Raw genomic sequence first — 71,184 nt, 5'->3', positions numbered from 1 at the left:
TCTTGAGGGTGGGGAAAGCCTGGTGACTGTGACTTGTGATCCCAGGTACAGGATTGGGAATTTAGCATCACCCTGGAGACTGTGCCAATGTGACCCCAGGTACAGGGTCTGGGGAGAGGTGTCATCCTGGCCACCATTGACATGTGACCCCAAGTACAGTGTCTGAGATAATGGGGTCACCCTGGAGACTGAGGCCATGTGACCGGAGGTACACTATTCAGTGAGGTAGGTTCACCCTGGAGACTGTGGATGTGTAACCCCAGCTACATTGTCTGGGAGGGGTGTCAACCTGGAGACTGAGGACGTGAGAGACCAGGTGCATGATCTGGGAGGGGTTGCGACCCAGGAGACTGTGGATGTTTGACCCTAGGTACACAAACTTGAAAGTGGGGTCACCCTAGAAACAGTGGATGTTTGACCCCATTACCAGGATCTGGAAGTTGGGGTGGCCCCAGAGACAGTGTGACCTATTTACCCAGGTGTGGGTTCTGCGAGGTTTGGTCATGCTGACACTGTGTACTTGTGACCCTAGGTACAGGGTCCTGGATTTGCCTTCACCCTCGTGAATATGCCCATGTGACACCATATACAGGGTTTTGGAGAGTGTTCACCTTAAAGACTGTGGACATGTGATCCCAGGTACAGTGTCTGGAAGATGGGGTCATGCTAGAGACTATGGACATGTGACCCATGGTTCAGGGTGCGGGGGGCGGGGTTACACTGGAAACTGTGGACATGTAACCCCACCCAAGTACATGATCTGGGGAGGGGAGTCACCCTTATGACTGCGGATCTGTGTCCCCAATATCAGACTCTGGTGTGGATGTTACCATGGAGACTGTGGACGTTTGACACTAGGTGAAGGGACAGGGAAGGGCATCACCCTCTAGACCCTGGAGGTAGGATCCCAGATTCAGAGTCTGGGAAGGGAGTCCTTCAGGAGTCTGTGGAAATGTTATGTCAGATAAAGGGCCTATGGGAGTTACCCTGGTGACAGTGTATAAATACTGAGATTGGGGGTCATCCTGGAGACTGGAGAAATGTAACCACAGGTGCAGATTCTGAGGATGGGGTCACCTTGGAGACTGTGGACATGTGACATTAGGTGCTTCATCTTGGAGGGAGATCATCCTGCAGATTCTGGCCATGTATCCCAGGAAAATGGTTGGATAGGGGGTCACCCTTGAGACTGCGCTTTTGACCCAGGTACAGAATGTTGGAAGGGTGGTAACCCTGGAGAATGTGCACATTTGACACTATGTACAGGCTCTGGGAGGTGAGTTCACCCTGTTGACTATGGATGTGTGACCCAAGGTGCAGGGTGCAGGCGGTAATGTCACCCTGTAGAATGTGGTCCTGTGACCCAAGGGATAGGGTCTTGAAGGTGGGTTCACCCTGGACACTATGGATGTTTCTCACCCAGACCAGGTCTGGGGATGGGGATCACACTGGAGACTGTAGATATGTGACCCCAGGTGCAGGGTCTGCAAGAGGTACACCCTGGAGCCTGTGGACATGTGACCCTGGGTACAGGATCTGGGTGCTTGGGTCACCCTGGAGACTGTGGTCATGTGAGCCCTGGTACGGGGTTTTGGATGAGTCATCCTGGAGACTGTGGATAAGTGACTCCAGGTGCAGGGTCTGCCAGGGAGTACCCTTGAAACTGTGTTTGTGATTCCAGGTGAAGAGTCTGGGAAGTGATGACACACAGTAGACTGTGGACATGTGACCCCCATCACAGGGTCATGAAGGAGGTAACTCTGGCTAACAGGGACATGGGAAACCAGGTTCAATGTGTGGGAGGTGGGGTAACCCTTAGGCTATGGAAGTATGACCCCAGGTACAGGTTCTGGGAATTCGGTCCATCCTTAAAACTGTGGACATTTCACACAAGACAGCTTCTGGGAGGTGGGGTCACCCTGGAGACTCTCAACATGTGACCACAAGTGCAAGTTCTTGGAGGTGGACTCAACCTGGAAACAGTGGACTTGTGACCCAAGGTACAGGATCTTGAGGGTAGGGTCATCCTGGAGACTGTGGATTTGTGACACCAGGTATAGATTTTGGAGGGTTCACACTGAAGACTCTGGGTGTGTGTTTCCTCTGCAGGAGAGCTCTAGTGAGCCTAGGTCTGTTTTGAAAATTCTTGAATCATGCAGGGAAACAGCCTTTGTGTGAACCTGGACACCCAGGTTCAAATTTGCATATTTCTCTCAGGTGGCCCTAAAGTGGTGCAACCTATCCACATCTTGAAAATCCGTCCAATTGCTATTTTCTTACTTTTGACAGAGCTAACTTTGCTCCACCCCTTGGGTTTCTGAAGTATGCAGGAGGCTTGAAACTCCTATTTTTGGGCCTATTTACAGTGGAATGTCACCTCACAGAGGTGATCACAGTAAGGGACCCTGCATTCTGAGACACATTTCTGCAGTCTGCTTTCTCATGGGCAGTACTGGTATCACCTAGATATGTATTTGAAAGGTGGGAAAATGCACCAAGACACATGGCACAGACTCTCGAATTTAGGTCCTCTGGGTAGACCTGGAGGGTTCACGTCTTAGAAGCTAAAGAGTTCCTGCAAGATAGAGGTTTTAAAACACACTCTCTGTGGATGCCTTTCCTTCCTTGAAGAAATATAGGTTTCCCAGTATCCTGTGAACTGAGAGTCACACAGTGCTTGAAAAGTGCTCGCTTAGATATGAGTTTTCAATGATAATTTCCACTTGGGGCTGTGGCCATACAGAGGGGTCCCACATTCACTGGGAAAGGCAAAGCAACATCTAAATGTCTGTTGCATCCTATTTTCTCTGTAGGAGAGCTCTAGTGAGCGTGTCTGTCTGGAAAATTCTTGGATCCTTCAGGGACACACCCTGTTTGTGAACTGGGATACCAGAAAGAGGGGGCACAATTGCATTTTTCTCTCTGTGGGCCCTAAAGCAGTGTGGCCTAGCAACAGCTTGAAAATGCATCCAATTGCTCTTTTCTTGATTCTGAGAGAGCTAGATTTGCTCAATCCTTTTTGATTTCTGAAGCAAGTGGGTGAATCGCAACTCCCAGGTATGGGCCTTTTTACAGTGGAATGTCACCTCTCACAGGTGAGTACAGTAAGGGATCTAGCCCTCTCAGATACACTCTTGCAACCTACTTACTCATGGGCAGTACCGGTATAACTAGGAATGGGTTTGCAAGGCTTGGAAAGTGCAGGGAGACACACGGCCTTGACTCCGGAATTTAGTTCCTCAGAGTAGTACTGGAGGCCTCCCGTCTTAGAAGCTAAACAATTCCTACAAGATAGAGGGTTGAGAATACACTCTCTTTTGATGCCTTTCCTTCCTCGAACGAAGATATCTTTCTCTGCATTCTGTGAACTGAGAGTCACACACTGCTTGAAAAGCGCTTGCTTGGAGGTCATCTTTCAGGGACACTTTCTCCTTGAGTCTGTGACCATAGGGAGGGGTCCCATACTCACAGTGATAGGCAAATCAACTTCCAAATGTCTGTTCCATCCCATTTTCCCAGTAGGAGAGGTCCAGTGAGCCTAGTTCTGTGGAAAATTCTTGGATCCTGCCAGGACACACCCTGTGTTTGAACCTGGATACCTGACCTAGGGGGCACAATTCTCATTTTTCTCTCAGGGGGCCCTAAAGTGGTTCAGCCTAGCAACAGTTTGAAAATCTGCCCAACTGCTATTTTCTTACTTCTGACAGAGCTAGCTTTGCTCCACCCTTTGGGATTTCTGAAGCAAGCGGGTGGCTCATACCTTGTAGCTTTGAGCCTATTTACACTGGAATGTCACCTTGCACAGTTAACCACAGTAAGGCACCCAGCCCTTTAAGACACACTCCTGCTGCCAGCTTTCTCACAGTTAGTACCATGATGACCTAGGAATGTGTTTGCCAGACTCGGAAATTACAGGGAGACACATGGCCCTGACTCAGGAATTTAGGTCCTCTGAGCAGACCTGCTGGTCTTACGTTTTAGAAGCTTAAAATTTTCCTGCCAGATAAAGGTTTGAAAACACTCTCTGTGGATGCCTTTCCTTCTTTGAAGGAAGATAGCTTTCTTCACGTTCTGTGACCAGAGAGTTACACTCTGCTTGAATAGTGCTTGCTTGGAAGTCTATTTTCAGTGGCAATATCCTCTTGAGCCTGTGACTGTAGGTAGGGGTCCCACACTCACAGGGAAAGGCAAAGCAACCTCCAAAAGGCTGTTCCAACCAGTTTTCTTTGTAAGAGAACTCTAGTGAACACAGGTCTGTCTGGAAATTTCTTGAATCACGAGGGGACACACCCCGTGTGTGAACCTGAATACCAGAACTAGGGTGCACAATACATATTTTTCTTTCTGGGTGCCCTAAAGAGGTGCGGCTAGCAATTGCTTGAAAATCCATCCAATTACTTTTTTCTTACTTCTGACAGTGCTACCTTTGGAACACCATTCGGGATTTCTGAAAGCTGGTGGCTCACAACTCCTAGCCACTGGCTGATATGCCATGGAAAGTTATGAAAGGTTGTTGCTGAACCACGCAAAGACACCGGGATTCTTGGCCTCTGGAGGAGAAGGATTCAATCTGGGGCCAGAGATGAGGCTTGATTGCTCAGAGCTTTTGTGTAATAAAGTTTTATTTAAGTATAAAGGAGATAGAGAAAGCTTCTGACATAGGCATCAGAAGGGGGCAGAAAGAGTACCCCCTTGCTAGTGTTAGCCATGGAGTAATATACTCTCTAATTAGTTATTACAGTGAATCAAAAGAATGTCTGGAGGTTGTAAAGACCTCACTAGACCTACTCCCATAATTTACATTTTAAGATAACAGGATTAGCCAGCAGGTTTTTTTCCAGAGACTGTCCTCAAGCAGGATACATTATTGTTATATAATCCTAAGGAATGTAGAAGGACCAAAAAGTTTGTCCTTTCTTCCTTCTTGAGAATTCCAGACCCCTCTCTCCTTGGGGACCCCTAGACTTCTTTTCAACCTGCTTAAGAAATGACTCTCTCATTCCCCCCTTTTCTTTTAGGGGAATTATGTTGCCAAGGGAAAAGGGCATCATTTTCATTCCATAACTACTTCCTGCTGTTTAGGGGTGTGGTTCCTAAATTGTTAAGACAACATATTCTCCTAACACTCATATTGAGGGTCTCTGATCCAGGGGCTCCAAGTAATAGTTGGAGGAGGCTGTGGCACTCATAGGAGCTCAGACAACCATTTGTAACTGTTCAGTAGGTAGAATAGGGAAAAGGAGTCTAAAATGGCGGTGGCTAGAAGACAAGGAAGGTCCGAGGACCAGAGTGAAGACTTCAGGCAGAACAAACGGAACAAACAGCACTCCTGGCTAAGCCCAATTTGCATAGGGCAAGCCCAGGTGAAGGAAAAAACATATAAAAGGAGGAGCCAAAGCGCTTTCTCTCAGATTCTCTTCCGCATGCGCACACGTTCTCGCGCGCATGTGTGCGTGCGCGTGCTCTCTCTCTCCCTACACACTCCTCCACTCTCTTCTCTTCGAGTCTTGGATTCTCCTGCTATCTTCTAAATAAAATGGAGCTGTAACACTGATTTGCCTAAGAGCTGTAACACAGTTTGTCCAAGACCCGAGAGCTGTGATGCACCGAGGGCTTTAATGTCTGTTGCTCCAAATCTTTGTTGTGATGAGACAAAGAACCGAGGAACATACACTCACGTGACATCTATGGTGCTGTGACTCGGATTTAACCTGGCTGAAACAACCTCTACCTGGAAGAGGCCAAGCACAACAGGAGGCCAATTCAGTGAAGCTCCTGCACTAGAAGCAGAAGGCGAAGAAACCCAGCTCAGGGGAAGGCCCATCTTGCTGGAAACCAGGACAGTGAAAAATGAACTCAGCAGAAAGCTCACGCAGCCCAGTCTCAGATTCCAGAAGACATCCAGTTAAGTTAAGAGGCCCTCGCTCCTATGGCTGGAGGGATCTTAACAATCTCTCATTTCTTGTTTCCTCAAACCTCCCACAAACAGGCAGGCGGCAGGGGCACAACTGAGGGACTCTGGAGAGGCTGCTCCTCAGTATGTCCCAAAGGTGCTATCTGCTGAGACCCAGTAGCTGTTACACAAGCCGGTGGGGGTTCTTCTGTCCTTTCTCTTCTCTGCCAAAGATTAGACCAATGAAACTATGAGCACTGGTCAGATATTTAGCAAATTTTCCAGCGGACTATGAAGGGGATTCCTTGGCACGTTTTCCCCACTGCTTTTTCCTCCTGTCCTTCAGCTCTCTCCCGGGACTCAAGCCCGGCCAAAACTAATGAAACTCAGGCTCTGATGTCTCATTGCAAAAATTCATTGAGCTACAAAGAGGTAGATTTGTTAGGATCCAGAGAGAAGCCACCCTTCAGGGTGTGAACCATTGCCGATGGAATTAGGCCTGGCTAGGTTTTGTGAGGGGATGGAATTAATATGCTAATGAGTGAGAGGATCATCCTAGCCACTGGGGAATCACCCACTCCTCCCTCTTCTGACCTTGTGCCTTGGAGCTGTCTTGCCACCTCTGGGTGTGTTTGTTGGCTTATAGATTGGGGATTAAGGTTTACTTGAAGTTGACTTGTCATCTTGGACCCAATTGATTTTAATTGGTTTACATTATACCCTTGTGCTATGTCATTCTTTCAAAGGTTGTACTCTGTCCCCTTCCCTCCTGTTTCATGCTCTTTTCCTGAGCCCCTTCCAGACCCACAAGGTTTCTACAATCTTCTGGAGAGACAACCAGAAAATAGCTGGCCTTGGGAGGGAAATACTCTATAATATCCAACCCCTAATCCTACCCAATACTGGTCACACTGGAGATCTTGGGGATGCCCAAACTCCAGTTCGGGGTGTCCCAGGAGGTCATCACGCCTTGACCTGCCTAGGGATCGGTCTTTGAAAGGTTGTCACACCTCAACCGGTTCGGGGATCCTTTAGTCCCAGGGGTCCCAGGAGGTGGTCACGCCTCAACCTGCCCAGGGACCCAATCCTCGGGAGGCCGTCACGCTTCGACCTGCCTGAGGATTCGATCTCTAGGAGGCTGTCACGCCTCAGCCTGCCTGGGGATCTGCACCCTGACCCGGGGACACCTGGCTCTCAGGTTGCAACAGTACTGGGTAGGATGAACTTACATCAAATCTATTACCGTCCACGGTGGGCAAAACAAACCTCTTAATTCTACCCAGCATTGGTAACACTGGAAATCTTGGGGATGCCCAAACTCCAGTTCGGGGTGTCCCAGGAGGTCATCACGCCTTGACCTGCCTCGAGATCAGTCTTCGAAAGGTTGTCACGCCTCAACCTGTTCGGGGATCCTCTAGTCCCAGGGGTCCCAGGAGGTTGTCACACCTCGACCTGCCCAGGGACCCAATCCTCGGGAGGCTGTCACGCCTCGACCTGCCTGGGGATTCGATCTCTAGGAGGCTGTCACGCCTCATTCTGCCTGGGGATCTGCACCCTGATCCGGGGACGCCTGGCTCTCAGGTTGCAATAGTTCTGGGTAGGATAAGCTTCAGAAAGACTCACCCCTAAGGAAGTCCACTCATGGAAACATAAAGAAGCCTATTACTTGTGGGACTGTGCCCAGTCTCAACAATAACTGAGGAGCCCAATGAGAACCCCATTGCCTTTCTGGAGAGGCTAAAAGAGGCACTCCAAAAGTTTACCAACCTGGACTTAGACTCTTACAAGGGATGGGTGATTTTAAAGGACAAATTCCTGTCCCAATGTGCATCAGATATCAGAATTAAGTTATAGCAGCTACAACAGCAGGACCCTGCTGCCTCTTTAGATGAGATGGTCCAGACAGCCACCAATACCTTTTATAACAGGGAACAGGAGAAGGAGACCAAGGCCCAGGAAAAGGAGAGAAAGAAAGAGACAAGGCATGCCCAGATGCTGGCCGCCCTCCAGAGAAGCCCTATGGCAAACCCCGAGTCCTTGAGGGACAAGGCACGAGACATGCCTGATCTGTAGACAGGTGGGGCATTGGGCCAAAGAGTGTCCAAACCGTGACAAGTCTCCTAGAATGGCTTGCCACAAATGCCATCAACTGGGACATTGGGCAGCACTCTGCCCTGGGAACCCAAGAGCCTCAAGGTCAAGCGCCAAGCCTACCCTCATGATGGTTCAAGAGGACTGAAGCGGCCCGCTCCAGCCAGCCCGCCTGTCACAGATAACCATCACGGGGCTGGAGCCAAGGGTGCAACTGGATGTGGCAGGTAGGTCCAAGAATTTCTTGGTTGACGCAGGGGCTACCTACTCTGTCTTGATCTCCTACTCCGGAGCCTTCTCCTCCCAAACCTGTACCATTTTGGGTGCTACAGGAAAAGCAACTACTAAAAGATTCACCCGAGCACTTCTTTGTTGCTGGGATGGACAAATATTTTCCCACCAATTTCTGGTGGTCCCTGAGTGTCCTACCCCCTAATTGGGAAGAGATATACTCACTAAACTGGGGACCACCCTTGTGATGGGAAGTTTTTCAGCCCCTAGAGCTCTACAGCTCCTGGTTACTACTGAAGAACCCATTACACCTTCAATAGAGAGGGACCAAAAACTATGGGAAGACAAAATTAACCCCCAGGTGTGGGACCAGAGGATTCCTGGACGAGCCCACCAAGCTGAACCGGTCATCATTGTCCTCCAAGATCCCACTCGGTTTCCTAACTGGAAACAATATCCTCTCAAAAGAGAGGCTCGGGAGGGACTACAGCCTTTAATAAATAAATTCCTTGCTTGTGGGCTATGGGTCCCCACCAGTTCACCATGTAACACCCCAATCCTCTCAGTAAAGAAAAAAGACGGAGCCTGGCAAATGGTTCAAGATCTCCGGATCATAAATGAAGCTGTAGTCCCCCTCCATCCCACAGTACCCAATCCCTATGTAATCTTGGGAGAAATCCCACCCAGTGCCAAGTGGTTTACAGTCTTGGATCTCAAAGAAGCATTTTTTTGCACACCACCGGCTAAAGAATCCCAATACCATTTTGCCTTTGAGTGGGAGGCCCCAGGAGAAAAACAACAACAGATGACTTGGACATTATTACCTCAGGGGTTCAGAGATAGCCCCCACCTGTTTGGACAGGCCCTTAGCCGAGATCTCCTAGATCTGGACCTGGGACCTAATGGGAAAATATTACAATACATAGATGACCTACTAATCTGCCCTCCAGATGAGAAAAGTGCCCAACAACATGCAATTCAGGTTCTAAACTTCTTGGCAGAAAGGGGATATAAAGTCTCCCGTGCTAAGGCACAGATGGTCGAGACAAAGGTCACTTACCTGGGAGTTCAGATTACACATGGGTCCAGGAGGCTGTCCTCTGATTGGGTACAAGGAATCCTCCAGTTGCCCTCCCCCACGACTCGAAAACAATTGCGAGCTTTCCTGGGGCTAACTGGTTATTGTAGAATCTGGATACCCAACTATGGTCTAATTGCCCAGGCCTTATATGAAAGCTTAAAGGGACGAGATGATTCAATCCCACTGATGTGGGGAACTCCTCAAAAGGAGGCAGAGGCTACACTAAAACAGGCCTTAACTCAGGCACCTGCCTTGAGGTTGCCAGACCCAGAAAAAGCATTCCAACTTTATGTCCATAAAAGAGAGGGAATAGCCTTGGGAGTGTTAACTCAAATGTTGGGATCTGAGCCCCAGCCTGTAGCTTACTTATCCAAGAGGCTCGATCCAACTTCCCGAGGTTGGCCTCCCTGCCTTCGAAATCTTGCAGCTATTGCAATCATGATAGAAGATGCTTTAAAACTCTCCTTTGGGGACAAACTAACTATTTTTACCAGCCACCAAGTAAAACAACTCCTAAATGGGAGAGGCCATTTATGGATGTTTGATCAAAGAATCCTCAGATGTCAAGTAATGCTGATGGAAAAATCCAGGCCTCACTATATCCCCTTGTGAGGTTCTTAACCCAGCCACCCTCCTACCTACCCCCGAGGGCTCTCTCCCGTTTCACTCTTGTCTAGAAACCTTGGACCACTGGACAAGACCCTGAGAGGGATTGTCAGAAGATCCTCTGACCAATCCTGAGGAAATCTGGTACACTGATGGAAGCAGCTTTGTCTTGGATGGAAAAAGAAGAGCCGGGTATGCAGTAGTCTCCAGTTTTGAGACCATAGAGGCTAAGCCTCTGCCACCAGGTCAACCAGCTACAACATGCAGTGCCAGTTCAACAAAGATATAAAATTACAGCTGACCACGGAAAATATCACACACCCTTGGACACCGCTATAGGGACTCTGAAGATTGAGACTAGCAAGAGGGGGAGGCCCAATACCCCTCGCAGCCCCAGTTCAGCAGGAAGTAGCCAGAAAGACCTCGACGCCCCTATTCCCAAAGAATTGGGCCTCCCATCTCTTGAGGGGGGAATGTTAGGTAGGTAGAACAGGGAAAAGGAGTCCAAAATGGCGGTGGCTAAAAGACAAGGAAGGTCCGAGGACCAGAGTGAAGACTTCAGGCAGAACAAACAGAACAAACAGCACTCCTGGCTAAGCCCAATTTGCATAGGGCAGGCCCAGGTGGAGGAAAAAACATATAAAAGGAGGAGCCAAAGCGCTTTCTCTCGGACTCTCTCTCCCGCGTGCACACATGCTCTCGCATGCACGTGTGCACGCTCTATCTCTCTCTCTCTCTCCCTACACACTCCTCCACTCTCTTCTCTTTGAGTCTTGGATTCTCCTGCTATCTTCTAAATAAAATGGAGCTGTAACACTGATTTGCCTAAGAGCTGTAACATGGTTTGTCCAAGACCCGAGAGCTGTGATGCGCCGAGGGATTTAATGTCCGTTGCTCCAAATCTTTGTTGTGATGAGACAAAGAACCGAGGAACATACACTCGCGTGACATAACTTAAAAGCTTTAGATGGTTAGAAAACCCCATTATACAGTTACAGACATAAGGCAAAATAGTCATTAAACCAAGTTAAAATCAAAATGAAAAGTCACATTATGTCCATAGTTACATCAGTCCATCTTAAGGTTAGATGTCATCAGTTTAAGAAGCGACATCGCATATGATTGTTGTGGAAGGTATTTGGAGACTTGCAGAAAGTCTTTTCCTTGAAGTGGAGATGTCCATCACAGGAAGCCTTCCACTGGTGAAGAGGGGAGTGCTCCACAGACCCAGCAGTTAGGCTGATTGTGAAATGCTGCATAGGAGCGAGCTCAGGAAAGAAAGGCATTGTCTTGAGGATCAAACGGCAGACTCAGGATTTTTTGAGTCAGCAGAAGTAGGCTCACATAGATTATCAGGCCCATCTGAAAAGTACAAAGTCAGAGCATAGAAAGTAAAGACATAAAATGAAGTCACTTAGTTCTGGTCAGGGTGCCACCTCTTAACTTAAGTGTGATGTACCCGCGAATCAATTCCTGGCACTTTGACAGCTGTGGGAGAAGAAAGAATAACCTTGTAAGGGCCTTCCCAGAGGGGCTCAAGGGATGGGCCCCCAGACCCCAGTGTTTTTATGAGGACCTTGGTTCCTGGCTCAAATAGAGACTTGCTTGACTCAGAGGCTGGATCAGGAGTCATCTCCTGGAGTTCTGTTAATGTCTGTTGAAAAGCTCAGAGCTGAGTTACATAACTAGTTAATTCCAAGGCTTCAGGGTCTATAACAATGTCCATGCATAAGAAAGGCCTTCCATAAATACATTCAAAGGGGGACAGTCCCTCCTTTTTTGGGGCAATTCGAGCTCTCATTAAAGCTATGGGTAGGACTTTAATCTAATTGTCCTGCGTTTCTTGAGTTAATTTGTGCTGATGTCTTTTGATAATGCCATTAGCTTTTTCAAACTTTCCTGAGGATAGGGGTCTCCAGGAACAGTGTAAGTAATATTCTATTCCTAGAGCTTTAGACACCCCCTGAGTTGCAGCAGCTTTAAAGACGGAGCCATTGTCACTCTGAAGGCTCTGTGGCAGCCCAAAACTGGGAATAATTTCATGGATTAAAATCTTTATAACCTCTTTAGCCTGCTCACTACAATGGGGAAAAGCCTCAATCCATCCAGTAAAAGTATCCACCCAAACTTGTAAGCAAGAATATCCATTAGCTTTTGGCATATGAGTAGAATCAATTTCCTAGTCCTCTCCAGGACACTTTCCACTTCATTATAATCCAGATTTTGCTAGCTTTTCAGTCTTTGGGTTATTTTTTATCACAAGCTTCACACCTTTTGATAATATTCTTTAAGGTTTTCATTACATTTTTACCTTCGAACAAATAAGAAACCATCTGTAAGTACTTTCTGTACCCAAATGAAAACTCTGGTGTAAACCCTTAAGAATTTTCCATTGAGCACTTTCAGGAATTATTAATTGTCCATCCAGACTGTAACCATCCTTTATCAGCAATCTTTGCTTCTCTTTTCTCATATCTTTCTAATTCTTCCTCAGTACATTGTGGTTTTTCCTATTCCATAGGACCTGTCCAGATCAAAGTCAACTGTAATGAAGGGGTTTCATAAAGTGCCACTTTTCTGGCTTGAAAGTCAGCCAGCTGATTACCTTTGGCTACTTTACTCCCATCTCTGTTGTGTCCTTTGCAATGCATAACAGCTACTTCTTTAGGACAATATATAGCAGTTAAAAGTCTCCCAATCTCTCTGAAATGCTTAATAGGTTTTCCTGTTGCTGTTTTAAACTGTCTTTTTTTCCATATTGCAGCAGCAGCTGCTGCTGCTGCTAAGTCACTTCAGTGTTCGACTCTGTGTGACCCCATATATGGCCTCCCACCAGGCTCCCCCGTCCCTGGGATTCTCCAGACAAGAACACTGGAGTGGGTTGCCATTTCCTTCTCCAATGCATGAAAGTGAAAAGTAAAAGTGAAGTCGCTCAGTCGTGTCCAACTCTTAGCGACCCCATGGACTGCAGCCTACCAGGCTCCTCCATCCATGGGATTTTCCAGGCAAGAGTACTGGAGTGGGGTGCCATTGCCTTCTCTCCATATTGCAGCATGGACATGTAAAGTCAAATAAGCATACTTAGAATCAGTGTAGATATTTACCCGCTGCCTCTGCTTAACTCTAGAGCTTGGGCCAGAGCCACAAGCTCTGCTAACTGAGCACTGGTTCCCCGGGGGAGAGATTTTGCTTCTAAAACCTGTTCAGCAGCCACCACGGTGTAACCTGCTTTACACTTTCCATCCCGAACAAAAGAACTGCCATCAGTAAATATTTCGATGTCAGGATTGTCTGATGGGGTATCCATTAGATCCTCCTGAGCTGCATAGTTTAAAGTTAGGAAGTGGGGACAATCGTGATCAGGTGTTTCATTTTCCTTCTCAGGAAGGAAAGTGGCAGGCTTTACATTTCCACAAACTTTAAGCTTAGTTACTGGTCCTTCTAACAAAAATGACTGATATTTAAGAAGCCTGCTGTCTGTCATCCAAATAGTAACCTTAGAATCTAAGATTCCACTCACATCATGAGAAGTCAGTACACTAAGGTTTTGTCCATTAGTTATTTTTAAAGCTTCAGGCTCTAATAAAGCCACCATCCCAATTGCTCTTAGGCAGTGGGGTCACCCACGTGAAATTACATCTAATTCTCTGCTTAGATAAGCAATAGGTTGTTGGTCCTCACCTCGAGGTTGTGTCAAAACTCCCAAGGCCACACCTTTTCTTTCAGTGACAAATTAAATTCTGACCCTGTGGGCAAGCTCAGAGCAGGAGCTTGCAGGAGAACAGTCTGAAGAACCTTAAAAGCCTTTTGAGTATCTGGAGACCAAACCAGTTTGTCAATTTGGGCCTGCTGAGTTTCAGCTATAAGTTTATATAAAAGCTGGGCAAGTTCCCCATAACCCAGAATCCAAATGTGACAGTAACCTGTGATTCCCCCAAATCCTCTCAATTGTCTTAAAGTCATAGGCAGGGGATGCTTTAGTATAGGTTTAATTCTCTCAGGGCCTATGGCCCTAGTTCCTTCTGATATGATTAGGCCCAGATATCTAACTGATTGTTGACAAAGCTGAGCCTTTTCTCTTGAGGTAACTGCAGCCTGTCAGAAAGTTTAAGTCTTCTAAGGTTCGTGAACAAGCTTCCTCTGTCTCATCACAGAGCAAAATATCATTTACATATTGTAACACCACTGCTTTGGAGCTATTAAAGTTTTGTAGATCCCGTGACAAAGTTTGTCCAAATAAGTGAGGACTGTCACCAAATGCCTGGGACAAAACTGTCCAGGTTAACTGAGAAGCTGGCTGCATAGGGTCCTCAAAGGCAAATAGAAATTGACTTTCCTCTGCCAAAGGCACTGAATAGAAGGCATCTTTTCAATCAATTACTGAGAAATATTTGGCTCATTCAGAAATTTCAGACAATAGAGTGTAAGAAATAGGCACCACTTGGTGTAAAGGAACTACAGCCTCATTTATTATTTGTAAATCTTGAACTAGTCTCCATTTATCATTTGATTTTTTTATACCCAAAATAGCAGTGTTTCATGAACTGTTACAGGGAATTAACAGTCCCTGCTCCTTTAAATTTTCAATGATGTGTTTTAACCCTTCCTTAATCTCAGGTTTCAGTGGATACTGCTTCTTATGTGGAAATAAGTGCGGGTCTTTGAGCTTGACAACTACAGGAATAGCATTTTGTGTTTGACCCACAGATTTTCCATCAGCCCATACTCTAGGATTTACATTTTGTTCAGTTAAAGGGAGAGAAAGGGAAGGCTCCATATTCATGAAAACAGAGGCATGGACCTTGCTCAGTATATCCCTCCCCAAAAGGGGTGAGGGAGACTCTGGCACAATCAGAAACTTGTGTGAAAATAGCACCTAATCCCAGTCACAACTGACAGAAACACTGAAGTAATACGTTTTGGCTCGTCCAGACAGTCCCATTATGGAAGCGGATCAGGAAGTAAATGGGCCAGGGGCTTCAGTAAGCACGGAGTAAGTTACCCCAGTATCTTAAAAGGAAATCTACAGATTACCCCCTTGCCCACTGTTGTTAATACTCGGGGACCTCAGGTGTAATTAGGATAGGAGCTTGTGTGGGGACCCCCCGGGCAACCTCGGTCCTGATTGTCTTGAGAGTCCAACCCCTGAAACCTTTGCCTCTGGGGGCAGTCTCTCTTCCAGTGTGGTCCTTTGCAGGCCAGACATGGAGCCGGGGGCAGCTTAGATGCCTGAGGGCAATCCCGCTTGAGGTGCCACTCCTTTCCACAGTAATAGCAAGCCCCATCCCTTTTTACCTGGGTCCCTCTGGGCATTTTTCTCAGGCTGTTTAAGAATGCTTCTCATAGCCATTGAAAGGGCTTCCGCCTGTTCCTTTGTCTTTTTCTGCCTTTCTTTCTTTTCCTCATATTCCCTACCATAATAGACTGTCTGAGCCAGTTGTAACAGAGTATCTAAAGACTGATTTGGTCCATACACCCATTTTAATAGCTTACAGCGGATATCTGGAGCTGACTGAGTGAGAAATCTATCCTTTAAGATCACTTTTCCCTCTTCACTTTCGGGATCAATCTCAGTGACTCTGTGAAGGGCTTCTCTTAGTCTGTCTAGGAATTTACCAGGTGCTTTCCTTCTCCTCCTGTTCTATGTCTGTCAATTTGCCATAGTTTAAAGGCTTAGCACATGCCTGCCTGAGTCCTTCAAGAATACATCTGACAAAGTGACTGTGACCCCATCTTCCTTTAGCTGTGTTGTAGTCCCAGTCTGGTTCTGTAGTTGGGACCGCCTGATTTCCAGTGAGGAGGGTGGTTATCTCGTCCTCCCTCTTCTCTACTGATTCATTACCATACCATTCATCTCCACAAGAAACCGCTTTTCCCAAAACTCAAGTCTTTGGGTTGGGAGTCAGTGTTTGTCCCAAGATATACATCACATCCTTCCAAGTAATGTCATAAAGCAGAATAACACCTTTAAGAGCTCTAATATATTTTTCTGGGTCCTCTAAATAGTCTCCCAGATACTCCTTGATTTTTTGTATTTCTTGATAAGAAAAAGGCTTATTAACTCTCATAGACTGATTATTTCTCCTGGTGGGTGCTTCACAAAGAGGCAACAGCTTGTGTGGCTGTTCCTCAGTCTCTCTGGCTGCTGTGTGCATATGATCCTAGGGAAAGATTGGAGCAACCTGCTTTTCTTTATCTTTTTGTCTCCTGTCCTCCATCTCATCTAGCAAAGTAGGAGGACAGGAGGGAACTGAAGATGTCACACCCAAATCTATACCCTTAGGAGATAAGCCTGGCATATTTCACAGAGAGAAAAAGGGCAACACATAAGCTACTTCTACCAATTTTCCTTGTTTTCTACAGTACCGGTCTAATTGTAAAACAGTATTGTACTTAAGAGACACTCCAACTGGCCACCGTTCGCCATCCTCCAGTGGATACTGCGGCCATGCAGTATCACATAGGAAGACGAGGTGTGCCTACTTTAAGCCCTGGGGATCAAGTCTATCCCAGTTTTTCAGGATACGGTTCACAGGAGTGACGCTGGAATTGTCAGCTCCCATCTGTAAGAGAGAAAAAAAAGCGACCAGCACCCTCTTCCTACTGGAGGCGTCCCTTCCTGCTCTAGACGGGAGTGTAGACAGACTGAACACCAAAGCTTTGTTTTCCTGGTCGGACTTAGTCTGTCCCTTACCGACGCAGGCAACATACTCGTCCATCCTGGTTATACCACCAAGACAGGTTGGAGATGCACCAGGGGTAGACCTGATGGCATCCCAAACTGACGTCCAGCTCCTCACCATTAAAACCTTGCTTGCCTCTGATGCCACCTGGGGTGCAATCAGAGTAACCTTCCAGAATGCCTCCCAGGCTAAACCGCTGGGGGAAATGTTCGTCACCTGAGTGCCCGTGCATGACCTTGAGTATATTCCTGACCATAATAAGACTGATATGAACATAAAACTGAGATGTTCCTTCCAAGTGTCACCACACCAGTATAAGAGTCTTCTCTGGTCCACTAAGAGCCAGCGTAAAAAATCTATTGTAGTTCCAACCTGAGCAACCTTTAACCTTCGAGATGCTTTTGGAGCTAGAGCTCCATCTAGCTTCCAAACTTTCCATGCCTAACGAGGCTAGGCGCTTCCTGACTACCAATCCATGTTTGGGACCTAAGTCATAGTACACAGTAACAGCATAGATCACTAGTCCCTTGAAAGTCTATGATCTGACAGATTAGGTTAGTACTTATAATTTCCTAGAGGTTATTAAATGGTCAAAGAGACCAAAAACTTTGACCGAGAAAGGAGAGTTTGGTCCACACACTTTGCCCATTTCTGGTAGGTCTCCAAAGGAGACATTGGGTGCCTCTTGGCATTGTAAGGTAGGTATAAACCCCCGGACAGTTTTCTGCCATAAGCCGTATGAGGTTGCCATGGAACCACAGAGCAGGGCTTCTCATTTGCTTCGCACAGGGCATTTCATTCATTCACACAAGCACACCGTAGAGTTAGTAAAGTACAGCAGAAAATGTGTTCGCTAGGAGAAGAAAGAACTAGAGCTCCAAGCATCCTTACCTTGTCCCGAAGAATCCAGGACAAGCCCCCAAGATGAAAGATCATTACTGAACCATGCAAAGACACTGGGATTCTTGGCCTCTGGAGGAGAAGAATTCAATCCAGGGCCAGAGATGAGGCTTGATCACTTAGAGCTTTTGTGTAATAAAGTTTTTTTTTTTTTTTTTTAAGTATAAAGGAGATAGATAAAGCTTCTGACATAGGCATCAGAAGGGGGCAGAAAGAGTACCCCCTTGCTAGTGTTAGCCATGGAGTAATATACTCTCTAATTAGTTATTACAGTGAATCAAAAGACTGTATGGAGGTTATGAAGACCTCACTAGACCTATTCCCATAATTTACACCTTAAGATAACAGGATTAGCCAGCAGATTTTTTTCCAGAGACTGTCCTCAAGCAGGATACATTATTTTTATATAATTTTAAGGAATGTAGAGGGACAAAAAAGTTTGTCCTTTCTTCCTCCTTGAGAATTCCAGACCCCCTCTCCTTGGGGACCCCTAGACTTCTTTTCAACCTGCCTAGGAAATAACTCTCTGTTACCTCACCAAGGTAAGCACAGTATGGTACCCAGCACTCTATGACAGACACCTGAAGCCTGTTTTCTCATGAGCAGTCCTGGCATTACTCAGAAATGTGTCTACAAAGGTCGGAAAATGCTCAAAAACACACTGCCCTAGCTCTGGAATTTAGGTCCTCTGTACAAACCTAGAGGTCTCACGTCTTAGTATCTAGACAGTTCCTGATATAGTGAGCCTGTTTCCTCATGGGCAGTCCTGGTATGACCAAGGAATGTGTTTACAAAGCTTAAAAAGTGCAGGGAAACACATTGCCCTGACAATGGAAGTGAGGTCCTCTGGGCAAATCTGGAGGATTCACATATTTGAAGCTAGACAGTTTCTGATAGATAGAGCCCTGAAAACACACTGTCTATAAATACCTTCCCTTCCTCGATGGAACATAGGTTTCCCAGCATTCTGTGTCCTTAGAGTCACATACTGCTTGAAAATGCTTGTTGGAAGTCATTTTTCATTAGCAATTTCCCCTGATGGTGTGACCATAGGGAAGGCCACCAAACTCACAGGGAAAGGCAAAGCAGCATCCAAATGTCTGTTCCATCACAGTTTCTCTGTAGTGGAGATTCAGTGTGCATAGGTCTGTCTGGAAAATTCTTGGATCCTGAGTAAACACATCCTGGGTGTGAACATGAACAGTGGACCTTAGTGGCAAAATTCACATTTCTTTCTCAGTTGGCCAAAAAATAGTACTGCATAATAACTACCTGGAAATGCATTTAGTTGCTGGTTTCTTACTTCTGACAGTGATAGCTTGATACACCCTTTGGGATTTCTGAAGCAAGCAGGCAGCTGGCAACTCTTAACAGCTGGCCCATTTACAGTGGAATGCCACATCATCTTGGTAAGTGCAGCATGGCACCCAGCAATCTCAGAAACCCTCCTGCAGCCTGTTTTTTCAAGGGCACTTCTGGTATGACCTAGGAATGTGTTTACAATGCTCAGAAAGTGTAGGAAAATACAATGCCCTGACTCTGGAAGTTGGGTTCTCAGGGAAAACCTGGAGGTCTCACATCTTTGAGTCTATACAGTTTGTGATACATATAGGCCTGATAACACAGTCTCTGTTGATGCCTTACCTTCCTGGATGGCATATAATTTTCCCAGCTTTCTGTGTGCTCAGAGTCACACACTGCTTGAAAATGCTTGTTGGAAGTCATTTTTCAGTAGCAATTTCTCCTGATATTGTGACCTTAGGGAAGACTGCCACACTCACAGGGAAAGGCAAAGGAACATCCATAGGTCTGCTCAATCACGTTTTCTCCATAGGAGCGATCCATTCAACCTAACTCTGTCTAGAATACTCGTAGATACTGCTCCTACACATTCTATGTTTGAAACTGGATACCAGACCTTGGCGGAAAAACTTGCATTTTTTTCTCAGTTGGCCCTAAAACAGTTTGACCTAGTACCTGTCTTAAAATGCATCTAATTTCTGTTTTCTTACATTTGACAGTGATAGCGTTGGTGCACCCTTTGGGATTTCTGAATCAAGCAGGTGTCTCTCCACTGCTGGCCACTGGCCCCTTTCCAGAGGAATGTCATCTTATCTAGGTTAGCACAATATGTCACCCAGCACTCTCAGACACACTTCTGGCAGCCTGACTTTTCATGGCCAGATCTGGTATGACCTAGGAATGTGTTTACAAATCTCAGAAAGTGGTGGGAAACACACAGCCCTGAATCTGGTATTTAGGTCCTCTGGGAAACTTGGAGGACTCACATGTTTGAATCTAGACAGTTTGCGATAGATAGAGGCTTGATAACATATTCTCTCAAGATACCTTTCCTTCCTCAAAGGAACATAGCTTTCCCAGCAATCTGTGTGCTCAGTGTCATACACTGTTTGAAAATGCTTGTTGGAGGTCATTTTTCAGTAGCAATTTCCCCTGGAGGTGTGACCGTAGGGAAGGCCGCCACACTCACAGGTAAATTCAAAAGTACTTCCCAACGTGTGTTCAATCACGTTTTCTCAGTAGGAGCTATCCATTCAACATAAGTCTGTATAGAAAATTCATGGATACTGCGGGGAAACATCCTATGTTTGAACCTGGATACCAGACTTTGGTGTTAAAATATGCATTTTTCTCTTGCTTGGCCCTAAAACAGTGCAGCTGAGAAACTGCTTGAAATTCCATCTGAGTGCTGTTTTTTTTTACTTCTGACAATGCTAGCTTTGGTTCACCCTTTGGGATTTCTGAAGCACGTGGATGGCTCGCAACTCCTAGCCACAGGCTCATTTCCAGTGGAATAACATCTCGTCCATGTGACCACAGTATTTCACTCAGCACTCTCTGACACACTCCCTCAGCATCCTTCCTTAAGGGCAGACGTGGTATGACCCAGGAATGCATTTAGAAGTCTCCGAAAGTGCAGCAAGACACACTGCCCTAACTCTGGAAATTAGGTCCTCTGAGCAGGCCTGAGCTCTCACATTCTTAGAAGCTGAACAGTTCCTGCTATAATAAAACACACTCTCTGTTGGTGCCTTTCCTTCATTGAAGGAACACACAATGCTTGAAAACATTTGCTTGGAGTTCATTTTTCAGTCGCAATTTCCCCTGAGAGTGTGACGGTAGGGAAGGCCCCCCAGTCACAAAAAAGGAAAGCAAGCATCCAAATGCCTGTTCCATCACGTTTTCTCTGTTAGAGAGGTCCAGTGAGCCCAGGTATATCTGGAAAATTTTTGATCCTGTGGGGACACATCCTGAGTGTGAACCAAAATTCACTCTTTTCTCTCAGTTGGCAATAAAACGGTTTGGCAGACCAACTGCCTGAAAATCCATCCAATATCTGTTTTCTTATTTCTGACAGCGACAGATTTGGTCCACCCCATGTAATTCCTGAAGCAAGCAGTCCGCTCGCCACTCCTATCTGGTGGTCCATTTCCCGTGAAATGTCACATAATGTAGTAGCACCACATGGCACCCAGCTCTCTCAGACACACTCCCCATAGCCTTTTTCCTCATTGGCAGTCCTGGTATGACCTAGGAATGTGTTTACAAGGCTCGGAGATTGCATGGAAACACATGCCTTGACTCAGAATGTTAGGTCATCTGGGCAAGACTGGAGGTCTCACGTCTTACAATCTAGGCAGTATATAATAGATAGAGGCCTGAAAACACACTCTCTGTTGATGCCTTTCCTTCCTTGAAGGGTCATAGCGTTCCCAACATTTTAGGGCCAACCTAGAGGAAAATGAAAATTTTCCCACCAAGGTCCATTATCCAAGTTTACACTTAGGATGTGTCCCCGCAGTATTGAAGACTTTTCAAGACATATGTAGGCTCACTGGATCTCTCCTACAGAGAAACGTGATGGAACAGACATTTGGATAATGTTTTGCCTTTTCCCATGAGTGTGGTGGACTTCCTTATGGTCAAACCGTCAGGGGAAATTACTACTGAAAAATGACTTCCAGTCAAGCCTTTTCAAGCAGTATGTGACTCTCAGCACACAGAATGCTGGGAAAGCTATGTTCCTTCGAGAAAGGAAAGGCATCAACAGAGAGTGTGTTTTCAGACCTCTATCAGGATCTATCTATATTCTAAGATGTGAGATCTCCAGACTTGTCCAGAGAACCCATCTTCCAGAGTCTGGGCAGTGTTTCCCTGCAAATTCTGAGCTTTGTAAACACATTCCAAGATCACACGGGAATGCCCATGATGAAACAGGCTATGGAAGAGTGTCTGTGTGTGCTGTGTGTTGTTCTGTCCTTACCAAATGAGCTGATATTCCACTGGAAATGGGCCAGGGACTAGGAGTTATGAACTGCCTGTGGCTTCAGAAATCCAAAAGGGTGGAGCAAAGCTATCATTGTCAGAAGTAAGAAAACAGGTATTAAATGAACTTTCAAGCTGTTGTTAGACTGTACCGTTTTAAGCCCAATGGAGAGAATAACGCAAATTTTGCCACCAATCTTCCGCTATCAAGATTTACATTCAGGATGTGTCCCTGCAGTATCGAAGAATTTTCCAGATGCGCTTAGGCTCATTATATCTCACCTACAGTGCAAACGTGATGGAACAGACATTTGGATGTGATTTCCCTTTTACTGTGTTTGTGGGGTCTTCCCTCCAGTCACATCTTCAGGGGAAATTCTTAGTGATAAATGACCTGCAAGCAAGTGTTTACAAGCAGTGTATGACACTCAGGAAGTAGAATGCTGGGAAAACAATGTTACTTCAAGGAAAGAAAGGCATCAGCAGAGAGTGAATTTTCAGTCCTTTATCTATCAAAAATTGTCTAGATTCTAAGAGGTGAGACCTCCAGTCTTGCCCTGAGGAACTAATTTGCAGAGTCAGGGCAGTGTGTTTCCCTTCACTAGCCCAGGCTTTTGACCACATTCCTACATCATCCCAGAACTGCCCATGAGGAGACAGGCTGCAGGAATGTGCTGAGCCTGCTGGGTGCCATATGTTGTTACCTGACATTTCATGGGAAATAGGCCATCAGTAGGACTTGCGAGCCACTTTCCTGCTTCTGAAATCCCAAAGGTGGGTCAAAAGTGATCACTGTCAGAAGTTAAAAAAAAAAAAAAAAAAGCAATTGTATGGATTTTCAAGCAGTTGCTAGGCCCCACCGCTTTAGGGCCTACCTAGAGAAAAATGTTAATTTTGCCATCAAAGTCTGGTATCCAGGTTTACACTCTGGATGAAATTCCGCAGTATCCTAGAAATTTCCAGACTGACCTAGGCTCACTGGCTCTCTCCTTCAGACAGAATGTGATGAAACTGACGTTTGGATGTTGGTTTGCCTTTCCCTGTGAGTGTGGGGGCCTTCCATATGGTTACACTGTCAGGGGAAATTGCTATGGCAAAATGACTCCAAGCAAGCATTTTGAAGCAGTGAGTGACTCTTAACACACAGAATGGTGGGAAAGCCATGTTTCTTTGAGGAAGGAAAGGCTTCAACAGAGAGTGAATTTTCAGGCCTCTATGATCATTAACTGTCTAGATTCTAAGATGTGAGAACTTCAGGCTTACTCAGAGGACCTAAGTTCCAGAGTCAGGGCAGGAGGTTTCCCAGCACTTTTTGTGCATTACAAACATATTCCTAGATGATACCAGGACCGCCCATGAGGAAACAGGCTGCAGGAATATGTCTGAGTGTCCTGGGTGCCATACTGTGCTTACTGAGATGAGGTGACATTCCACTGGAACTGGGTAAATGGGTAGTAGTGGAGAGCCGCCTGCTTGCTTCAGAAATCCCAAATGGTGAGCCAAAGCTATCACTGTCAGAAGTAAAATAGCAATTGTTTGGATTTTCAAGCAGTTGCTAGGCAGCACTCTTTTATGGCCAAGTGAGAGAAAACTTCAAATTTTGCCAACAAGGTCCGGTATCCAGGTTCACACGCAGGATGTAGCACCACCATATCCATGAATTTTCCAGACAGACCTAGGCTTACTGTATTGCTCCTACATGGAAAACATGATGGAACTGATGTCTGGATGTTGGTTTGCCTTTCTCTGTGATTTTTGATCACTTCCCTGTCGTCACATAATCAAGGGAAATTGCTACTGAAAAATGAGCTTCAAGCAAGCATTTTCAAGCTGTTTGTGACTCTCAGTATGCAGAAGATTGGGAAAGCTATGTTCCTTCGAGGAAGGAAAGTCATCAACATAGAGTGTGTTTTCAGGCCTGTATCTGTCAGGAACTCTAGATTTTAAGACGTGAAACCTCAAGGCTTGCCCATAGGACCAAACTTCCAGAGTCAGGGCAGTGTCTTTCTCTGCACTTTTCAAGCCTTGCAAATGCACTCCTAGATCATTCCGAGACTGCTCATGAGGAAGCAGGCTGCAGGGATGTGTCTGAGAGTGCTGGGTGCCATACTATCCTTACCTAGATGAGGTGACATTCTACTGGAAATGGTCCAGTCTTAGGAGTGGAGAAATGCCTGCTTGCTTGAGAAATCCCAATGGTTGGACTGATAACAATTGGAAGGATTTTCAAGCAATTGCTAGGCAGCAGCATTTTAGGGCCAACCAAGAGAAAAGTGTGAATTTGGCCATCAAGGTCCGGTATCCACTGTCAGATTCAGGAGGTGTCTCTGCTGTAGCCACCCATATTTCACAAAGACCTAGGCTCACTGGTCGCTCCTATGGAGAAAACATGATGGAACAGACGTTTGGATCTTGGATTGCCTTACTCTGTGAGTATGGGGGACATCCTTACTGTCACAACATCATGGGAAATTGCTACTGAAAAATTACCTGCAAGCAAGCATTTCCAAGCAGTGTGTGACTCTCAGCACACAGACTACTGGGAAAGTACTGTTCCTTCGAGAAAGGAAAGGCATCAACAGGGAGTGTGTTTTCAGGCCTTATCTATGAAGAACTGTATTGATTCTAACAAAAGAGACCTCTAGCCTTCCCAGAGGACCGAACTTCCAGAATCAGGGCAGTGTCTTCCCTGCCCTTTAAATGCTTTGTAAACATATTCCTATGTCACACCAGGACTGCCCATGAGGAAACAGACTGTGGGAGTGTGTCTGAGTATACAGAGGAGCCATTATGTGCTTACTTAGATAAGGTGACATTCCACTGGAAGTTGGCCCATGACTAGGAGTGGTGATCTGCTTGCTTGCTTCAGAAATCCCAAAGGGTGAACCAAAGCTATTGCTGTTCAAAGCAAGAAAACAGCAATTGGATGGATTTTCAAGCAGGTGCTAGGCCGCACAGTTTTAGGACCAACCGGGAGAAAAATGTGAATTGTGCCACCAGTTCCGGTATCTGGGTTCACATTTAGGATGTGGTCCCACAGTGTACACGATTTTCCAGACAGACCTATGTTCTCTGGATCACTCCTAGAGACAAAATGTGATGCAACAGAAGTTTGGATGTTGGTTTGCCTTTCCCAGTGAGTGTGGGGGCCTTCCCTAAGGTTACACTGTCAGGGGAAATTGCTACTGAAAAATGACCTCCAAAGAGTGTTTTCAAGCAGTGTGTGACTCTCAGCACAGAGAATGCAGGGAAAAGTATGTTTCTTCAAGAAAGGAAAGACATCAACAGAGAGTGTATTATCAGGCCTATATCTATTAGAAACTGTCTAGAATCTAACATTGACTTCCAGGGTGGCCCAGGGGACCTAACTACCAGAGTCAAGGCACTGTTTTTCCTGTACTTTCCAAGCCTCCCAAAAACATCCCTAGGTCATACTGGGACTGCCCATGAGGAAACAGGCTGCAGGAGAGTGTCTGAGAGTGTATGGTGCCATACTGTGCCTACCTAGATGAAGTGGCATTCCCCTGGAAATGGGCCAGAGGCTAGGAGTGGTGAGCTGCCTGCTTGATTCAGAAATCCCAAAGGATGGGCCAAAGCTACCATTGTCAGAAGGAAGAAAACAGCAATTGGATGGATTTCCAAGCAGTTACAAGGCCTCAGAATTTTACCCAATCAAGAGAAAAATGTTATTTTTGCCCCCAAAATCCAGTATCCATGTTCAGACTCAGGATGTCTCCGTGCAGTATCCACGAAGTTTCCAGACGGAACTAGTCTCAGCGGATTGCTCCTATTGAGAAAATGTGATGGAACAGATGTTTGGATGTTAATTTGTCTTTCTCTATGAGTGGGAGGAGGGGGGCATCCCCATGGTCACACCATGAGGGGAAAGTGCTACTGAAAAATGACCTCCGTGCAAGCATATTCAAGTCGTGTGTGTCTTTCTGCACACAAAATGCTTGGAAAGTTATGTTCCTTTGAGAAAATAAATGCACCAACAGGGAGTGTGTTTTCAGCCCTCTATCTATCAGGAACTGTCTATATTCTAAGACGTGAGACTTTCAGTCTTGCCCAGAGAACCTAACACCCAGAGTCAGGGCAGTGTGTTTCCATTAACTTTTTGAGCCTTGTAAACATATTCCAAGTATATACTGGGACTGCTTCTGAAGAAACAGGCTGCACAAATGTGTCTGAGAGTGTTGGGTGGCATACTGTGCTTACCTGCATGAGGTGCCATTACAATGGAAATTGGCCAGTGGCTGGAGTGGCGAGCAACCTGCTTGCTTCAGAAATTCCAAAGGGTGGACAAATCTATCAATGGAGTATTACTCAGCCATTAAAAAGAATACATTTGAATCAGTTCTAATGAGGTGGATGGAACTGGAGCCTATTATACAGAGTGAAGTAAGCCAGAAAGAAAAACACCAATACAGTATACTAACACATATATATGGAATTTGAAACGATGGTAATGACAACCCTGTATGCAAGATAGCAAAAGAGACACATATGTATAGAACAGTCTTTTGGACTCTGTGGGAGAGGGAGGCGGGGATGATTTTGGAGAATGGCATTAAAACATGTATAATATCATATAAGAAACGAATCGCCAGTCCAGGTTTGATGCAGGATACAGGAAGCTTGGGGCTGATGCACTGGGATGACCCAGAGGGATGGTATGGGGAGGGATGTGGGAGGGGGGTTCAGGATGGGGAACACGTGTACACCCGTGGTGGATGCATGTTGATGTATGACAAAACCAATACAATATTGTAAAGTAATAATAATAATAATAATAAAATTTTTTAAAAAGTAAGAACACAGCAATTGGGTAGATTTTCTAGGACTTGCTATGCTGCACCATTTTAGGACCAATGTGGTCCTAAAATGAGTGTGGGAGATAAAAATGAGAATTTTGCCACCAACTTCATATATACAAGTTCACACTCATGATGTGTCCCTGCAATATCCATGAATTTTCCAGACAGACCTAGGCTCACTTGATTGCATCTAAAGATAAAACATGATGAAGCACACGTTTGGATGTTGGTTTGCCTTTCCCTGTGAGTGTGGGAGCCTTCCCTACCATTGCACCGTCAGGGGAATTTGCTACTGAACAATGACCTACAAGCGTTTTCAAGCACTGTGTGACTCTCAGCACACAGAATGCTGGGAAAGCTATGTTCCTTCGAAGAAGGAAAGGCATCCATAAGGAGTGTATTTTTAGGCTTCTATCAGGAACTGTCTAGAACCCAAGGAGTGAAACTTCAAGGTTTCCCAGGGTCCTAACTTCCATAGTTAGGGCACTGTGTTTCCCTGCACTTTCCAAGGCTTTTAAACACATTCCTTATTCAAAGTGGGACTGCCCATGAGGAAACAGGATGCAGGAGTGTATCTGAGAGTGCTGGGTGCCATACTGTGCTTAAGTAGATGAGGTGACATTCCACTGGAAATGGGCCAGCGGATAGGAGTGGCGAGCCACCTGCTTGCTTCAGAAATCCCAAAGATTTGACCAAAGTTATCACTGTCATTATTAAGAAGAGAGCAATTGGATGGATTTTCAGGCAATTGCTGAGGCTGCACTCTTTTAGATTCAACCAACAGAAAATGCTAATTTTGCCAACAAATTCAAGAATGCAGATTCACAGTCAGTATGTGTCCTGGCAGTATCCAAGAATTTTCCAGACAGACAGGATTGCTGGATCTCTCCTACAGAGAAAACTTTATAGAACAGACATTTGGTTGTTTGTTTTCTTTTTCCTGTGTGTTTGGGGCCCTTCCCTACAGCAACAATTTTCCATTGTTACTGAAAATTGTTACTGAAAAATCACCTTCAAGCAAGGATTTTCAGCCAGTGTGTTACTCTCATCACACAGAAATCTGGAAAAACTATGCTACTTCAATGCATGAAAGGCATAAAAGAGGGTGTTTTTCAGGCATCTGTCTATCAGGAACTATCTAAAGTCTAAGATTTGAGAACTCCAGGTTTGCACAGAGGCCCTAATTTCCAAAGTCATAGCCAGTATGTTTCAATGAACTTTCAGAGCCTTTTGAACACATTCCTGGCTCCTATTGGGTCTGACCCTGAGGAAACAGGCTGTGAAATTGTCTAAGAATGCTGAGATCCATACTGTTGTTGCCTAGAGTATTTGACATTTTAATGGAAATGATCCTGCTCAATGGGGTTGCAAGCCACCTGCTTGTGTCAGAAATCTGAAAGGACCAAACCTACTGATGTCTTAAGTAGGAAAATATCAATTGGATGGATTATCAGGCAGCTGCCAGCCTACACTCTGTTAGTGCCAACAGGGAGAAAATGCTAATTTTGCCAAGAAGGTCAAATATTCAGGTTCACAGTCAGTATGTTTCCCTCCAGTATCCAAGAAATTTCCAGAGAGACCTGGGACCATTGGATCCTTCTGACAGAGAAAACTTGATGGAAGAGACATTTTGATGTTTGCTTGCTTTTCCCTGTGAGTGTGGGTACCTTCCCTACTGTAACACATGTGAGGGGAAATTTTTACTAAAAAATGACCTCCAGGCAAGGATTTCCATGTAGTGGGTTACTCTCAGCAAACAGAATTCTGGGATACCTATGTTTGTTCGTTGAATGAGTGGCAATAAATAGGGTGATTTTCAGGCACCTCTCTTCCAGTGACTGCTGTCTAGATTCTAAGATGTGAGAACACCATGTTTCCACAGAAGCCCTAAATTCCAGAGACACAGCCAGTAAGTTTCCCTGCACTTTCCATGGTTTGCAAGCACAGTACTCTATCTTACTGGGACTCCCCATGAGGAAAGAGCCTGGAGGAGTGTGTCTGACACAACTAAGTTCCACACCATATTTAAGTAGTTTAATTGGCATTCCAATGGAAATGATCTTGCCACAAGGAGTTGCACACTGCCTGCTTGCTTCAGAAATTCCAGTGTTTTGACCAAAACTATTGGTGTCATTAGTGGGAGAAGAGCAGTTGTACTGATTTTCAAGGAGCTGCTAAGCCCCAGCCTACTATGGCCAGCACAGAGAAAATTCTAATTTGCCAACAAGGTCCAGTATCCAGGTTCACACTCAGCATGTGTCCAAGCACTATCCAAGAATTTTCCAGACAGACTTAGGATCACGGGATCCCTCCTACAGGGGACTTCATGGAACGGATGTTGCAACATTTGTTTACTTTTCTCTGTCAGTATGGGGGCATTTCCCATAGTAACACAGGGGAGGGGAAATTTGTTACTTCAAAATGACCTCCAGGCAAGAATTTCCAAGCAGTCTGTCACTTTCAGGAAACATAATGCTGTGAAATCTGTTTCTTTGATGAATGAAAGGCAAAAAAAAAAAAAAAAAAAAAAAAAAAGTGTATTTCAGACATCTATCAGAAACTGTCTAGATTCTAAAATGTTAAAACTCCAGGTTTGCATAGAGCTCCTAATTTCAAGAGTCATAGTTAGTATGTTTCCATGAATTTCTGATACTAGTGAACCCATTCCTAGGTCATCCTGGGACTGCCCATGAAGAAACAGACTGTAGGAGTGTGTCTGAGAGTGCTGAGTGCCATCTAGTCTGGTTACCAAATGAGTTTACCTGCCATTGGAAATGAGCCAGTGGCAAGGAATTGAAAGTCCCATGTTTGCTGCAGAAATCCCAAAGGTCTGACCAAAGATATTGCTGTCACAAGTAAGAAAACAGCAATTGGATGGATCTTCAGGCAGTTGCTATTCTGCACCATTTTAGGACCAACTGAAAGAAAATGCTGATTTTTAGCCAACAAGGTCCAGGATCCAGCTTCACACTCAGTATGCGTCCGTGCAGTATCCAAACATTTTCCAGACAGACCTAGGATCACTGGATTTCTCCTACAGAGAAAACCCGATAGAACAAATGTTTGGATGTTAGTTTGCTTTTCCCTGTGAGTGTAGGTCTGTCCTGACTGTAACACAGTCAGGGGAAATTCTTACTGAAAAGTGAATCCAAGCAAGCATTTTAAAGCAGTGAGTTACTCTCAGCACACAGAATGCTGGGAAATCTATGTTCCTTTGATGAAAGTAAAACATAAACGGAGAGTGTTTTTCAGGCATCTGTCCATCAGGAACTGTCTAGATTGTAAGATGTCAGAATTCCAGGTTTGCACAGAGACCCTAATTTCAAGAGTCATAGCCAGTGTATTTCCCTGTACTTTCTGAGCCTTTTGAACAGATTCCTAGCTCATATTGGGTCTGTCCCTGAGGAAACAGACTTAGGAAATTATCTAAAAGTGCTGAGTGCCATATGTTGTTACCTTGATTAGTTGACAATCTATTGGAAATGCTCCTGCCACAAGGAGTTGCAAGCTGCCTGTTTCTGATGCAAGCTGCATCAGAAATAGAAATAATTTGATCAAACCTATTTATATCATAAGTAGGAAATTGTCAATTGGATGGATTCTCAGGTAGCTGTCAGCCCACAGCCTTTTAGCGCCAACAGAGAGAAAATGTGAGTTTTACCAACAAGGTTCAATATCCAGGTTCACACTCAGTATGTGTCCCCGCAGTGTCCAAGACTTTTCCAAACAGACCTAGGATCACTGGATCTCTCCTACAGAGAAAACTTGATGGAACTTTTACTCTGAGGCAGGGTCAGCCTTGTTGAGGTGAGTCCTTCCCCAAGGCCACAGCTGGGAGGCCTCACCCCACGGCCACAGAAGTGGAGCCCAGAACCAAGGTCACCTGTGAATCTGACTGAGCCCCCTTTGCAACTATTGCCAAAAGTGCCTGATCATCACTAAGGAGCTTCCTGACTCCCTACCAGGCAAAGATGCCCACTCCAGTAAACACCCTATGGTGCCCCATCCAATCACCTAACATCAACCTTCCAGCAGGAATTTTCTTTGTCTTGAAACTACATACATTGACTCTTAACCCAGGAAATCTGTTGACTTTCCCTAATCTGTCAGGGGGTTGGCCCGCTGAGCTCACAGTACCCAATTTATCTCTGCTCCTTGTTCTTGACAAAAACCTCACTCCCTTCTGAAATGCTCTATGTCTGGAAATTCTTTTCCAACTTGATCTCAGATGGCCTCAACAAGTCTTCCATCACCAGGGCCACTTTCCTGGATCACACTCACCACTTGCTTGTCCACTCCAAGCTCAGAGCAGAAAGGGCCTCCTCGGCCTGGTCCTTCCCTCTCACGTCCTGTGCCTGGTTACCTGGAGCTCCCACCATGCCTGGGCAGGTTTTCTTCTGTGTCCTAGAGAGGCCTCTGTGATGTCAGGTGGAAGAAACAAGAGGTACCCATGTGGTCACACTCCAGCACAGCAACCAGTACCCACCTACTGACTCTTCACTCTGGATGGGCCTGGGAGTGTTTCAGGGGACATCCCACAGCATGTCCTTGTTCTCATCTAATCCCAGTACTGCCCACATGAGAGTTGCTAAGCTACTCTGTGATGACTGCACAGAGAGAATACTTGTTCACTCACACCTCCCAGGAGCACGGGGTTCTTATGGGCAGGCACCTCCCAGGATATGGGTCTCACCTGGGCAATTATCCCACAGGGCTCAGCACCCAGGAACTGTCCACAAAGCCCTCATTGCAGAGCATCCCCAGCCCCTCTGTTGGACAGATCTGACCTTGAGCCCCTCAGCAGGACCTGAGGCAGCAGCTTCAGGACAGGTCTGTGACCTTGGGCTTCACTGGTTGTGGCCTCCTTCCAGCAGGTTTTCTAGAGGCTTTCACAGCACCTGGGCACTGAGCCTGTCTCCACCCACCACCCATCCTCTCCCTGACCCCTGGGTCCCTCTCATTAGAAGAAGGCCTTCCTGAAATTCTCTCCCACTTGTGGGTCAGATAAAAAGATTAGAAAACAAGTCAGAGCAGCAGCCCCATATTCATCCTGACCCCCAGGATCCACACCTATTCCTGGAACCTTGGCCAGCACAATGAGGTCCATTTTCTGAAACCACAAGCCCGTATGGGCAATGATTGGCTGACCTGACTGGCCCATCCTTTGGATGTGTGCCTGGGTTGAAGTCTATATAAACCCCCTCAAGTGCCTGCAGCTGTACTTGATATTGTCTTTCTGCTTAGATAGTGCAGGGCTGGTTTGGTGAAAAAGAGTTAGGGGCCATGGTGTTTCAGGGGATCGGGTCTGTGTGGGGTTCTGCTGGACCTTCTGCAGGAGGTGCTAGGCTGTGACTTGCTTAGGATGGGCTGTGTTACCTGTTCCTGCTGTTGGAAATCTTCTCAGGAAGAGATGAGGAAGCAAGAAAACAGGCAGTGGGAGCAGGACAGGAGGGGTAACTTAGGTAGGAAAATGGAAAGCTTCCAGAAGATCACCCAGGCCACGACCATCCTGCCTGACCTACAGGAGCCAACTCAGTAAGCGTGGTGTCACTGGAGTGGCTCCAAACACTTTTCTCCAGTCTGTGAGGTCTTTGCATGTATTCAAGTGTTTTACCTGTGAAGGGTGAATGAGGTTCGGGAATGGCTGGCCTGAAGGTCAGCCAGTGTTTACTTAGAGATGACTCCATGGGGTCTCCCAGCTTCCCACTGAGAACCCTCCTTGGAAGGGGAGGGGGTGGGGTGTGTGGAAGGGCTGCTGGATGCACATGAGTAAGTCCCCACCCTTGACCATCTTCAGAATTGCTCATCCCTGAAGCAAGAGTCTTAATTGAGCTTTCACCTGTGCAACTGGTGGCTTCTTAATTAGCAATGTGAACAGTGATATTAAATGTCCTCTGTGAGGACTGAGATGTTATACCACATGTACTGGTGTAAGAACCTGGGGAGGTGTGTACAGCCAGTACCTCTAGGGACAGGCTTCAGACTTGACCCCTCAACATTCTGGAGTCCAGACACTGCTTTAGCATTTCTGAGGGTCCAGTGCTGACTTTAAGGGTTCTGTAATCCACCCTCCATCTGCTTTAGTGAGACCCACACTTCTAGGATCCTACAGAGCAGGGTCTGTGTGGCTGCTCTGTGGATTCTCTAACAAATGATCACAAGCTGGGTGTGTTAAAGCAACAGGAGTTCATCCTCTCCCAGTCCTGGAGACCAGACATCTGAGATCAAGGTAGTGCAGGGCTGAGGTCCCTTCAGAGGCTTCAGAATAGGATCTTTCCTGACTTTTCCATGTTCAAGGCCTCCAGGGGTCCCTATGCTTGTGCCCCGCCCCCTAATATCTCTGCCTCCGCCTTTAAGAAGCTTCTCCTGTGTGTCCTCTTTAGTCTCTTCTAGGGATTCTGTCAGTTGGATTAAAGTTCTCTCTAACCATAGATGACCTTACCTTGCTATCCTTAACTACATCTACAAAGTGCCTTTTACAAGATATAGCCCTGTTCTGGCGGGACACATCTTTGGTGCCACCATTCACCCCACTCTCTGTGTATCAAATAACCCTCATTTTAGGAGATTACCACAGGCCCATATAGATGGGCACAGACAGTGGCCACATGTGTGGAGTCTGGAGAAAATGAGGCCCTTGGAGTCACCTGGAATGGATAAAGGCCTGGCTTCATCAGGTGAGGGAATCACAGGGAGGAGAGGGGCATGGTCTTGTTTAGGCTTCAAAAAGACTGCGTTGGGGTGGGATGTGAGATGCACTGTGGGGGCAGGGAGCCTCATCAGGGCCTGATGGAGGGGTTAGGGTTGGGCCAGGGCCATGGGTGTAGAGGGGACTTAGTGTGGGGGTTGGCCATACACCCAGGAGGAGGAGCTCACAGTCACTGGGGCACAAGTAACTGGGAACCTGGGAGGCCTCCGTGTTCCTGAACCTGAAGAGGAAACATTAAAATTTTACATCACCTCCTGCTCCTTCTGCCTCTGTAACTCAGCTTTCTTCTTGCAAAGTCTGGATCATGTAGGTCACACAGTCTCAGAAAGTGGAGACTTAACAATACTTGGAGCTGGAGCTTGTCTCCCTTGCCCTTGTCCTGGCCCCTGCAAACCTGCTTGATCATTCCTGTCCATGGTAATGCAGAGCCCGCCTCCCTGACACTCTCCCCACCCCAAGGGGAACTCCCCGCTCTGCTGGAGCACCTGGCTGTTGGTGGCCACTGACAGCACTTTGGTTTCCTCAGGACCTGCTGGGGCTTCAGCTTTGGGACAGTGTGAGGTTCAGTTCAGGCAGATGGAATCTCGTCTCCTCAGAACCGACTGGGGCTTCAGTTTTGGGGCATTGAGGGGTTCAGTTCAGGCTGATGGAATCTGGTCTCCTCAGGACCTGCTGGGGGTTCAGCTTCAGAACATTGTGGGGTTCAGTTCAGGCTGACAGGAGATGGGTCACCAGAGGACCCATGCGTTTTCGGCTTTGGGGCATTGTGGGGTTCAGTTCAGGCTGATGGAATCTAGTCTCCTCAGAATCCACTGGGGCTTCAATTTGGGGTCATTGTGGGGTTCAACTCAGGTGGATGGAAGTCTTGCCTCCTCAGGACCCACTTGGGCTTCAGTTTTCAGGCATTGTGGGGTTCAGTTGAGGCTGACAGAACTCTGATCTCCTCAGAACCTGCTGGTGCTTCAGCTTTGGGACATTGTGGGGTTCAGTTGAGTCTGACAGGAGTCTAGTTTCCTCAAGGCCTGCAAGGACATGGTTCTGCTGAAAGAAAAAGGAAAATTAGGAATAAGCTTCTGTGTGTGGCTGTTGCTGAAAGTCTGTCTTAAGAGGACCCAGGACTCTTAGGGGTTGATGTGGAAAGTTGTGGGATTTTAGTCAGCTTTTGTCTGTGGTATAAGATGGTGTTCTGTATTGTTCCTTGGTGTGTGGTTTCCATTTTTTCCAGCACAGTTTATTGGTGCGGGGGAGGGGGGCTTGCCATTTCCTGCATGTATGTTCTTAGTTCCTTTCTTGTAAATTAATTACCATGCACCTGTAGGTTTACTTCTGAGCTCTCTTGTCTCTGTGTCTATTTCTGTGCCAATTCCACACGTCTTCTGGTGACTTTAGGTCCATACTCTAGATTGAAGTCAGGGATAGACATGCCAGCAGCCTATTCTGCCTTCTCAGGGTCCCTTTGGCTCTTCTGGTTCCTTTGTGGCTCCATACAGATGTGAAGGTTGCTCTTGTTTCTGTGAAAAATGTCATTGAAATGTTGGCAGTGATTGCATGAATGTGTACGTTGCTTTGGTTAGAATGGATATTTTAATGCTATTTTCACCCATAAGCATGGGATATCTTTTTACTTGTGTCCATTCAGTTTCTTTGATTATTGTCTTGTAGTTTTTAGCTTGCAGGTCTTTCAAGTCCTTGGTTATATTTCTAGTTTTTTTTTGGGGGGGGGTGTGGTGCAATCGTAAAAGGGATTATTTTCTTAATTTCTCTTTCTGATAGTTCATTATTAGTGTAGAGAATCATAAATGATCTTGCAGTTCTATTGACTTTCTTTCTTTTTTTTGGCCCTGCAGCTCGGCATGTTGGATCTTAGTTCCCTGACCAAGGATCAAATCCGTACCCCCTGCTGTGGAAGTGCAGAGTCTTAACCACTAGACTACCAGGCAAGTCCATGAATTCACTTTTTAGTTCTGACAGTTGCTTTGGTGTAGTGTTATGTGGAAAACTAGAATTAAGTCATCTCATAGTTTCAGTTCCATGTAGGTCATCCACAGCACCCAAGGCATGGTGTCGACTAATATACTCTTCCTATGGTGCCTTTTAATACCACACAGACTAGTACATGGCAATTAGCATCACTACTTTAGTTGAATTTGGTTTGATTAAGTCTTGGCCTCTATTGCAATGTTCGATGTCATCTCTGATTTTCTGTCATGTGACTTACATGGTTGTATTGAAAAGTAATATACTTTCTAATTAAATTTCAAATGTTTCAACTTTAAATAGTGGTACAAAGTTTTCTACATTCACACCAAATACTGCAGTGTGTTTTAACCAAAACATGGTCACTTTCCCGGGGAACGGGCCCATAACCCCAAAATGGGGGATAATTATGGTTTCCACCTTACAATCCTATCCATAGGGCCAGTTCAACTTTCACCAGCTGCCCAAGCATTGTGCAAATGTCCTTCTTCATTCTAAAGCAGTTTTCTTTTTCTGGAAACATCACTGGGGCTTTCCCTCATTTTAAAAACCTTCATGGATTTAAAGTGACAAGATGACTATGATCTGGGTGGCTTTTTTCTGGGTGGTTTCTTTCACCGAGGATGTTTTCAGTGCTTTTCCATGTTGTAACGTGTCATTTTTTCGTTGTGCTTACAAACATATAACAACATTTATTATTTGAGTCATTTTAAGTATGCACTTCTATAGCATTAACTGCATTCACATTGTTGTAAAAATTTTTCCACCATTAATCTCCAGAATTTTTTCCTTTTCCTGAAGTGACACTGTAACCATTAAACACTCACAACATCCAATCCCTGGCCCTCTTATTCTACTTGGAATTTGTCTTGTATGGATATCTCATACTAGTGGAATCATAGAACATTTTTCCTTCTGTGTTGGCTTGTTTCACTTCGCATAATGACTTGAAATCTCATCTACATTATAGCATGTATGAAAGTTATCTTGCTTTAAAAGGTTGAATCATATTCCATTGTGTATATACTGCTGCTGCTGCTAAGTCGCTTCAGTCGTGTCCGACTCTGTGCGACCCCATAGATGGCAGCCCACCAGGCTCCGCCATCCCTGGGATTCTCCAGGCAAGAGTACTGGAGTGGGGTGCCATTGCCTTCTCCGGTGTATATACTACATTGTGCTTATCCAGTCATCTGTTGAACCCTTGTGCCACTTCCACCTTTTGGTTACTATGACTAATGCTTCTATGAATATGGGGTTTGAATGTATGTTCCAGTTTTTGGTTTTAAATATTTTGGGTGTATAACCTGGACCAGAAATGATGGATTCTATATGAACTCTGTGTTTAAGTTTCTGAGAAGCCCCCTACTGTTTTCTGCAGCTGTGGCATTATTTTACTATATTTCTTTATATGGCAAGAGTAATGCATCTTATGAATGGATCTACCCTATTTGCCCTTTCATTCACCTGTTGGTGGACATTTTCATTGTTTTTAATTTGGACTTTCAAGAACACTGCTGCTGTAAGTATCGGTGTACAAGTATATATTTGACCACCTCTTTTAAATTCTTTGGATGTATATCTAGGAGTGGAGTTGCCAAAACATAGGATAATTTAGTTCAGTCACTCAGTCATGTCCGACTCTTTGTGACCCCATGAAGTGCAGCACACCAGGCTTCCCTATCCATCACGAACTCCTGGAGCTTTCTCAAACTTATGTCCATCGAGTTGGTGATGCCATCCAACCATCTCATCCTCTGTTATCCCCTTCTGCTCCTGCCTTCAATCTTTCCCAGCATCAGGGTCTTTTCCAAAGAGTCAGTTCTTCACATCAGGTGGCCAAAGTATTGGAGTTTCAACTTCAGTATCAGTCCTTCCAATGAATATTCAGGGCTGATTTCCCTTAGGATTGACTGGTTGGATCTCCTTGCAGTCCAAGGGATTCTCAAGGGTCTTCTCCAACACCACAGTTCAAAAGCATCACTTCTTCAGCACTCAGTTTTCTTTGTAGTCCAGCTCTAACATCCATACATGACTACTGGAACAACCATAGCTTTGAGTACATGGACCTTTGTTGGTAATGTCTCTGCTTTTTAATATGCTGTCTAGGTTGGTCATAACTTTTTTTCCAAGGGCCAGGCGTCTTTTAATTGCATGGCTGCAGTCACCATCTTCAGTGATTTTGGAGGCCCCCCCCTCCCAAATAAAGTCTGTCACCGTTTCCACTGTTTTCCCATCTATTTGCCATGAAGTGATGGGACTGGATGCCATGATCTTAGTTTTCTGAATACTGAGTTTTAAGCCAACTTTTTCAGTCTCCTCTTTCACTTTCATCAAGAGGCTCTTTAGTTCTTTTTTGCTTTCTGCCATAAGAGTGGTGTCATCTGTGTATCTGAAATTATTGATATGTCTCCTGGCAATCTTGATTCCAGCTTGTGCTTCATCCAGCCCTGGGATTTCACATGATGTACTCTGTATATAAGTTAAATAAGCAGAGTGACAATATACAGCCTTGTTGTACTCCTTTCCCAATTTGGAACCAGTCTGTTGTTCCATTTCTGGTTCTAATTGTTACTTCTTCACCTGCATACAGATTTCTCAGGAGGCAGGTAAGGTGTTCTTGTATTCCCATCTCTTTCAGAATTTTCCACAGTTTGTGGTGATCCACATGGTCAAAGGCTTTGACATTGTTAATTAAGCAGAAATAGATGTTTTTCTGGACGTTTTTCTCTCTTGCTTTTTCGATGATCCAATGGATGTTGGCTATTTGATCTCTGGTTCCTCTGTCCTTTCTAAATCCGCCTTGAACATCTAGAAATTCACAGTTCATGTACTGTTGAAGCCTGGCTTGGAGAATTTTGATCATTACTTTGTTAACGTGTGAGATGAGTGCAATTGTGCCATAGTTGGAACATTCTTTGGCTTTGCCTTTCTTGGGGATTGGAATGAAAACTGACCTTTTCCAGTCCTGTGGCCATTGCTGAGTGATATGATAATTACATTTTTATGTTTTTAAGAAAATGCTGGTTTTGCACACATTGATTGCACCATTTTACATCTCCACAAGTAAAGTTTTGAGTTCCAATTTTGTACATTTTTGCCAACATTTGTCATTTGTCTTTATTGTTGATTTTCCCCACATCCATCCTGGGTGCCTTATTAAGGAGGAAGTCATAATGCAGGACCCACATCTGAGGAGAGGGGAGTTAGCTTTACATACTTGATGGACAGCTGAGTCTGTGTCCATTATTTAGAATCTTTCTGTGTGGAAATTTTTATTCAACACTACTCATAAAACTTTTTTTTTTTTTTTTTTTTTTTTTTACCAGTTTGGACACCTGAAAATTATTTTAAACTTTTGGGAGCTTCCCTGGTGGCTCAGCCTATAAAAACATCTGGCTTGCAATGCAGGAGATCCAGGTTTGATCCCTGGGTGGGAAGGATCCCCTGGAGAAGGAAATGGCAACACACTCCAGTACTCTTTCCTGGAAAATTTCATAGATGGAGGAGCCTCGTAGGCTACAGTCCACGGGGTCACAAAGAGTCAGACATGACTGAGCAACTTCACTTTCCCTTTCTTTTGGCTATAATCCAGCCAATTAGACTCCTTAGATCAGTCTTGCTTTGGATTTTGAGAGCTTTTTCCATGCTCTCCTGCTTTTATTTTACATAATTCATCTTTTATGGTTTTTTTTTTTTTTGGTTCTTCTTTCTCATATTTTAATATTATGCTGCTTTACATATTTACTATCTCAGTCCTAGTATCAGCCACATATTTAAAGAGTCCTTGTTCCTTTTTATTAGAGAATGTTAAAAAAAACCTTGTATGTGGGAACTTCATAATATCAGTAGACAATGCATGGAAATACATATGCATGTATCCCAGACTATGCATATACACAGTTATGAAGATTTTCACATGGAGCTATGTTGTGGTCCTTTAATGGACTGAACCTGGTGGTCCAGAGTTGATGATAAGAAAGCGAAAGAGAGAAAGAACCTAATATTCCCTGGGTTATGCAGAGAACCAATAAAGCCCTAGGACAGGGATTGTGCCGCTCATGGAGGCACAGGGCGCCCTCTTGAGGAGGTCTTGAAAGCCCAGGAAGGAGAGTGAGCTTGGCAGGTTTCCACACTCCAGAGAATTAGCCAGAGGGAGAGACAGAGAGAGAAACAGACAGACAGAAAGACACGGGGACTTAAGTCTATGGTGGAGCAAGGGTGCTTTAATGATCTTTCTGTGAGTACATATAGGCTGTTGAACAAGGAATTTCTTTCGACAATGATAAAGATCAGAAAACCAAACCAAACGTACAGCAACCGTTATCAAGGGAACAAGGGATTAACAATGGTCATAAGGTCAGGAGACAATCCATATCTCAAGAAAGAGGATTGTGCCTAGGCAGTTTTGTCCTAAGGAGAATGTTTACTGAAGGAGATCCATGCATGTGTTTCATCCTATGACCTCAGTCTTGGGAGCAGAGTGCCGTTCCACTCGTTCCTGTTACCAGGAACTGATAAGGAACAGAGGATTTATGAGAAATAGAAAACAGCACGCAGGAATCCTCCTGTTAAACATTCCCTGACAGAGCTATATGTTTCTGTATTAGGCTAAAGATAGTTTATAATGATATCTCCAACCTGATCTCTTATGACACAGGTATTATAACCTTCTCCTTTTGTCTGCCTGTAACTTCCCACTCCAGTGGTAAGAAACCTGGCTTCCACTACTTGTCATTTATCAAATTCAGTGCTTGCTCCATTCAATGACTGATATGGTAGTTTCAGTCCTGTTAGCTACAAACCCCCGTGGAAAAAACTTACAGAGCCCATTGTTTATGTATGGTACATTTTGCCTTTGGCCTGCAGATTCCATTCATTTCCACAGTGAACTTAGGCCACATAATTTTGTCCTAACACTAAGTGGCTTTTTAAAAAATTTCTTCTTTTTTAATCTCTTGGCTGTGCTGTGGCATGTGCGATTTTAGGTCCCTGACCAGGAATTGAATCCATCTCTCCTGCATTGACAATGTGGAGTCTTAACCACTGGCCCCCTAGGGAAGTCTGAAGCTTTTCATATATTTCTCAATCTGTTAGATTCTTTGTTAAATTATGCATTCCAGCCTTTGACACTCCCATACCATAAATAAATAAATGTTAATAGGTAATAATTTACTTGTTGGGTTCTGAAAACAAAAATCTATGTGCTTAGACAAATGCATAGTGGCAGGTGTTCATCACTAAAATACCATGTGAAATGATTCAGCCACATATTCTATAAACTGTTTATCATGTCTGTTTTATCTTTTCTAGAATATCTTATAAGGTCATATAGTGTGTAGCACTTGAGGCTGGATTCCTTTACTTAATAATATGAGTTAGATTCATGATTTTCTTTTTTTTAAATAAATGGGTTGGTTGTTCATTAATTTATATCTCTGAATACCATTGTATTGCATTATATGAGAGGAAAAATCATTTTCCCTCTATCCTCAATGTACTTCATTGAGGTCCTCATAATGAAAGGGACATGGACTGGAGAAAAACAATCAGAAGTTTAATATATGCCATGCATACCTCCTGTATAGTTGAAAGATACCTGGGAAAACTGGGCCACTTCCTGAAATGGTCCAAGACTTTACCTTAAATGCCATCATCACCTAAGAATAAAAGAAGTCGGTTAGGGAATGGAAGAAGCCATTTAAGGAAGATTATTAAGGGAAGAACAGTAAACAAAGGTATGGTGGTTATGCAGATTAACATCCAAGTCTACTCCATAGGTCTTCTTGGTATTTAGTCAAGTCATTCTTGATATTTAGTCATCCTCCATTTCCTTGTCCAGAGAGGGACACATCCTTACAGATGGAGATATCCTTAATAAATGTAAATCTACTTCATAAAATGGCATTTCTACTTGGTTTTAAAAGATTTTTTGGGGACTGCTGTTTTTTAAAATTAATCCATCTAAAATAATCCTTTTATCAAATAGGCATATTTTAGGTGTGTTATTTTGTGCTCCCCTTGAACTGTCTATGCCCTAATTTATCTATGAATGCACATCTATGGAAGGATATCTTGATATTTTTCAGTTTTTAATTATTATGAATTATGAATAGTGCTCTCATACATTACTTGATCAGAGAAGGCAATGGCATCCCATTCCAGTACTCTTGCCTGGAAAAATCCCATGGATGGAGGAGCCTGGTAGGCTGCAGTCCAGGGGGTCGCTAAGAGTCAGACATGACTGAGTGACTTCACTTTCACTTTACACTTTCATGTATTGGAGAAGGAAATTACTTGATGCTAGTTTTTACTTCAGTTTTCCAAAGCAGTTGTCTAAATACAAGAGGTGCACTTCTTGATTCCTAAGGTGAAACTCTTTAGATTTGGAGAAAAGTGCCAAACTGTCTTCCAAAGTTGACTGTACATGCATTCCACCAGCATCTTGAGTATACTACTGTATGCTTATTTACAATTTCTTTATCTTCTTTGGCCAGGTGTGTGTTTCAATCTTCACCAAATTTGGATACTGTGGATACAGTCTTGAATAATTGAACTTTTCTAAGAATCTGTCCATTTCTTCCATTTTTATCGATTTTATTGACATATAGTTGTTCATAATAGTCTATTATAATCCTTTGTATTTCTGCATTGTCTGTTGTAACGGCTACCCAGGTGCAGGTTCTGGGAGGTGGGTTCACCATGGAGACTGTGGACGTGTGACCCCAGTAGAGGGTCTAGGAGGTGGGGTCACCCTTGAGACTCTGGATGTGTGACCCCAGGTACAGTACTGGGAGGTGGGGTCAACCTGGAGACTGTGGATGTGTGAGCCTAGGTGTGGTGTCTGGGAGGTGGGGTCACCGGGAGTGTGGACTTGTGAAGCCAGGTACAAAGTCCTGAGTGTGGGATCACCCTGGAGACTGAACATGTGATCACTGGTACAGGATGTGGGGAGGAGTGTCACCTTTGAGACTGTGGATATGTGACCCCAGGTACAGGACCTGGGGAAGGGTTTCACCATGGAAACTGGATGTGTGACCTCAGGAAAAGGGTCTGGAGTGTGGGGTCACCCTTGAGACTGTGGACGTTTGTCTGCAGGTACAGGGTCTGGGAATGGGTAACCCCGGAGACTGTGGAAATTTGACCTCAGGTGAAGGTACTGTGAGATGTTGTCACCCCAGAGACTGAGGATGTGTGACTCCAGGTTCAGAGTCTGGGAGGGGTGTCACCCTGGAGACAGTGGACATGAAACCCTGGATGCAGGATCTGGGTGGTGGGGTCACCCTGGAGACTATGGATGTGTGAACCCACAAACAAGGTCTTGAGTGTGGGGTCACCCTGGAGACTGGACATGTGACCATAGATACAGGATCTGAATGGGGTCACCCTAGACACTTGGATATCTGATCCTAGGTACAGGGTCTGGGGCGGGAATGACACAGGAGACTCTGGACATGTGACCCCAGGTACAGTGTATGAGGGGGTCACTCTGGAGACACCAGAATTTTAACCACGGGTAAAGGGTCTTCAAGGGGTGTCACTCTGGATAACGTGAACATATGAGCCCAGGTTCAGTGTGTGAAATGGAGTTCATTCTGGAGACTGGACATGTGAATCCAGCTGCAGGGTAGGGGAGGGCGGTCATCCTGGAGATTGTGGACGTGTGGAAACAAGTACAGGGTCTGGCAGGGGGTGGAGGTAACCCTGGAAACTGGACAGCTCACCCCAGGTACAGATTATGAGAGGTGGGGTCACACTGGAAACTGAGGACCAGTTTCCAATTAGATCCCAATTAGAGTCTGGGAAGGGGGTTACAATGGAGCCTGTGGACCTGTGACCACAGGTTCAGTGTCTGGGAAGTGACATCACACAGGAGACTGTGGACATGTGACCTCAGGTGCAGGGTCTGGGAGGGAGTCACCCTGGAGACTGGACATGTGACCCCAGGTACAGGATTTTGGATGTTACTCTGGAGACTGTGGATATGTGATTCCAGGGGAAGTGTCTGTGAGGGGCTCACCTTGGAGACTGTATGTGTGACCCCAGGTACAGGGTCTGTAAGTTGGGGTAACCCTGGCAACTGTGCCCGTGTGACACCAGGTACAGTGTCTGGGGAGGGTTGTTATACTGGCCACCATGAACATGGGACCCCAGGTACAGGGTCTTAGATATGGGCTCACCCTGGAGACTGAGGCCAAATAAACTGAGGTACAAAGTTTGGTGAGGTGGGGTCACACTATAGACTGTGGATGTGTAATGCCAGCTGCAGGGTCTGGGAGGGGTGTCACCCTGGAATCTATGGACGTGTGACCCCAGGTGGAAGAGGGGAGTCACATTGGAGACTGTGGGCACGTGACCCCAGGTTCAGTGCCTGAGACATGGGTGTCACACTGGAGACTGTGGATGTCTCCACAGTCTCCAGTGAGCCAGGCACAAGAAATGGGAGGGGTGTTAACCTGGAGACTGTGGACATATGATACCAGGTGCATGAACTGGGTGCATACACCCTGGTGAATGTGGATGTGTGACCCCGCTTCAGGGTCTGTGAAGGGTGTCACTCTGGAGAATGTGGAAATCTGATCACAGGGCTCCTCTAGAGTTGCAGTGGGGAATATGGGGTTCCTCTCGAGTTGCAGTGGGAAACTCGGGATTCCTCTTGAGTTGTTCCCCTCTAGTTGTGGTGGGAACTCAGTGTTCCTCTCCAATTGCAGTGTGGAACTCAGGGTTCCACTCTAGGTGTGGCGGGGAACTTGGGTTCCTCTTGAATTGGGGGGTTACTCAGGGTTCTTCTCAACTTGTGGTGGGGCATCCTTTCGAGTTTTCTTGGGGCAATTCATCTCTAGCAGGGATGTGCAGGGTGGCTCCTTTCTTGTTGCAGTGTGCGGGTGGCTACTCACTAGTTTTGGCACGGGATTTCTCTAGTTGTGGTCAGAGTCAACTCTAGTTGTGGTGGGTTTGATTCTCTCTAGTTGTGGTGTGCAAGCTCCTTTCTACTTGTGGTGTGATATTCAACTCTATTAGCAGCAGAGGGGCTCCTCTCAATGTGTGATGTCTTTTGGGTTCCTCTTGAGTAGTGGTGGAGGTCTCCTCTGGAGTTGCAGGGCAATGTCCTCTTTGGTTGGGGTGTGGGTGGCTCCATGGGAAGGGTCCTCTCTACTTTTGACACTAGAGGTTCCTAATATTAGTGGGCTTGCTTCTCTCTAGTTATGAGTGACTCCGCTCCATTTAATTCAGGGAGCTTATTTCTATTTGCTGCAGAGGGACTTCTCTCTAGGTGTGATGTCCTGGGGGACTCCACTCTACTACTGTCCAGGGAATCCACTACAGTTTTTCCAGGGGAGCTCCTCTGTCATTTGACCAGGTTATCCTTTCTTGTTATAGCATAGTGTTCCTGTCAGATTGCAGAGGGGAACTTGGCATTTCTCTTGAGTTTCAGCAGGGGACTCAGGGTTTCTTTAAGTTGTGGTGGAGCCTCCTCTTGAATTGCACTGGGGAAGATCCTCTACAAGTGATGTGCAGGCTGGCTCCTGTATTGTTGCAATTTGTCAGACTCCACTCTCTAGTTGTGGCATGGGGCTCCACTCCAGTTGCAGTGGGGACCCACTGTTGATCTGTGGTGGGTCAGCTCCTCTCTAGTTGTTGCTTGTAGACTCCTCTCTAGCTTTGGTAGGTGGGCTCCTCCTCCCTAGTTGTGGGGTGTGTGTGTGTGTGGGGGGGTCCTCCTTAGTTGTGTAGTTGGGCTTCTCTCTAGTTGTGGTAAAGAGCTCTTCTCAAATTGTGATGGGTGTGGCTCCTCTCTGGTTGTGATGTGAAGGGGCCTTTTTCTAGGTGCAATGTGCAGGAGGCTACTCTCTAGTTGTGGTAGTGGGTGTTTTCTTCAGTTGTGGCATGATAGGCTCCTTTCTACTCGTGGCAAGGGGCTTCTGTCTAATTTTGATGTGTGGGTATGCTCCTCTCTAATGGCAATTTTCAGGGGGGCTTATCTCTAGTTGTGACAGAAGTCTCCTCTTTAGTTGCAGTGTTGGCCTCCTCTTCCGTTTTGATTTGTGTGGGAATTCCACTCTAGTTTTTATGTGCATGGGCACTTTTCTCTAATTGTGATGTGTTGGGCATGCTCCTATCTATGTGTGCAAGGGTTATTGACTCTAGTTATGGCAGTGGTGCTCCACTCTAGTTGCGATTTAAGGCAGGGGTGGCACCTCTGTAGTTGCAGCGATATGCTCCTTACTATGTAGTTGCAGCTATATGCTCCTTATGCCTGAATGTCAGCTATCTAGTTGTGGCATGTATCCAACTCTCTAGTTTTGGCAGTTGGGCTTCACTCTAGTGGTGAGGTGCTGCGGTGCTCTTCCCTAGTTGTACTCTTCCTGAGGTTGTCCTCTCTAGTTGTGGAGTGGGAACTCCTGTCTTGTTGCATTATGCTGTGCTGCTCCTCTCTAGGTGCAGTTTGCTGGTTTATCTCTATTTGTCGTTTGAATGGCTACTCTCTAGTATTGGAGTGGATCCTCCTCTCTAGATGTTGTGTGCAAGACTGCTTCTCTCTAGGGGCAGGGTGTGGGGGACTTCTTTCCACATGCAGTGTCCGGTTTGGCTCCTCTCTTGTTGCCATGTTGGGCTCCTCCCAAGTTGTGGTGGGGGACTCCAATCGAGTAAGGTTGGGGGACTTGTTGTTCCTCCCAAGTTGAGGTAGGGCCTCCACTCGAGTTTTGGGGTGGGGGTGGCTCCTCTCTAGTAGCAGTGTGCAGGGTTGCTTCTGTTTAGCTTCAATATGTGCGTGGCTAAACTACCTGTGGCATGGGGCTCCTCTCTAGTTGGTGTGGGGGGGTCAACTCTTAGTTGTGTTGGGTGGGCTCCTCTCTAGTTGTGGTGTGCAGGCTCCTCTCGAGTTGTGTTAAGGGAGGTCTTTCCTAGTTGTAGTGTTCAGGGGGCACCTCTAGAGTTGTGGTGGAGTGTTCCTCTTGAATTGTGGTGGGGGTTTGCTCTCTGGGAGTGATGTGCACAGGCACTCTTTCCAGGTGCAATATCCACGAGCCTACTCTCTAATGTTGGCATGGCCCCTCCTCTTTAGTTGTGGTGTCTGTGTCTCCTCTCTTGTTTTGGCAGGAGACTTCTGTCTAATTGCTTTGTGCTGGAATGCTCCTCTCAAGTGTCAATGACTAGGGAGCTTCTCTCTATTTGTGGTGTGTGGTCTACTTGCAAAGTTTTGGCTAGTTTGTTCCTCTCTGACATTTGTAGGGGCATCTATTCGACTTGCAGGAGTGGGTTCACCTCTTTTTGCTGTGGAGGTGACTCTCTCTAGGTGCAATTCAGAGAGTCAAATCCTAGGCAGATTGATAAGAAGCCCAGGGGTCCCCAAGGAGAGAGGGGTCTGGAATTCTTAAGGAGGAAGAAAGGACAAACTTTTTTGTCCCTATACATTCCTTAGGATTATATAACAATAATGTATCCTGCTTGAGGTCAGTCTCTGGAAAAAACCTGCTGGCTAATCCTGTTATCTTAAAATGTAAATTATGGGAGTATGTCTAGTGAGGCCTTTACAACCTCCAGACATTCTTTTAATTCACTGTAATAACCAATTAGAGAGTATATAACTCCATGGCTAACACTAGCCAGGGGGTACTCTTTCTGTCCCCTTCTGATGCCTATGTCAGAAGCTTTCTCTATCTCCTTTATACTTAAATAAAACTTTATTATACAAAGCTCTGAGCGATCAAGCCTCATCTCTGGCCCCAGATTTAATTCTTCTCTCCTGGAGGCCAAGAATCCCGGCATCTTTGTGTGGTTCAGCAACGACCTTTCATCTTGGGGGCTTGTTTGGGATTCTTCAGGACAAGGTAAGGATGCTTGGAGCTCTAGTTCTTCTCCTAGCGAACACATTTTCTGCTGTACTTTACTAACTCTACAGTGTGCTTGCCTGAATGAATGAAATGCCCTGTGTGAAGCAAATGAAGAGCCCTGCTCTCTGGCTTCACAATGACCTCATACAGCTTATGGCAGAAACCTGTCGGGGGTTTACACCAACCCAACAATGCCAAGAGGCACCCAATGTCTCCTTTGGGGACTGACCAGAAATGGGCAAAGCGTGAGGACTGAACTCTCCTTTCTGGGTCAAACTTTTTTTGGTCTCTTTGACCATTTAATAACTCCTAGGAAATTAGAAGTACTAACCTAATCTGTCGGATCATAGACTTTCAAGGGACTTGTGATCTATGCTGTTACTGTGTACTGTTACTTACATCCCAAGCTTGGATTGGTAGTCAGGAAGCACCTAGCCTCGCTAGGCATGGAAAGTTTGGAAGCTAGATGGAGCTCTAGCTCCAAAAGCATCTCCGAGGTTAAAGGTTACTCAGATTGAAACTATAATGGATTTTTTTTCCTTTAGTAATGCTGGCTCTTAGTGGACCAGAGGAGACTCTTATACTGGTGTGGTGACGCTTGGAAGGAATTTCTGTGTTGCCCTTTTTATCTCTGCGAAATATGGAAGACTTATGTCCTAAGGGTATATATTTGGGTGTGACTCCTTCAGGTCCCTCCTGTCCTTCTACTTCGCTAGATGAGATGGAGGACAGGAGACAAAGAGATAAAGAAAAGCAGGTTTCTGCAATCTATCTCTGGGATCATATTCGCAGAGTAGCCAGAGACACTGAGGAACAGCCACACAAGCAGTCGCCTCTTCATGAAGCACCCACCAGGAGAAGTAATCAGTCTATGAGACTTAATAAGCCTTTTTCTTATCAAGAAATACAAAAAATCAAGGAAGATCTGGGAGACTATTTAAAGGAAGAATCAGTAGGGAAGAGGGAGGATGAGATAACCGCCCTCCCCACTGGAAATCAGGCGGTCCCCAATACAGAACTAGACTGGGACTACAACACAGCTGAAGGAAGATGGGATCAGAGTCACTTTGTCAGATGTGTTCTTGAAGGACTCAGGCAGCTGCCTGCTAAGCCTTTAAGCTATGGCAAATTGGCAGATATAGAACAGGAGGAGAAGGAAGCACCTGGTAAATTCCTAGATAGACTGAGAGAAGCCCTTCACAGAGTCACTGAGATTGATCCCGAAAGTGAAGAGGGAAAAGTGATCTTAAAGGATAGATTTCTCACTCAGTCAGCTCCAGATATCCGCTGTAAGCTATTAAAACAGGTGTATGGACCAAATCAGTCTTTAGATACTCTGTTACAACTGGCTCAGATAGTCTATTATGGTAGGGAATATGAGGAAAAGAAAGAAAGGCAGAAAAAGACAAAGGAACAGGCGGAAGCCCTTTCAATGGCTATGAGAAGCATTCTTAAACAGCCTGAGAAAAATGTCCAGAGGGACCCAGGTGAAAAGGGATGGGCTTGCTATTATTGTGAAAAGGAGGGGCACCTCAAGAGGGATTTCCCTAAGGCATCTAAGCTGCCCCTGGCTCCATGTCCGGTCTGCAAAACACCACACTGGAAGAGAGACTGCCCCCAGAGGCATAGGTTTCAGGGGTTGGACTCTCAAAACAATCAGGGGGTCCCACCAAAGCTCCCGTCCTAATTACACCTGAGGTACCCCAGGTATTAATAACTGTAGGGAGGCCAATCCGTTGATTTCCTTTTAGATTCTGGGGCAACTTACTCCATGCTTACTGAAGCCCCTGGCCCACTTTCTTCCCGATCCGCTTCCATAATGGGACTGTCTGGACAAGCCAAAACGTATTACTTCAGTGTTTCTGTCAGTTGTGACTGGGATTAGGTGCTATTTTCACAAGTTTCTGATTGACAGAGTCTCCCTCACCCCTTTTGGGGAGGGATATACTGAGCAAGGTCCATGCCTCTGTTTTCATGAATATGGAGCCTTCCCTTTCTCTCCCTTTAACTGAACAAAATGTAAATCCTAGAGTATGGGCTGATGGAAAATCTGTGGGTCAAACACAAAATGCTATTCCTGTAGTTGTCAAGCTCAAAGACCTGAACTTGTTTCCACATAAGAAGCAGTATCCACTGAAACCTAAGGTTAAGAAAGGGTTAAAATCCATCATCGAAAATTTAAAGGAACAGGGACTATTAATTCCCTGTAACAGTCCATGCAACACTGCTATTTTGGGTACAAAGAAATCAAATGGTAAATGGAGACTAGTTCAGGATTTACAAATAATATATGAGGCTGTAATTCCTTCACACCCCGTGGTGCCTAATCCTTATAATCTATTGTCTGAAATTCCTGAACAAGCCAAATATTTCTCAGTAATTGATTTTAAAGATGCCTTCTATTCAGTGCCTTTGGCGGAGAAAAGTCAATTTCTATTTGCCTTTGAGGACCCTATGCAGCCAGCTTCTCAGTTAACCTGGAAAGTTTTGCCCCAGGCATTTCGTGACAGTCCTCACTTATTTGGACAAACTTTGTCACGGGATCTACAAAACTTTAATAGCCCTGAAGCAGTGGTGTTACAATATGTAAATGATATTTTGCTCTGTGATGAGACAGAGGAAGTTTCTTCACAAGCCTCAGAAGACTTCCTAAACTTTCTGGCAGGCTTCGGTTACAAGGCATCAAGAGAAAAGGCTCAGCTTTGTTAACAATCTGTTAGATATCTGGGCCTAATCATATCAGAAGGGACTAGGGCCATAGGCCCTGAGAGAATTAAACCTATACTAAATCATCCCCTACCTATGACCTTAAGACAACTGAGAGGATTTTGGGGAATCACAGGTTACTGTCACATTTGGATTCTGGGTTATGGGGAACTTGCCCAGCTTTTATATAAACTTATAGCTGAAACTCAGCAGGCCCAAATTGACAAACTGGTTTGGTCTCCAGATACTCAAAAGGCTTTTAAGGTTCTTCAGACTGTTCTCCTGCAAGCTCCTGCTCTGAGCTTGCCCACAGGGTCAGAATTTAATTTGTCACTGAAAGAAAAGGTGTGGCCTTGGGAGTTTTGACACAACCCCGAGGTGAGGACCAACAACCTATTGTTTATCTAAGCAGAGAATTAGATGTAATTTCACGTGGGTGGCCCCACTGCCTAAGAGTAATTGGGGTGGCGGCTTTATTAGCACCTGAAGCTTTAAAAATAATTAATGGACAAAACCTTAGTGTACTTACTTCTCATGATGTGAGTGGAATCTTAAATTCTAAGATTAATATTTGGATGACAGACAGTAGGCTTCTTAAATATCAGTCATTGTTGTTAGAAGGACCAGTAGCTAAGCTTAAAGTTTGTGGAAATGTAAATCCTGCCACTTTCCTTCCTGAGAAGGAAAATGAAGCACCTGATCACGATTGTTCCCAATTCCTAACTTTAAACTATGCAGCTCAGGAAGACCTAATGGATACCCCATTAGACAATCCTGACATGGAAGTATTTACTGATGGCAGTTTTTTTGTTTGGGATGGAAAGCATAAAGCAGGTTACGCTGTGGTGATAAAGATTTTAATCCATGAAATTATTCCCAGGTTTGGGCTGCCAATGAGCCTTCAGAGTGACAATGGATCCACCTTTAAAGCTGCTGTAACTCAGGGGGTGTCTAAAGCTCTAGGAATAGAATATCACTTACATTGTTCCTGGAGACCCCAATCCTCAGGAAAGGTTGAAAAAGCTAATGACATTATCAAAAGACATCTGTGCAAATTAACTCAAGAGACACAGGACAATTGGTTTAAAGCCCTACCCATAGGTTTCATGAAGGCTTGAACTGCCCCCCAAAAGGAGGGGCTGTCCCCCTTTGAATGTATTTATGGAAGGCCTTTCCTATGCACGGACATTGGGACATTGTTATAGACACTGAAGCCTTGGAATTAACTAGTTATATAACTCAGCTCTGAGCTTTTCAACGGACATTAACAGAACTCCGGGAGAGGACTCCTGACCCAGCCTCTGAGTCAAGCAAGCCTCTATTTGAGCCAGGAATGGAGGTCCTCATAAAAACATTGGGGTCTGGGGGCCATCCCTTGAGCCCCTCTGGGAAGGCCCTTACAAGGTTGTTCTTTCTTCTCCTACAGCTGTCAAAGTGCTAGGAATTGATTCACGGGTACATCACACTCAAGTTAAGAGGTGGCACCCTGACCAGAACTAAGTGACTTCATTTTATGTCTTTACTTTCTATGCTCTGACTTTGTACTTTTCAGATGGGCCTGATAATCTATGTGAGCCTACTTCTTCTGACTCAAAAAATCCTGAGTCTGCCATTTAATCCTCAAGACAATGCCTTCTTGTCCTGGGCTCACTCCTATGCAGCGTTTCACAATCAGCCTAACTGCTGGGTCTGTGGGTTGCTCCCCTCTTCACCCGTGGAAGGCTTCCTGTGGTGGACATCTCCACTTCAAGGAAAAGACCTTCTCTCTTATTGTGGCCACTGGCTTCTCTTGAGTTGTGGCATAGGCCTCCTCTTAAATTCAGGAGGGGTTTTGAGGCTCCTCTCTCATTGCAAGGTGCCTCATCTGGGGGTTCTCTGTGGGGTGGATGTTGGCACTACTTGTTGTTTGGGGGCTCCTAACTGTTTTACATGGGGTTGCTCCATTCTAGTTGTGACAGGCTTCTCTTGAGTTACTTCACTGTCTTCATCACTGTTTGTGGCACAGGGGCTCTTTTCTAGGCACAATGTGCCAGAGGGCTCCTCTCTAGTTTTGGCAGGGAAATTCTCTCCAGTTTTGGTGAGGGGGGTGGTTCCTAGTTTCGTCGCTGGGGGCTCCTTCCTTGTGATGGCAAAGGACTTCAGTTGAGTTGTGGTGGAGGACTTGGTGTTCCTCTCGAGTTGTGACAGATAACTTGGGGTCCCTTTAGAGTTGTGGAGGGGTGTCCTCTTGAGCTCTGTGGGGCAGCTCGTCTCTAGTAGCAATTAGTAGGCTGGCTCCTGTCTAGTTGTGATGTGTGGTATTCTACTGTATAGTTACGGCATAGGGTTCCACTCTAGTTGCAGTGGGGGTCAACTGACATTTTTGTTTCTGCTCCCCTCTAGTTGTGGTTTGCAGACTCATCTACAGTTGTGTCTGGAGTGGGGGGCTCCTCTTTAGTTGTGGTATGAGGATTTCTCTCTAGATGTGGTAACATACTCCTCTTGGACTCTGGTGAGGGTGCCTCTTCTGTGCTTGTGATGTGAAAGGGCCCTTTTTCCAGTTGTGAGTTGAAGGAATATACTCTAATTGTAGCAAAGGACATCCTCTTTTGTTGTGGTGTGTTGGCCTCTTGTCTACTCATAGCAGGGGGCTTATGTTTAGCTGTGATGTGTAGGTGTGTCTCTCTCTAGTGGCAACGATCAGCAGGGCTAATATCTAGTTCCTGTGGGGTTCTCCCCTCTAGTTGTGGTGTGGGGCTCCTCTCTTATTACAATCTGAGTGAAAGGTCCTCTCTAGTTGTGGGGGCCTTTTCTCTAGTTGTGTTGTGCAGGCTCCTCTCTAGTTGTGGAGGGGTGCTCCTTTCTAGTTGTGACAGGGGGCTCTGAGGTAGCTACTGGGTGCACGAGGCTCTCAACTTGTGGCTGGGCCTCCTCTCCAGTTGTAGCATGAATCACCTCTCGAGTTGCTGCAGGAGGCACCTCTCAAGTTTTGATGGCAGGCTTATCTGAAATTGGAGATGAAAATGGCAACCAACTCCAGTACTCATGCCTGGAAAATCCCAAGGATGGAGGAGCCTGGTAGGCTATAGTCTATGGGGTTGCAAAGAGTCAGACACTACTGAGTGAATTCACTTTCACTTTTCATCATAGGCCCCCAGTGGCTAAGATGGTAAAGAAACTGCCTGGGATGCAGGAGACCTGGGTTTGATCCCTGGGTTGGGAAGATCTCCTGGAGAAGTGCATGACAACCCACTCTGATATTCTTGCCTGTAGAATCCCATGGACAGAAGAGCCTGGCTAGCTACACAGTCCATGGGGTCACAAAGAGTTGGAGACGACTGAGCAGCTAACACACAATCATCTGTAATTGTGGTGGGGGACTCCTTTCTAGCTGTGGCATGGTGCCTCTTTCTAGTTGTATTGTGCTGGTGAGCTCCACTTAAGTTTCAGTGGGCAGCTCCTCTCTAGGTGTGATGGTGGGCTCATCTATAGCTGTAATATGGGGGCCTCTTTCTAGCTGCAGTGTACAGGGTCCTCTCTAGTTGTAGTGAGGTGCTCTTCTTTAGTTGTGTTGTCTGTGGGGATTCCTCTCTCATTGCAATGTGCAGGGGGTCTCCTCTAGTTGTGATGTGAGGCTTGTCTCTCTTTGCAGTGAATGGGCTCCTCTCTAGATGTGATGTCCAGAGAACTCCCCTCCTGTTGTGGATGGGGGCTTCTCTCGTGTTGGGTTGAAGGTCTCCTCTAGAGTTTTTGTAAGGTACTCGGAACTCCCCTTGAGATGTGGTTGTGCCTTCTCTAGCATTTGTCATGTGGGGGTGGGCTACACAGCAAGGGGTCTTCTCTACTTTTTGTGCTATTGGTCCCTCACTCATTTTGGTGGGGTTGACACCTTCTAGTTGTGATGGGTGGTCAACTCTCTAGTTGTGGTGAGGGAGCTCCTATCCAGTTGCGTTGGGCGGGGCTTTTCCTCAATAGCTGTGGTTTGTCTGGGGGTCTTCACATGAGGAATGCAGGCTCCTCTGGAGTTTCAGGAGGAAGCTTGTCTATTGCTGTTAAGGCGGGCTCCACTCTAAGTCAAATTCCAGGTGCTCCTGTTTAGTTGTGGGGGGCTTCTCTCTAGTTGTGTTGTGTGGGCTCCTCTCTAGCAGTGGCATGGTGCAACTTTCTTATTGTGGCAAAGGACTCTAAACTAGTTGCTTCGTTCATGGGGCTCTCTAGTTGTGGTGGGGGCATGTCTATATTTGCAGTCATGGGCTCCTCCTTATTTGTCTCAGGAGACACATATCATTTTGCTGTGGGGGCTCAGGGCTCCTCTAAAAGGAAGCAGAGGATCCTGTCAAGATGAAGCAGGGGGCTCCTCTGGAGTTCCTTTGGGGGGCTCCTCTCTAATTGTGGTTGGGGACTCCTCTCTACCTGTGGCATAGGGGTTTCTTTCTAGTTGTAGTGTGCTGGTGAGATCCTCTCGAGTATCAGTGGGGGCTCTTCTCTAGTTGTGGTGGGTGATTATCTCTAGCCGCAGTGTGGCTGCTCCCTTCTATCTGTGGTGTGCTGGTGGGCTACTCGCTAGATGTGATGTGCAGGCTCCTTTCTAGTTATGATGAGGGTCTCTTTAGTTGAAATATCTGAGGGGAGTGCTCTCTCACTGCAATTTGCAAAGGCTTCCTTTCTTGTGGTGGGGTAACTCATCAATATTTGCCACAGTGTGACTCCATTCTAGGTATAATATGTGGGGACATTGTCTTGCATTCTGTCCAGTGGCTTTTCTCAAGTGGCGGTGGAGTTCTTTTCTTGAGTTGTGGCCGTGTCCTCAGGGCTCCTCCCGAGTTGCAGTATTCCCTCCTCTTAGGTTGTGATGGTGGGCTCTGCAGGTGGCTCTGCTCTTTTGACACTAGGTGTTCCTCACAAAATTTAGCATGGTTACTCCTCTCTACTTGCGAGGGCCTGTAGATTTACTTCAGGGGGCTCCCCTCTATTTGCAGCAGAGGAGCTCTTCTTTATGTGTGATGTCTTGGCGAACTCCTCTCTACGTGTGGAAACCTCTCCAGTTTTGGTGGAGGTCTCCTCTGTCATTGTGGCCAGTGACTCCTCTAGTGTTGCAGCAAAGAACTCTGGTACCTCTCTAGTTGCCTTGGCAGTGGTGTTTCTCAATTATTGCATTATGCAGGGGAATCTATACATATGCAGTGTACAGACTCCTCTCTCATTTTGGCATGTGGTCAACAAGCTAGCTGTGGCCAGGGGCTCTCTCTAGTTGCACTATTCTAGGGATTTCTCTCTAGTTGTGGTGTGGTGGCTCTTTCAAGTTGTTGCAGTCGTTACTCTAGTTGCTGTGAGCAAGGTGCTACTCTCTAGTTGAGGTGGGATATCCAATCTAGGTTTATCCAGAAGGCTCCTCTTTAGTTTCAGTGGAGGTCAACACTCTATTTGTGGTGGGTGGTCTAGTCTCCAGTTGTGCTGTGGTTCCCCTCTCTAGTTGCATTGGCCAGGGGTTTTCCTCAACAGTTGCTATGTGTTGTGGGGCTCTTCTCCAAATCTGATACGTGGGTGCCTCTCTATTTGTTGTGAGCTGCACTTCTCTAATTGTGCCGTGGGTGCTCCTTTCTTGTAGTGATGTGTGCCTGGGTTCCTCTTGTGGTGGCGTGGTGCTCCTCTCTAGTCATGCTGAGGTCTTATCTCGATTTGCCATGGGAGCTCCTCTTGAGTTGAGGCAGTGGATTCAGAGCTCCTCTCGAGTTCTGGTGGTGCCTCCTCTCAAGTTGCACCTGGGGGCTTGGGGTCCTTTTGAGTTGCATTGGGGAACTAGGGGTTCCTCTTGAGTTACAGCAGTGGACCCGGGTCTCCTGTTAAGTTGTGGCAGATACTTGGTTTTCCTCTGGATTACAACTCAGATTTCCTCTCAAGTTGCCATGAAAGTGTCCTCTTGATTTGAGGCAGGGGACTCAGAGCTTCTCTTGTGTTGTGGTGATGCTTCCTCTTGAGTTGTGGTGTGTTGTCTCCATGGAGTGAGGAGGCCTCTCTACTTTTGGCACTGAGGTCTCCTCACTAGTTTTTCGTAGGATTGCTACTCTCTAATTTTGAGTGGTTCCTCTTGAGTTACTTCATGGGCTTATCTCTATTTGTGACAGAGTGACCCCTATAAGGTATGATGTCCTGGGGGCTGCTCTCTAGTTGTGGTGAGGGCATCCTCTCCAGCTCTGGCGTGGTAGTGCCTCTGACTTTGTTGCTGGAGGATCCCCTCGTGATGCAGAATAGGGCTCCTCTTGAATTGAGGCGGATTCTCTCAGTTCCTCTGGAGTTGGATCCTGTCAAGATCCATTGGGTGACCCGGGGATCCATTCGAGTTTCCACAGGTGACTTGGTGTTCCTTTATAGTTGTGGTGGGGCCTCCTCTCGAGCTGCATGGTGCAGCTCCACTCTAGGAGTGATTAGGAGGCTGGCTCCTGTGTAGTTGTGATGTGCAGTGGGCTACTGTATTGTTAAGGCATGATCCACTCTAATTGCAGTGGGGTTAGACTGACAGCTTTTTTTTTTTTTTTCTTCTTCTTTCCTGCTCCTCTGTTGTGGTTTGCAAACTCCCCTCTAGTTGTGGTGGAGGCACTCTTTTTTAGTTGTGGTATGGGGATTCCTCTCTAGCTGCTGTAGAATGCTCCTCTCCAACTGTGGTTGGCGTGGTTTATCTCTGCTTGTCATGTGAAGGGGTGCATTTTCCGGTTGTGAAGTGAAGGAGAACACTCTCTAGCTGTGGCAGGGGGCATCCTTGTTAGTTGTGCATGTTGGGCTCCTCTCTACTCATCACAGGGGGTTTATATTGAATTGTGATATGTGGGGGTGCTCAGCTCTAGTGGTGATGTTCAGCGAGGTTAATGTCTGTTTGTTGTGGAGTTCTCCACTCAAGTTGTGGTGTTTGGCTCTGCACTTATTCCAATCCAATTGGGAGCTCCTCTCTATTTCCAGGGGCCTTTTCCCTATTTGTGGTTTGCAGGTTCATCTTTAGTTGTGAACGAGTGCTCCTTTCCAGTTGTGGCAGGGGGCTCTAAGCTTATTACAGGGTGCACGGTGCTCTTAATTTGTGGCTGGGGCTCCTCTCTAGTTGTAGTAGGAGGCACCTCTCGAGTTGCTGCATGGGGCATCTCTCGAGTTTCATTGTGGGGCTCCTCTAGAGTTGCTGCAAGTACTCGGGCCTCCTCTTGAGTTGCTGTTGTGCCTGCTATCACCTTTGTCATGTGGGGGCTCCATGGTGATGGGTCTTCTCTACTTGGAGCACTAGGGTTTCCTCACGAATTTTGGACTCTCTTTGTGATGGGTGGTCATCTCTCTAGTTGTGGTGAGGAAGTTCCTCTCTAGTTGCATTGGTGGGGATTTCCTCTAGTTTCAGTTTGTATGGGGCTTTCCTCCACATGAGGAATACAGACTCCTCTGGAGTTGTGGTGGGAGGCTTGTGTATTGTTGTGCTGGTGGGCTCCTCTCTATGTTGAATTCCAGGGGCTCCTGTCTAGTTGTGGGGGACCTCTCTCTGGTTGTGATGTGCAGGCTCCACTCTAGTTGTGGCAGGCTGCAAGTTTCTTGTTGTGCCAGGGACTCCAAACTAGTTTCGGTCTTCATGGGAATCTCCAGTTGTGTTGTGGGTATCTCTGTACTTGAGGTGGTGGCCTCCTCTCTATTTATCTCAGGAGGCACATATAAATTTGCTGTGGGAGTTCGGGCTCCTCTACAAAGAGGCAACAGATCCTGTTGAGATGAAGCAGGGGGCTCCTCTTGAATTTCAGTGGGGGTCTCTAGTTGTGGTTGAGGACTCCTCTCTACATGTGGCATGGGTGTTTCTTTCTAGTTGCAGTGTGCTGGTGAGCTCCTTTCCAGTATCAGTGGGGAGTCCTCTCTAGCTGTCATGGGCAATTATCTCTGGCTGTTGTGTGCCTGCTCCTTTCCAGTTGTGGTTTGCTGGTGGGTTCCTCTTTAGTTGCGGTGTGTGGTCTCTTTTCTAGTTATGGTGAGGTGCCCTTTAGTTGCTATATCTGTGGGGAGTTCTCTCTCATTGCAATGTGCAGGAGCCTCTTTCTTGTGGTGGTGGGGCTCATCTTTATTTGCCACAGAGTGACTTCTCTCTACGTATAACGTCTGGGGGCCTCCTCTTGCATTGTGGCTGGTGGCTTCTCTTGAGAAGCAGTAGTGTCCTCCTCTTGACTTGTTGCACTGGCCTTGGGGCTCCTCTTGAGTTGCAGTGGACCCTTCTCTAAGGTTGTGATGAGGGGATCTGAAGGGGGTCCTCTCTTCTTTTGGCACTAGATGTTCCTACAGATTTTAGCATGGTTGTTCCTCTCTACTTGTGAGGGCCTCCTCTCGATTTACTTCAGGGGGCATGTCTACATATGCAGCAGAGGAGTTCCTTTCTGTGTGTGATATCTTGTGGACTCCTCTCTGCTTGTGATGGGGGAAACCTCTCCAGTTTTGGTGGGGGGCTCCTCAGTCATTCTGGCCATTGGCTCCTCTCATGTTGCAGCAGAGGATTTGGTGGTTCCTCTCTAGTTGCATTGGGCAATGGTGTTCCTCAATCATTGTGTTTTGTGGAGAACTCTTTTCTGGATGCAGCTTGCAAGCTCTTCTCATGCTGTGGCACATGGTCAATACACTAATTGTGGTCAGGGGCTCTCACTAGTTGCACTGTACTAGGGGTTTCTCTTGGTGTAGCGTGGTAGTTCCTTCGAGTTGTTGCAGTCATTACTGTATTTGCTGAGGGCAAGGGCCTACTCTATATTTGTGGTGGGGTTTGCCATCCTGTTTTATCCAGAAGGCTCCTCTCTATTTTCAGTGGGGGGTCAACACTCTTGTGGTGGGTGGTCAAGTCTCTAGTGATGGTGGTGGTCTCCTCTCTAGTTCCATTGTACAGGGGATTTCCTCAATAGTTGCAATATGCTGTGGGGCTCTTCTCCAGGTGTGGTGTGTGGGCTCTTCTCTAGTTGTGGCGAGATGAGCTTCTCTATTTGTGCTGTGAGTGCTCCTCTCTTGTAGTGATGCGTGCCTGGGCTCCTCTCTTGTTGTGGCATGGTGCTACTCTTTAGTTGTCCTAAGGTCATATTCTTGATTTACTGTGAGAGAGCCTCTTAAGTTGAGGAAGGGCACTCAGAGCTCCACTTGAGTTCTGGTGGTGCCACCTCTCGAGTTGCAACAGGGTGCATGGGTATTTTTTGAGTTGTGACAGGGAACTCGGGCTTTTTGTCAAGTTCCAGCAGTGGACTCAGGGCTCCTCTCGATTTGCGGTGGGTACTCAGTGTTCCTTTCATGTGCAGTGTGGAACTAGGAGTTCCTCTTGAATTGCCATGGAAAGCTCCTCTTCAGGTGAGACAGGGGACACAAAGGTCCTCTCGAGTTACAGTGATACTGCCTCTTGTGTTTTGGTGGGTGGTCTCTGTGGGGTGGGGCATCATCTCTAATTTTAGCATTGGGCAATCCTCACTAGTTTTTCTTGGGATTGCTCCTCTATAATTTTGAAGGTATCCTCTCAAGCTACTTCAGTGGGCTCATCTCTATTTGTGACAGAGTGACTCCTTTTAAGGTGTGATATCCTGGTGGCACCTCTCTCGTTGTGCTGAGGGCATCCTCTCCAGCTCTGGCAGGAGAGTGCCTCTGTCTGTTGCTGGGGGTTCTCAATGTAATGCAGAATAGGGCTCCTCTTGAATTTAGGTGGATTCTCATGGTTCCTCTCAAGTTGCACCAGGGAGTCGGGCCTCCTCTAGAGTTTCATCAGGGAACTCAGGGTTCCTCTCAAGTTGCAGCAGGAGACTCAGATCTTCTCTTGAGTCACAGCGTGAATTCAGTGTTCTTCTTGTGTTGCACTGCAAGACTCAGAGTTCCACACAAGCCGTGATGGGAAACTTGGTGTTCCTCTCGAGTTGGGGGCATACTAAGGGTTTCTCTCGACTTGCAGTGGGGCCTCCTCTCGAATTGTCTTGGGCTGACCCATCTCCAGCAGGGATGTGCAGGGGGGCTCATGACTTGTTGCCATGTCGGTTGGCTGCTCATTAGTTTTGGCCTGGGACTACTCTGTCATTGTGCTCGGGTCAACTCTGTAGTTGTGGTGGTTTCGATTTCCTCTAGTTGTGGTGTGCAAGCTCCTCTCTTGTTGTGGTGTGAGGTTCATCTCTATTAGCAGCAGAGGAGCTTGTCTCTCTCTGTGATGTCCAGCCAACTCCTACTGAGTTGTGGGGCTGTGTCCTCTCTGGTTGGGGTGTGGGTGCCTCCACAGGGGAGGTCCTCTCTACTTTTGGTGCTAGGGGTTCCTCACTAACATTAGTGGGATTGCTGCTCTCTAGTTGTCAGGGACTCCACTCGACTTACTTCATGGAGCTCATCTCTATTTGGGGCAGAAGGGTCTTCCCTCTAAGTCCTTTGGGACTCCACTCTAGTTTTGCTGGGGTGCCAGGAGCCAGCATGGGAGTGCCCACCCATGACAAAGGTCATGCAGAGAGGCCTAATATGCAAAGGTGAGTCAGGACTCGAGGGCCCCCCTGGATCTGCCTGAGCATCTACCCCCAAACTGGAATCTGTCTGTTTTACTATTTTATGACTTTCACCAACTCCTCTGACATTAACGGGGGCTAACCCCGACCACCTTTTCTTGGAAGGAAATCAACTTAGAGCTCTAGTTAATTAGCCTCCTGGGCATATTAGGAGTGTTTCAATCCAAACACCTCAGATGGCTCTCTAACTTGCTTGACAGGTTTACCCAACTCCTACAGCTACGCATAGGATTGTTTACAGCCTCCCAACCTTGAGAGGCACGGGAAGCTTAAGATATTCAAATAGTATAGAGCCTCTCGGGGAGTTAGAAATTGTTAGAATAGAACTAGTAGAAGATTTTATTGTTGAGCCAATGCTTGCTGCCAAGTTTCTCCATCCCTTGTATTGTGTCCTTGGGAGTATATTAATTAATATAGTTGGTATGTAGAAAAAATAAGTGGTGTCCTTGGTGTTAACAACTTACAACTTTAGACCCTTAAGGTAATAAATTCTTTCCTTGTTGTGAGCCCACTGCACCTTTGCCCTATAGGAATGTAACATTTTATCTAACACTTTTGAAGGATGGCACCAAACTTTAAAATAATTACTCTTAGAAAAAACAAGTTTTCTGGTTAACTAACCTTTATCGGAACAAAGAGTCATAAAATGTTGATAGGCCTTCTGGCCAGAAGATGATGTAAATCACCTAAAGCATTTGTATATGATAAGTTTGCAGAAAAGAAAGCTTCGTCTTGATAAGGATCAAAGACTGCTGACTTTGCATGATTTTACACCCCTATTATCTTCTATGCACAACTTAAGGTACATAAGCTCCCTTTGAAAATAAAGCTACGGGCCTTGCTCAAAGCTTGGTCTCCCCGTGTCATTCATTCTTGCTTCTTTTTCTCTCCTTTTCTTCTCTGTTCGTCCTTCAGAATGACTGATCGGAGTGTGGGGGCTCTCTGAGACCACTTACTTGCCTGGGCTTCTAAGACCCGCTTGAGAAGGTGCCTAAGGTGGGGCATCTTCAGCGATTCAGGAGGGCGCCTGCGGCCTCCATGGTCAGAGCAAATTCTGTGTCACGAACTTTATTAGTCTCCCATGTAAACCAGTCAGGTCAAGCCTCTGTCTCTTTTTCCTTTTATCTATTCTTTTGCCAATGCTGTCCTCCTGAGGATATCCCTGGATCCAACCGGGGCTGGACCCTGGGACTGGGGGAATCCACTTCAGTTTTGGCTGGGAAGCCCCTCTGTCATTTTGGCCAGTGGCTCCTTTTCTTGTTACAGCTGAGCACTTCTGTCAAATTGCAGCAGGAAACTCCTGGTGCCTTTTGAGTTACCACAGGTGACTTGGGCTTCCTTGAGAGGTGTGGTGGATCCTCCAGTCGAGGTTCAGTGGGCCAGATCCTCTCTAGTAGCGATGTGCAGGCTGGTCCCTCTCTAGTTGCAATGTGCAGGTGGCTACTGTCTAGTTGCGGCATGGGGCTTCACTCTAGTTGCAGTGGGTGTGCACTCTTTATTTGTGGTGGGTCGGCTCCTCTCTAGTTGTCATTTGCAGACTCATCTCTAGTTGTGGCATTGGAGGCTCTTCTTTAGTTGTAGTAGCTGGGCTCCTCTCTAGTTGCAGTGGAGTGTCCTTCTCAAATTGTGATGGGGTGGCTCCTGATTTGACATGAAGAAGCCCTTTTTCTTGTTGTGATTTACAGGAGGCTACTGTATAGTTGTGGCAGGAGTCCTTTTTAATTGCAGCATGGTGGACTCCTCTCTGCTCATGGCAGGGGGCTTCTGTCTAATTGTGATGTGTGGATATGCTCCTCTCTAATGGCAATATTCATGGGGGCTTATCTCTAATTACGGCATGGATCTCCTCTCTAACTGCAGTGCTGGCCTCCTCTTTCATTATGATCCGTGTGGGAGTTCCACTCTAGTTTTGATGTGCATGGGCACTTTTCTCTAATTGTGATGTGTGGGGCTGGCTCCTATTTACCTGTGGCAGGGGTGTCCACTCTAGTTGTGGTAGTGATTCTACACTCTAGATGCGATATATGGGATGGGGGTTCTCTAGTTGCAGTGATGTGCTCTTCACTAATTGCTCCTGGGGATCAACTATCTAGCTGCTGCATGTATTCTGCTCTCTGGTTTTGGTGGTTGGGCCCAAAGTTGTGATGTTTCGGGGTGTACCTCCCTAGTTGTGCTGTGCCTTGGGAAGTCCACTCTAGTTGTGGAGTGGGAACTCCTGTCTTGTTGCATAATGCTGTGAGTCTCTTCTCTTGGTGCAGTTTGCTTGCTCATTTCTATTTGTGGCTTGAGGGGCAACTCTTTAGTAGTGGTGTGAAGCCTCTTCTGTAGACGTGGTATATGAGATTGCTCCTCTCTAGGGGCGTGGTGCAGGGCCTCCTTTCTTCATGTGGGGGTGGGCTCCTCTCTAGTTGCAGTGTATGGGTTCCTCTCATACCATAGTTGTGGTTCCTCACAACCATAGTTGTGGTGAGGGACTCCTCAAGTTGAGGAGGTGCCTCCACTCGAGTTGTTATGGGGTGGCTCCTCTCTAGTAGCAATGTGCAGGGTGGCTTCTGTTTAGTTGAAATGTGTTGGTGGCTAAACTACCTGCAGCATGGGGTTCCTCTGTAGTTCGTGTGTGGGGTCAACTTAGTTGTGTAGGTGGGCTCCTCTCTAGTTGTGTTGTGCAGTCTCTTCTCGAGTTGTGTTAGTGGGGCTCTTCTCTAGTTATGGTGTACAGAGGTCACCTCTAGAGTTGGGGTCGAATTTTCCTTTCGAAGTATGGAGAGGATTTACTGTCTGGTAGCGATGTGCACAGGCACTCTTTCCAGGTGCGATATCCGTGAGCCTACTCTTTAATTATCACACGGCCCCTCCTCTTTAGTTTTGGCATGGGAGCGTCCTCTCTAGTTTTGTAAGTAGGCTTCTGTCTAATTTCGATGTGCAGGGATGCTCCTCTCAAGTGTTGATGTTGAGGGGGCTCCTCTCTAGTTGCGTGTGACTTCTACTTTCTAGTTATGTCGAGATTATTCCTCTCTGTTGGTGGTAGGGATTCTATTCGACTTGCAGCAAAGGCTCATCTCTATTTGCGGTGGAGGGGGCCCTCTCTAGGTGAAATGTCCTGGGTCTTCTCTCCAGTTGTGGTGGTAGGACAATTTCCAGTTTTGGCGGGTGGGTTTCTCTCTCATTGTGGCCATAGGTTTCTCTTGAGTTTTGGCACAGGTCTTCCCTCAAGTTCAGGTGGGGACTTGGGGCTCCTCTCTAATTGTGGTGGTACAATCTCTGGGGGTTCTCTGCGGGGAGAGTATTCTCTCTACTTGTGGCATTGGGGGCTTCTTTCTAGTTTTCATGGGGTTAATGCACTCTAAGGGTGAGAGGCTCATCTCGAGTTATGTCAGGGTCCACATCTCTATTTGTGGCAGAGGCCACCTCTCTAGGCACAAAGTGCCAAAGGGCTCCTCTTGAATTTTTTCAGGGGAATCATTTCCAGTTTTGGTGGGGGGCTGCTCTGTTTGTCACCAGGGGCTCCTTCTTTGTGACGATATAGGGCTCCTGTAGAGTTATGGTGGAGGACTCAGGGTTCCTCTCAAGTTGGGACAGGTGACTTGGGGATCCTTTATAGTTTTGATTAGGCTTCCTCTCGAGCTGCATGGGGCAACTCCTCTCTAGTAGTGATTAGCAGCTGGCTCCTGTCTCATTGTTATGTGTGGTATGCTACTGTATAGTTATACATTGGGCTCCACTGTAGTTGCAGTGGGGTCAACTGATGTTTTTGTTTCAGTTCCTTTCTAGTTGTGATTTCAGACTCCTCTCTAGTTGTGGCGGGGGCGGGGGTCTACTCTTTAGAAGTGGTATGGGGCTTCCTCTCCTGTTGTGATAGAGTGCTCCTCTCAAATTGTGGTGGGTTTGGCTCCTCTTGGAAAGCCTCTCAAGTTGCATCAGGAGGCTTGGGGCTCTTCTTGAGTTGCTCTGGGTAACTCAGGATTTCTCTCAATTTGCAGCAGAGGAGAAGGGCCTCCTCTCAAGTTGTAGTGGGGATCTTGGGATTTATCCTGAGTTGTGGAGGGAAACTTGGGGTTCCTCTCGAGTTGCAGCAGGGGACTCAGAGCTCCTCTCAAGATACGATGGGAACTCAGTGTTCCTCTCGAGTTGCAGTGTGGGTCTCATGGTTCCACTCGAGCTGTGGTGGAGAACCTGGGGTTTCTCTCAAGTTTGAGAGAGGTATTCAGGGTCCCTCTCAACTTGTGGTGGAGCCTCCTCTCGAGTTGTCTTGGGGTGACTCGTCTCTAGCAAGGATGTGCAGGGTGGCTCCTGTCTTGTTGCAATGTCAGGTGGCTACTCACTAGTTTTGGCATGGAACTTCTCTATCATTGTGGTCGGGGTCAACTCTGTAGTTGTGGTGGGTTCGATTCTCTTTAGTGTGCAAGCTTCTCTCTACTTGTGGTGTTAGGTTCATCTTTATTAGCAGCAGAGTGACTCCTCTCTATGTGTGATGTCCAGTGGGCTCCTCTTGAGTTGTGGTGGAGGTCTCCTGTTGAGTTGTGGGGATGTGTCCTCTCTGGTTGGGGTGTGGGTGGCTCCACAGGGGAGGTTCTCTCCAACTTTGGTGCTAGGGGTTCCTCAGTAATTTTGTTGGGGTTGACCCTCTCTCGTTGTAATGGGTAGTCAACTCTGTAGTTGTGTTGAGGGCACTTCTCTCTTGGTGCCTTGGAAGGGGCTTTTCCTCAATAGGTGGAATGTCTATGTGGCTCTTCTCCACATCAGGAATGTAGGCTCATCTGGAGTTGTGGCAGGCTCCTCTCTAAGTCGATTTCCAGGGGCTCCTGGCTAGTTGTGGGTAACTTCTCTCTAGTTGTGATATGCACACTCCTCTATAATTGTGGCAGGGAGCAACTTATTGTTGTGGCAGGGGACTCCAAGCTAATTGTGGTGTTCACAGGGCTCTCGAGTTGTGGTGAGGGCATCTCTGTGCTTGAGATTGTGGGCTCCTCTTTATTTGTCTCAGGAAGCACATATCAATATGCTGCAGAAGCTCAGGACTCCTCTAAAAGGGGGCAGTGGATCCTGTCAAGATGAATCAGGGGGCTCCTCTTGAGTTTCGGTGAGGGGCTCCACTCTAGTTGTGGTGGATCTTTTAATCTAGTTTTATCCAGAAGACTCCTCTCTATTTGCAGTGGGGTTCAACTCTCTAGTTGTGCTGGGTGGTCAAGTCTCTAGTTGTGGTTAGGGTCTCCTCTCTATTGGCAACGGGCAAGGGTTTTCCTCAATATTTGCAATGTGCAGTGGGGTTCTTCTCCATATGTGGTGTGTTGGCTCCTCACTAGATGTCGCAAGCTGCACTTCTCTAATTGTGCTGTGGGTGCTCCTCTCTTGTAATGATATGACCTGGGCCCCTTTCTTGTGATGGCATGGTGCACCTCTGTAGTTGTGCTCAGGTCTTATCTCAATTTTCCGTGAGACTTCCTCTTGAGTTGAGGAAGGGAACTCAGAGCTCCTCTTGAGTTCTGGTGCTGCCTTCTCTTGAGTTGTAGCAGCCAGATCAGGGTCCTTTTGAGTTGTGGCAGGGAACTCAGGGTTCTTCAAGAGTTGCAGCAGTGGACTTAGGGCTCCACTTGAGTTGTGGAGGGTACTCGGTGTTCTGCTCGAGTACAAAGGAACTAGGAGTTTCTCTCCAGTTGCCATGGAAAGCCCCTCTTTAGTTGAGCCACGGGACTCAGAGCTCCTCTCGAGTTGCAGTGATGCTTCCTCCCGAGTTGTGGTGGATTGTCTCCATGGGGTAGGGCATACTCTCTACTTCTGGCACTGAGTCTCCTCACTAGTTTTTCACGGGATTGCTTCTCTCTAATTTTGTAGAGCTCCTCTCGAGATATTTTAATGGGCTCATCTCTATTGGTTTTTCCTGTGGTCATGTATGGATGTGAGAGTTGGACTGTGAAGAAGGCTGAGAGCCAAAGAATTGATGCTTTTGAACTGTCGTGTTGGAGAAGACTCTTGAGAGTCCCTTGGACTTCAAGGACATCCAACCAGTCCATTCTGAAGGAGATCAGCCCTGGGATTTCTTTGGAAGGAATGATGCTGAAGCTGAAACTCCAGTACTTTGGCCACCTCATGCGAAGAGTTGACTCATTGGAAAAGACTCTGATGCTGGGAGGGATTGGAGGCAGGAGGAGAAGGGGACGACAGAGGATGAGATGGCTGGATGGCATCACTGACTCAATGGACGTGAGTCTGGGTGAACTCTGGGAGTTGGTGATGGACAGGGAGGCCTGACATTCTGCGATTCATGGGGTCTCAAAGAGTCGGGCACGACTGAGCGACTGAACTGAACTGAACTGACTCCTTTTTAGGTGTGATGTCCTGGGGACCCCACTCTCGTTGTGGTGAGGGGATCCTCTCCTTCTGGTGGGGGAGTTCCTGTCTTTGTTTCCAGGGACTGTCCTCGTGATGGGGAATAGGGCTTCTCTTAAGTTGAGCTGGATTCTCATGGTTGCTCTTGAGTTGCAGTGGTGGTCTTGGGAATCTTCTCAAGGTGCCTCAGGGGGCTTGGTGCTCATTTTGAGTTCCAACGGGAAACATGGGGTTCCTATCGAGTAGCATCAGGGAAGTCAGTCCTCCTCTTGAGCTGAGGTGGGGAACTTGCGGTTCTGCTCGAGTTGCACTGAAGAAGTTGGGGTTCCTCTCGAGGTGAAGCATAGGACTCAGGGTGCCCCTTGCACTGTGGCAAGGAACTTATGTTTCCTCTTGAGTTGGAGGCTACTCATCGATATTTACCGCATAGCAACTCCTCTCTAGGTATGATGTCTGTGCACATACTCTCACATTGTCGCCAGTGGCTTAAGTGGCGGAGTCCTCCTCCTGAGTTGTGGTTGTGGACTCGGGGCTCCTCTCAGTTTTCAGTGGTCCCTCCTCTTAGGTTGTGATGGGGGGCTTGGCAGAGGGTGCCTCTCTTCTTTTGGCACTAAGTATTCCTCAAAAATTTTATTGTGGTTGCTCCTCTCAACTTATGAGGGCCCCCTCTTGAGTTAATTCAGGGTGCTCCTCTATATTTGCTACAGAGAGGATTCTCTTTATGTGTGATGTCTTGGTGGACACTTCTACTTGTGGCAGGGGAAACCTCGCTAGTTTTGGTGGGCATCTTCTCTGTCATTGTGGCCAGTGGTTCCTCTCGTGTTGCAACAATGGACTCGGTTGTTCCTCTCTAGTTGCATTGGGGAGTGGTGTCCTTAAATCTTTGTGGTATGTGGGGGACTCTTGTCCAGATTCAGGGTGCCGGCTCCTCTCTCATTGCGGAGCATGTTCAACAAACTAGTTGTGGCTTGGGGATCTCTCTAGTTGCATTGTACTAGGGGTCTCTCTCTGTTTGTGGTGTGGTGGCTTCTTTGAGTTGTTGCAGTTGTTACTCCATTTGCTGTGGGCAAGGGGATACTCTCCAGTTGTGGTGGGGTTTCCAATCTAGTTTTATCCAGAAGATTCCTCTCTAATTGAAGTGGGGTCCACTGTCTAATTGTGGTGGTGAGTCTCCTCTCTAGTTTCATTGGGCAGGGGTTTTCCTCAACAGTTGCAATGTGAGGTGGGGCTGTTCTCCAAGTGTGGTATGTGGGCTCCTCTCAAGTTGTGGCAAGCTGCACTTCTCTAATTGTGCCATGGGTGCTCCTCTCTTGTAGTAATGTGTGCCTGAGTCCCTCTCTTGTAGTGGCATGGTGCTCCTCTAGTTTTGCTGATGTCTTGTCTCAGTTTGCCATGAGAGCTCCTCTTGAGTTGAGGCAAGGGGCTTAGAGCTCTTCTCGTGTTGTGGTGGTGCCTCCTGTTGAAATGCAGCAGGGTGCTTGGAGTCCTTTTGAGTTATGGTGGGATAACTTGGGCTTCCTCTCCAGTTGCACCTGGGGAGTCGTGCCTCCTCTTGAGTTGAGGCAGGCAACTAGGGGTTCCTCTCAAGTTGCAGTGGGGAACTGGGGATTCCTCTCAAGTGGCAACAGGGTACCTGGGGGTCCAGTTAAGTTGCAGCTGGGAACACAGGTTTCTTCTTGAGTTGCAGAGAGAAACTTGGGGTCCTTCTCCAGTTGCAGCAGAGTACTCATAACTCCTCCTGAGTTGTGGTGGAAACTCAGGGTTCCTCTCAAGTTGCAGTACAGGTCTCAGGGTTCCACTCGAGCTGTGGCAGGGAACTCAAGGTTCCTCTCTAGTTGGAGCTTACTCAGGGTTCCTCTTGAGTTGCAAGGGAGCCTCCTCACGAGTTGTCTTGGGTCGACTCTTCTCTAGCAGGGATGTGCAGTATGGCTTCTCTCTTGTTGCAATTTCCCAGTGGCTACTCACTTGGTTTGGCATGAGTCTTTACTTTAGTTGTGGTTGGGGTCAACTCTGTAGTTGTGGTGGGTTTGATTATCTCTAATTGTGATGTGCAAGCTCCTCTCTAGTTGTGGTTAGGGATTATCTCTAGCTGTGGTGTGGCTGCTCTTTTCTAGTTGTGGTGTGCTAGTGACCTACTCTTTAGTTCAGGTGTGCAGGCTCCCTTCTAGTTATGGTGAGGGGCTCTTCAGCTGCAATATCTGAGGGTAGTCCACTCTCATTGCAATGTGCAGGGCCTCCTTATTGTGGTTGGGGGACTCATCTATATTTCCCACAGAGTGACTCCTCTCTAGATACGGTGTCTAGGGGCATGGTTTCACCTTGTGGCCGGTGGCTTCTCTCGAATAGCAGTGGAGTCCTTCTCTTCAGTTGTGGTTGTGGACTCGGGGCTCCTCTAGAGTTGCAGTGGTCCCTCCTCTTAGGTGGTGATGGGTGGCTGTGAAGGGGGTTCCTTTCTTCTTTTGGCACTCAGTGTTCCTCACACATTTTTGCATGGATGCTCCTCTCTGCTTGTGAGGGCCTCCTCTTGAGTTACTTCATGGGACTCATCTCTATGTGCAGCAGAGGGGCTCCACTCTATCTGTGATGTCTTGCTGGTCACCTCTCTACATGTGGCAAGGGAAACCTCTAGTTTTGGTGGGAGTTCCTCTGTCAATGGGGCCAGTGGCTCCTCTCGTGTTACAGCAAAGGACTCAGTGTTTCCTCTCTAGTTGCGTTGGGCAGTGGTGTTCCTCAATCATTACGGTATGTGGGTGAGTCATCTCCAGATGCAGTTCGTATGCTCCTCTCTCTTTGTAGTGCATAGTCAACACACAAGTTATGGCCAGGGGCTCTCTCTAGTTGCACTGTACTGGGGGTTTCTCTTTAGTTGTGATCTGGTGGCTCCTTCAAGTTGTTGCAGTCATTATTCTAGTTACTCTGTGCAAGGGGAAGATCTCTAGTTGTGGTGGGGTTTCCAATTTAGTTTTATCCAAAAGTCTCCTCTCTAATTGCAGTGGGGTTCAATTCTCAAGTTGTGGTAGGTAGTCAAATTTCTAACTGTGGTGGGGGTCTCCTCTCTAGGTGCATTGGGTAGGGCTTTTCCTCAATAGCTGAAATGTTCTGTGGAGATCTTCAGATGTGGTCTGTGGGCTCCTCTCTAGTTGTGGCGAGCTGCACTGCACTAATTGTGCCATTGGTTTCTCCTCTCACATAGTGATGTGTGCCTGGGCTCCTCTCTTGTGGTGGCATGGTGCTTCTCTCTAGTTGTCCTGAGGTCTTATCTTGATTTGCTGAGCAAGCTTCTCTTGAGTTGAGACAGGGGACTCAGAGCTCCTCTTGCGTTCTGGTGGTGCCTCCTCTCAAGTTGCAGCAGGTGTCTTGGGATCCTTTCAAGTTGTGGCGGGGAACTTGGGGTCCCTCTCAAGTTGCAACAGAGGACTCAGGGCTCCTTTCAATTTGTGGCAGGAACTCAGTGTTCCTCTTAAGTATAGCACACAACTCTGAGTTCCTCTCAAGTTGCTGTGGAAGGCTCCTCTACAATTGAGGCAGTGGACTCAGAGCTCCTCTCGAATTGGGGTGATGCCTCCTTTTCAATTCTGGTGGGTTGTCTTAGTCAGGTGGGGAATCCTCTTTACTTTTGGCACTGGGACCTCCTCACTAGTTTTTTGTGAGATTGCTCCACTCTAATTTTGAGGCACTCCTCTCAAGTTCACCTCATCTCGAGTTGAGGTGGGAAACTCGGGGTTCTTCTCCAGTTGTGACTGTTATCTTGGGGTTCCTCTTGAGTTGTGATGGGGATCTCAGAGAACCATTCGGGTTGCCTCAGGGGAGTCATGCCTCCTTTTGAGTTGAGAGGGGCATCTCGGGATTCCTCTTGAGTCACTACACGGGAATAGGGCCTCATCTTGAGTTGAGGCGGGAAACTCGGGGTTCCTCTCAAGTTTCAAGAGGGAAGTTAAGCCTCGTCTTGTGTTGAGGCATGGGACTCCACTTTCCTCTCGAGTGGTAAAAGGGGTGTCAGTCCTACTGTCGAGCTGAGGTGAGGAATTCGGGATTTTTCTCAAGTTGCAACAGGGGAGTCAGACTGCCTGTCATGTTGTGAGGGGAAACTCGGGGTTCCATTTGAGTTGTGGCAGAGGAAACAGGCCCTATCTTGAGTTGAGGGGGAACTCGGTGTCCTTTCCACTTATTGTAGGAAACTCGGGGTTCCTCTCGAGTTGTGACAGGGATCTCAGGGAACCACTCATATTGCCTCAGGGGAGTCAGGCATCCTTTCAAGTTGCGAGGGGAACCACAGGATTCTTCTCGAGTGGATGCTGGGGAATATGGCCTCATCTCGAGTTGAGACAGGAAACTCGAGGATCCTCTCCAGTTGTGACAGGGATTATGCGTTCCTCTTGAGTTGCAACAGGGGAGTCAGGCCTCGTCTCCTATTGAGGCATGGAACTCTGCTTTCCTCTCGAGCAGTAAAAGGGGTGTCAGGCCTCCTATGGAGTTGAGGTGGGGAACTCGGGATTTTTCTTGAGTTGCAACAGGGGAGTCAGACCTCACTTTGTACTGTGAGGAGACA

General features: G+C 46.6%; 2 long non-coding RNA genes across 3 annotated transcripts; one reads left to right on the top strand and one right to left on the bottom strand.

Annotated features, from left to right (window-relative positions):
- Positions 1-11,302: 11,302 nt before the first annotated feature.
- LOC129632516 (uncharacterized) lies at positions 11,303-31,260 on the bottom strand. 2 transcript variants are annotated; one of them, XR_008704568.1, is made up of 3 exons: positions 30,871-31,257; positions 18,558-18,669; positions 11,303-11,390 (listed from the first exon to the last, which is right to left on the bottom strand). It is a non-coding gene; the product is annotated as an uncharacterized LOC129632516 (long non-coding RNA). The 2 variants fall into 2 exon arrangements; XR_008704569.1 differs by lacking the exons at positions 11,303-11,390; positions 18,558-18,669 and adding an exon at positions 23,993-24,148 and having other exon boundaries at positions 30,871-31,260.
- Positions 31,261-31,965: 705 nt separating this feature from the next.
- On the top strand, positions 31,966-35,241 carry LOC129632517 (uncharacterized). Its single transcript, XR_008704570.1, has 3 exons — positions 31,966-32,124; positions 33,154-33,266; positions 35,146-35,241. It is a non-coding gene; the product is annotated as an uncharacterized LOC129632517 (long non-coding RNA).
- Positions 35,242-71,184: the final 35,943 nt, after the last annotated feature.

Source organism: Bubalus kerabau, chromosome 17 (genome assembly GCF_029407905.1).
Source record: "Bubalus kerabau isolate K-KA32 ecotype Philippines breed swamp buffalo chromosome 17, PCC_UOA_SB_1v2, whole genome shotgun sequence".
In the NCBI taxonomy this organism is placed as follows: domain Eukaryota; kingdom Metazoa; phylum Chordata; class Mammalia; order Artiodactyla; family Bovidae; genus Bubalus; species Bubalus kerabau.
Note: the sequence above shows the minus strand (reverse complement) of the source record. Positions and strands in the feature narration are given on the sequence as shown.